Source organism: Syngnathoides biaculeatus, chromosome 9 (genome assembly GCF_019802595.1).
Source record: "Syngnathoides biaculeatus isolate LvHL_M chromosome 9, ASM1980259v1, whole genome shotgun sequence".
Taxonomy (NCBI): Eukaryota; Metazoa; Chordata; class Actinopteri; order Syngnathiformes; family Syngnathidae; genus Syngnathoides; species Syngnathoides biaculeatus.
In genome coordinates, this window is record NC_084648.1 from 25,144,952 (window position 1) to 25,217,040 (window position 72,089).

Genomic DNA, 72,089 nt, shown 5'->3' on the forward strand with positions numbered 1-72,089 from the left:
CAGACAGTTTGTGAGAAAAGCCCCAAACTCTGAATTCAAGCCACACTACACAGTGAAGAAATACAGTGAAGCACAATGGTACAAGCATCATGATATGGGCATGTTTTTCTAACTAATGTGTTGGGCCTATTTATCACAGACCAGGGATCATGGATCAGTTTTCATATGTCAAAATAGTTGAAGAGGTCATGTTGCCTTATGAAAGAAGAGGACATGGCCTTGAAATGGGTGTTTCAACAAGACAATGACCCCAAACACGCTACTAAACATCCAAAGTCTTGGTTCCAAATCAACAAAGTTCATTTCATTGAGGGCCCAGGCCAATCCCCGGAACTTAATCTAATCGAGAACTTGTAGGTTGAAACCAAAAATGCTGTTTCTGAAGCAAAACCAAGAAATGCAAATGAATTGTGGATTAAGGAATCTTGGAGTGGTATAACAGCTGAAATATACCACAAGTTGGTTGACTCCATGCCACACAGAGTTCTAAAAAACTGTGGTTTTACAACTAAATATTATTTAAGTGATTCAAAGGATTGGTAAATCCTATAAACAAAAAAGTTTGTAAAAAATCATTTTGAGTTTGTCAAGTCACTATCAAACTGCTATTTTTTCAACACACCCCTTTCAACAAATTTATAAATTGCACATACTTAAGAGTGAAAATATCATGGAAGTCTAAAATTGTAGAACTCCACACGGCTGGAAAGGGCTACGGAGAAATTGCCAAGTAGCTTGGTGAAAAAAGGTCCACTGTTGGAGCAATCATTAAAAAATGGAAGAAGCTAAACGTGACGGTCAATCTCAATCGGAGTGGAGCCCCATGCAAGATACTTGTGGGGTCTCAATGATCTTTAGAAAGGTGAGGAATCAGCCCAGGACTACATGACGGGACTTAGTCAATGACCTGAAAGGAACTGGGACCACCTTTTCCAAGATGGCTCTTGGTAATACATTAAGACGTCATAGTTTGAAATCATGCATGGCACGGAAGGTTCACCTGCTTAAACCAGCACGTCAAGGCCCGTCTTAAGTTTGCCAATGACCATTTGGATGATACAGAGGAGTCATGGGAGAAAGGTTTGTGGTAAGATGAGGCCAAAATAGAACTTTTGGTCATAATTCCACTAGCCGTGTTTGGAGGAAAACAAATGATGAGTTCCATCCCAAGAACACAGTCCCTACTGTGAACCATGGGGATGGTAGCATCATGCTTTGGGGGTGTTTTTCTGCACATGGGACAAGACAACAGCGCTGTATTAAGGAGAGGATGACTGAGGCCGTGTATTGTGAGATTTTGGGGAACAACCTCTTTCCCTCAGTCACAGCATTGAAGATGGATCGTAGCTGGGTCTTTCAACATGACAATGACCCGAAGCGCTTAGCCAGGAAAAGCAAGGAGCGCCTCCGTAAGAAGCATATCAAGGTTCTGGCGTGGCCTAGCCAGTCTTCAAACGCAATCTAAAATCTTTGGAGGGAGCTGAAACTCCGTGTTTCTCAGCGTCAGCCCAGAAACCTGTCTGATCTAGAGAAGCTCTGTGTGAAGGAGTGGGCCAACATGCCTCCTGCAGTGTGGCCCAACCTGGTGAACATCTACAGGAAACGTTTGACCTCCGTAATTGTAAACAAAGGTCAAATATTGACATTGGTTTTCTCAGGTGTTCAAATACCTTTTTGCAGCTGTATCACACAAATAAATGAAAAAAAAAAATCATACATTGTGATTTCTGGATTTTTCTCACAGTGGACATGCACCTACGATGAAAATTTCAGACCCCTCCATGATTTCTAATTGGGAAAACTTGCAATTAAAGCAGGGTGTTCAAATACTTATTTTCTTCACTGTAAATCTAACAGTCAACTATGTTCCCGGACATTTGAGAACTTTATCTACATGTTTAAATCCTTGACTAATTCTTTGTCTCTCAACCAACTTTTTTCTTTCCTGTTAGTTGTTGTTGTACACACTGGTAATTCTTTCATTTTGCTGTTCCCACTTCCCATTTTTCAGTCCTCCCTATAGTACTTAGAAGTGGTTCTCTTTATCACAATATTCAAATGTCTTTGACGTTGTCTGGGCCCGAGCCCCTAATTGTCAATTGTTATAAGATACTTGAATCTCTAACTGTCAGACTCAAACCTGGGTACTTAAACGCTTTCCTCTCTGGATGGAGGCAGGAGTCGTGAGTTTGTCCTGGATGATCAATCACTCCCGGGGTCCTCAGGATCAGTGATCAATCCTAGAATCCCTACTTCTGACACTGTTTTGGCTTTTTTTTTTTTTTTTTTTTACACACCATAAGTATGGAAGGAATCTTGTGTTTGGGGGGTTTTATTACAAAAAGAAAAGTCATTGCAAAAAGAGGAAAAGGTCACCCCTGACTGAAGTTCGGAGTAAAAGTCCCTTCGTTTTATCAGTGAGTTGTATCCACATGGATCCAGTAGAACACCATGACCAGGAGCGATTGAAACCACAACAAAACAAAGTTCTGAGTCAAAGTTGAAAGTGGAACTAATGGAACTAATATTTTATATGTGTATTAAATATATATATCCAACACAACAGCTTGAACTCTCAAGTATTTTTTTCGTCTAACCCCTCGAATAACTTTATCATACTGTACTCCTCTCTGCTGTCTTAAGTTTTCTTCCTTTAGAACTTTTTTGTATATTTTCCCCCGAAATGTGCAAAATAGGGTAATTATGCTATACATAAAAAACATCCATCCAAACATCTATTGTGCCAAACCACATAAGTTCCTGGTTGTACTGTTTGTGTAACAATACCTCTTTTCTTTTAACATGTATTTTTTCTTTTCAGTCCTCTGACATTTTCCCCTGCTAGCGCCTTCAAGTCAAATGTTGACGGAGAACCAGGACTCTTTACTCCTACATCTCCGCCAACAGCTTCATCCTCCGTCGCACTGGAGAACGGATCTGCCAGTATGCCTATCAAGACCCCTGCTCGGAAAAATAAGGAGAAGGGACGCCGGAGATGAGTAGTTATCTAGAAGATGGTTTGATTACAGAGTGGCGTTTTTATTTTCAATTTTTTTTTTTTGGATGCATTCATTTTGCTTTCATTTTATCAATACCAATATTGATGTTCATGGTGGCACAGGAACAAAGACGTTTTCAGTTAATGAGCTGAAAAACTCATAAAGTGAATGACTGGTGTTTGATTTCATCATTTTTTTGGTGGTGTGATATATATGTATATATATTTTGTATTTAATTAGTTGATGACAATTGATAGATACTATCACAGGCAGACAATATCTGACATGCATTTAGCATGTGAAGTTGTTTTTAGTACGCGCATGGAAAATTGTGATGACGTGTTATTTTTGGCTGAATAACCCGATTATATAACAGAGGAATACAGAAAATTATTTGCATGAAAAGATATAAAGTAAAAGAAAACTGCTTTATAAATACAGATATCATTCATGACTATCACCCAAAAAACAAGAAAACACTTTAAATTGAACCTTAACCATTGCCCCCGCTCAAATGCTACACAATAAAGAGGTGTACTCAAGATGCATAATAACTAGTTTATACGAGTAACAACTTTGTTCGCTGCTTTACTTCAAGGTAATTGTAATACATGACCAGTATTTTTTGTTTTGTTTTGTTTTTTAATGTCATGTCACTTCTTAGTAGGTACACGGTTATCATAAAATGGAGATCTGGATATCGAGTGTTGATTTTGTTATATTTGTCTAAATGAAGTTAAAGATTTATATATATATATGGTGCTATTAGAGCCTAGTGTGCAACTCTTTAATCAATGTACATTGTACAGAACACATTTGGAAATTAATTACAATTGTATTAATAAAACAAATATTTTGTGAATTTACAAATGATTTGGTGATTTGCTGAATTTTCTTGTCATTCCACTTTCATATCACTGACAAGTGAATAAAAACATCCATCCATCCACCCATTCATTTCTCTCCCTTCTCTGAGGTCAGGTTGGAAGGGCAGTAGCTTTACCAGGGACGCCAAGACTTCCCACATGATCCAGCTCTTTTAAGGGCATCCCAAGGTGTTCCCAGGCCACCCGAGAGATGTATTCCCTCCAGCGTGTCGTTCCCAGGGTCTCTTTCCAGTGGGACGTGTCCGGAACACCTCAGTTCACTACTCACACGAATGACTGCACCTCGTGGCATCCAACTGTCAAACTATCTACATTTTAGCTTTGATTGTTGGGAAAAACACAAAACATTTTTCTCTCTCTCTGTGAGAATCAGACTCAGCTTAATTAGCCTCGGAATTTGTCTCTGGGAGTCGGTGTTGCCCTGGTACAACATTCAAAACAAAGAACAAGGGACATTTAGCTATCAGGAACTATTCCTTATCAGAGTCACAGATGTGCAAGATGCAGTCTTCATTTAGAACAGGTAAGAGTGCATCAATGCCCCATATTATTTTAAGCCCTTACCTGTTCGCTGTTCCCATTATAGACCAGTGCAATGACAATAGAGCAAAGGGATCAGTTTAAAGTGACGAATCATGCGATAGTCTACAAAATATATTTCTAATACCAATTGGACCAGCACTCCTTAACCCTGACCTTATGGCAGATAACAAAACGATACGATTTTATTCAGAGCTATACACTGATATAAAATAGCACAGGTCACTGTTATTTATGCTTCAAATTTAGAATCAGAGTTGCTTACATTTATGAAATGTTCAAAATATTGTCATAATATAAAGCATATATACCATGGTGGGCTCCGAGTTTCTGACCCCTGGAGTAGTGTAATGCTGTGATAGAGACAAAGATTTTTGTTTTCATAATGTAATGAGAATGGGGCCTAGAGACCTGACAGAAAAGATTCTACTGAAGAAAAAAAGGAAGGTGCTCAACATTCAGACAAGATAGTAATATCAATTGGACTATATTAGATTAGATTAGGATAATTATTAGTGAACACTCAAAAGTTAAATACACTCTAGTAAAGTTTTGACAATCTCAACAGATACAGATAATGAATTTTAAAAGAATGGTGATATGTGACAACCTACAGTAATGACTATGCAGCTATGTGTTTTTGTTATTTTAATGACTTCTGTGTTTTTGTTTATTCAGGACAAGCCAAAAGAAAAACATGTTGGTTTGTCTGTTTTCATGCTCCTCTGTTTTACGTTAACATTTCTCTGATGGAGCAGCCTTCAGCGTGATGAAAAGAATTTCAGTCTTTTGCTTATCTATTGGTGCATGACTAATTCAACACATTTTTTATTGAACTCTGTCAAAGACAGATTTTCACAACATGCATACATGCTTTACATTGTATCTTTATGAGGAATTGACTTCTTGCGCAATGTTTGACAATTCAACTACTCATTTGTTGCTTTACAGCCTGAGTTTAAAACTAAAGGTGAACTGGTCATTACTGATTGTTTTATTTATTTTCCATAGAATACTGAAAAATTCAATTGACAAAATACAACTTTGTGATCATATTGCATCGTCCCATCCCCATTTTGAAATCACCTGTTATGCTTAGGTTAAGGCTAAATTGACTCAGTATTGTATTTACCTAGTCATCCTGAAACATGGTTTGATAAGAATTTAAAAATCTAGTTAATGGTATACGACGCCTTAGCAGGATTTTGAAGTAGCTTAATATGAGGGATGGGATGGAAACCTTTCCTTTCCATAAGATTATATATGAAAGTCTCAAAACCTCTCTTTCATTCTGAGGCATGGTCCCAAGCCTGGATGCAACCAGGCACCCTCGCAGACATGCATGTACACATTTTCCATCACAGCCTCAGCCTGTGTCCCCATGATGGCTTTTGCTAGTCACTCACCCTTCGCATAGTTGCCCAATGCCAATGCTTTGGAATGTATTAGGCTATATACATACAAAATGTGCTTCTACTTACGAAAAATTCCCATTAGGAAATGACTTCCAGAATGGATTAATTTCGTAAGTACCACTGTACTTGAACATGGTGTTCATTCATTATGGACAATCTGTTATAAGCGCAGAAGTCCAGTAACAGAACACCACTTGGGTTATGATCGTGGGAGCATTCCTCCTGATCACGCTCTTCCAGGTCTCACTGTCAGTAACTAGGTGAGCATTGAAGTCCCCCAGCGGAATAATGGCATTGCCAGCAGGAGTGTTCGCCAGCACTCCCCTCAGGGCTTGCTTCAAAAAGGGGGGTGTACTCTGAACTGCTGTTTGGTGCATAGGCACAAAATATATACCTTTTAACAAGGTCGGAAAGGTTTGAATTTTTTTACGCCTAAACAAATTATTTGAAAAATGCATTTTGTATTTGTTTGGGTTGTCTATTAAAATTGGTATGATGATTTGAAACCTGTGTGTGATAGATATGCAAAAAAAAAAAATGGGCAAATACCTTTTCACGGCTCTATTTCTCAACATTAACTCTTCTTTACTCCATTCATTATCTGTGATTATATGATGCTCCTTGATTGATTATTTAATTAGTCTTTTAAATACTGTATTTTCTCAATAATTAATGACTCAAATCCAAAAATGGCGAATGTCCAGGGTAACGTCACGGACAGGAGTTTCAGCCAATATGGCGACCACTTGGATGTCAAATGACTCTTCCGCAACTTTGCGCATTGATGACGCGCTCTCCGCTCATATTTATTTTTTCGTATAGACATTGAAATTAATGTTATATGTATTTTTCATTACAATATCTATTTTAGAATGTTCATCGGGATGACACTTGACCTTTAAGGTCACACCACAGCATCTCAATTGGATTTAAATCCAGATTTTGATTTGCCCACTCCAAACCTTAATATTGGTTTGTTTGAGCCATTCAGAGGTGGACCTTCTGGTATGTTTCAGTACGTTGTCCTGCTACTTGATCCAAGAACGTTTGAGTTTAAAGGCACAAAATAACAGCCCGACGTTCTCCTCCAGGATTTCTGATACACAGTGGAATCAATTGTTTCCTCAATTACAGCACGTTGTTCTGAGGCAACAAAGCAGCCCTGGATCATCACACTGCGACCGTCATGCTTTAGCAATGGCATACAGTTTTTTTTTTTTTTTTTTTTACCAAATGCTGTGCAATTTTTACTCATCATTCCACAGAATGTTTCTCCAAAAGACTTGAGGATCATCAAGATGTTTTTTGGCAAATGTGAGATGATTTTTCCCATATCCCAAAAAACATTAATTGGACACTCAAAATTGCCCCTCAGTGTGATTGTGGGTGTGGCTGTTTGTCTCTTTGTGCCCTGTGATTGGTTGGCAACCTGTTTAGGGTGTACACTGCCTCTTGCCCATTGACAGCTGGGATAGGCTCCACCACTCTCGCAACCCTTGTGAGGATAAGCGGCTAAGAAAATGGATGGAAGGCTAGTTATTTATCTGCTTTAGACAGTGGCACAATACCTCAATTGAGCTGTGTGTGTGTGGGTGCATGTGTGCGTGTGGGTGTGTGTAGTAAGCATAACGATGATGGTCAAAATTAAAGTTTTGAAAATTTGGACCAAAGGCTAGAATGTAAAGGCTGAACAGGAGGAGTCCAAGAATTGACCCTCAAGGAACCCATATTGCCATTTAAGGACCATTCCATTTAGTCCTACCCACGTTTTCAACCTGTTCAGCAATATATTATGATGTTCCCAAACCATTGAAACGAGAGATAATGACCTTATCAAAAGCCACACTGAGACTGGCTCGCCTTATTTCTTGTTCCTCCAATTGTTAGTGAACAACTGCGTCCTTTCGTATTTGATTTTTGTAAACGTTTTCTTCTCGGGGCGGTGAATGACGTACACAGTAAAAAATGTTGGCAGCCGATAACTCATGTCTATTTAGACAGAAACTGTCTGCTTTGTAAAGATGTCTGTGCTCGCAAAAAAACGCAAAAATTGTCAAGAAATGAGTGCTGGATCTGGGTCAGATTTTTTCTTTGAGTAATAGCTCATCCTTTTTCTTCCTGTCGTTTGCGCTCTCCCGGCATAATGTCTCTTTTCCCATCTTGAGTCTTCGTATTATTCCAATAGCATTAAAATGACTTTTCTGCTGAATATGTTGCTTGAAGTAGTCCAGCTTCCATTTAGTCCATATTTTTCCTTTGGAAAACTCGCTCACAACTTCAGCTTTGATGCATGTTTTGCAGAGCAGACCTTTCTAACTGCAAAAAGAAAAGATCTCACCCAATTTCACCGCTTGTTGTTCTATTTGGACAAACTCCGACAGCCATTCCATCTTGAAAGAACCGCAGTTCTTTTTTACTTTGGCTTAGGAAGACGACGTCACATTCACACATCACATCACATTCCCTGCCCGCTTGTTTCGCCATGATAAGGGGTTAGCACTAGCGTTACTAACCTCCGCCCAATAACGTAGAATAAAAACTGGACTGCCCACAGGCCCTTTTCACGTTGTAATTCGGGTTCAACTTTCTGTCATGACAAAACATTACTTTGTGTACTATTTCACGTAAAAGATGACGTCCTTTGACATCCTTACAATTGTAGATTATGAAACAACGTGGAATTTAATTGGAATATTTTAGGTTTAGCTTTTTTGTTGCGCTGTTAGCTGTCAAAAATGTGCAGGAGGTCGCAACGAAGTAAATTTTCACCAGTTAGTGTGTTTCATCTTAACCTTCATGATTAATTATTGTATATTTATCGCATCGTTTTCCATAACAATGTGTGAATGTTGACCATGTTTTTTGCCCTGACCAGAAGTCAGAGCCTGTTGCCCATGCCGGAACCAATGATGGATGCAGAGTGCACAGTCCAATTTTTATTCTACGTCATTAACTCTGCCGTACGTTATCCAGTTGTTCAATGTGACGTAGTGAGTCTACTTCCGGACCCATGTGTCTTAGCGCTGGCAAAGCTGTTAAGCATTTTTGCTATTACAAATTTCTTTTCGAATGTCCCGGAACACGTCAAAAAGGGTTTAAACTCCAAGTCCAACTGGGTGAATAGTGTGAAGATCCATGCCAGAGTTATTTGTGGAAGTGTGCATGCTTCGATGAAAAACAAAAGCTACAAAGTCGAGGTAAGCTAATGTGTTTACGTCACTGAAAGTGTAGGACCATACCATGGCGTAATCTTATTGTGGTGACATTGATTTTTTTTCAATGATAATGATCCCATTTGTGTGAATATGGCGGTGGCTTGTGTAGGGATTTGCGAATTTGGACCCTACGCGTGTTCGCTGATCGAGGAAGGGATGACCAATGATTAGAAAAAGTTAACAGCAAATGGGTTTATTACAAAGGAATGTGCAATACAGACGTCTGGGTCTTCTTCAGCTCGAGATGAAACCTTTGGGGGTCTCCTGTCCAACCAAGGAGATAATGAGGGAAGATTTCCCCAACATGGCAGGCAATACGGTTGCGCAGGAAGTGTGAACCAGTTCGGTAAACCACACTTGCATTTGAACCACTCAGCTGCCCACACACTGAAGCACCTGTCAACGCTGACAGCCGACCACAGCTCATTCCAAACCAGTCCAAATTCCTTACACTGTTCACAAACCCACTGGGTGGTGGTGATGGCGGCCGCTTTGTAGTCCCTGAAATTGTGGATGGTTGATCCATCCAGGGCACGACTGACAGCCATGAGACCATTTTTTCCCACCAGAGAGGATCACGTCACCGTTGTCAGCGTACTGAACAGCAGTGACAGCAATGCGATGGGAATGTAGCTTCCTCTCCATTTCCGAGGAGGCGGGCCGAAAGATGCGCAGGGTGCCATCGTTATATCCCGTCACACACGCTGCAGACCCGGAATGGGCTCCAACACACACAGGTGATAACTGGTTGAGCACATAGAACTGCACCACCAGGTCATTACTGGGGATGGAGTACACCCTCAGACTGCCGTCTTCACTGCAGGTGGCAAAATGGGTCTCATCCGTCTGAAAGGCCAAATCATTCACCTTTTTCTTTGTGGCCGCTGACCATCCGGATGTTGCTGTTGTCCGACTAGTCTATGTACCACAGTGTTCCCATGGTGGTGCCCACAATGCCCATGCCCATTGTATTGTCAAACGCAGTGCTGACCATGGTCCCATCCAGCATGGTCTCTTGCTTCAACACAACCAATTTCCTGCTTCTTCTGGTTTCTCCAGTGTCTGATGATCTACTGTCTACCAGTCAGATGGGAATGTTTTTTTTCAGAGTCTTAGAGCAATAGCCGCTCTTCAGGGCTTTGAGACCTCTAAAACTTCAGTCCAACACTTCCACATTCAGCCCTCATGCTCCGGCTGTTTTTTTTCACCGCTGTTCAGGCACCAGGGCCTCAATCTGAATGGTTTTCCAGTACAGTCTCACACTCTTGACTTCCTGAGCTGTCACCTCCTGCTTCAGGGACTTCATGTGGCGAAGCACAATGTTGTCGTTAGGATGGTTTGGGCATCTGGAGTCGTGATCCAACTCATTGACCTCCAAGGGTTTGGCCTCAAGGGTTCTGGTGTCGTCCTTAGATACCTGCAGTGAGTCAGAGCTTTTTTTCCACACGATTTCCCCTTGCCCTGCTTTGATTATCGTTTCGTCTTATGTTCCGAGCAGTTCCATGGGGTCCAAGTTTGAGTCCACTGAGAGCTTAGTCGGTCTAAAGAGAAGTGACTCTGCAGACCCTGCTCTGATGGATTACTACTGAGGAGCTCTTGGTCTATGAGCTGGACTTGGTGGTGGAAGATCTGCTCCTGAACTTGCTACATGGAATGTTTCATCTTCATCACCATTAAAGTCAGGTTGCAGACCCTCTCTAGGTCTTGGCGGAGGTGTGTGAATAGCTGCAGTCGTCTCAGCAACACCTCGTATTCACGTCTGGCCAGGGTGTCCTCCTCGTCCTTCTTAGGCGTGAGCAGCAGCTGGTTGAAGTTAGCTTTGCGCTTCAGCTTCCAGTCGTGGTACAGGAAGTCAACTATCTCTGGTGGCATCTTGAGGTGAATGCCCACATCCTCGGCGTCCACAAACTGGTAGAAAATCTCCTCCATCTCTTGCAATTTCATCTTGCGGACATTGACGCGTTTTTCCTGCGGGTCACATTGACGAACAAAACACAAAGATGACTGCAACGATGAGGGGGACGACGAGGCGGAAGGGATGACGCCAAGGGCGGTCATGTCCTCTTCATTGTCCCCGCTAACCCTTCCTCTCAATTTGCCCTTCTTACTCCCGACGCCTTGCTCATTACTCAACTTCAGTGGTGGAGTCCCGCTCCACAGTCACTCCTCTTAAGGCCCGAGTGCTTGGGCCAGTAGTACTTGAACTTGATTTTGTCGTCCTGGGTGATGATGGTCATCTCCAGGCCGGAGTGGAGGCCGAAAGTTACGTGGAAGGTAATGGGGCAGTTTTTGTCAGAGCAATAGATGCAGGCTACCATCTTTCTTTACACAGGCAACAGTTGAGCAACCACCTGTTTCTGGGAATGTGCGACACGTTGGTGACAGGCTCCATCTTCTCCGAGTTCCCATTGCTCATCTCTGGGATCCACAAGGCACAGCTGACATGGACCCACTTGGTTCCATTGCGGGTGGGCTTCATAGCATCGCCCTTCTTCGGGCACAACTGGCACTTTGGCAGGATACCTAAGGTGTATATCCAATCATCTGCTCTTTGGGAGTTTTTGTATGCCGTAACAAACCTGGTGGATGCAGATATTGCACTTGTTGTAGAACACCTTCTTGTTGTTGTCCTCTCCTTTGGGGAACTGGCACGTCGCACACCACATTCTCGTTGTACTTGATGCCAAGGCCCTACTGTGTGTCGGTAGTATGTGTCATGTTGTTATGACAATGGCGCTAAAACTCCTCCAAGGAGCACTCCATGGCGAATTCATCCTGTGGCGGAAGGGCCAATCTTGCAAACTCCTCGTTGATGACCTGCAGCCAGGTGACGTCTTCCTCATTGAGGTCATAGTGACACATGCCCTCCACAAAAGTTCTGATGTCCACATAACTGAGAGCCAGGGTGTCCGACCTGTGGATCAACTTCTTGGGCCTGACAAACTTGACTTCCTTGCTTTTGTCGGTTAGCGCCCAGGACTGCGGGCTCTCAGGCCCCTGGACACTCTTTTTCCCACTTCTGCTTCCATAGATCGGCCAGGACATAGTAATCCTCTGCATTGAGCTGGGACGGGTCCTGCACCTTCATGGTGGTGATCAGGTCCCTCCTGAAGACCTGAGATGGTTTCTGTCTGCATTCTTTCACGGCCTGGGATGAAGTCTGGGACCAGCATTTGGAATTGCTGACATTGTCAGACTCGTTGCTGCTGGAGACTTCTTTTCATGGTGGGGCGTCTGAGTAGTTCCAGCTTCACCAGACTTATTGACCTGTCATTGGTTGTCCACGGAGGGACACCATCTTCACATACGAGTACTAGGCGTTGGCGTCCATTGAAGAGGTGGGATTGTCCTTGGTCCATGATGATTCATGTCCATAGATCTAGTGGCGAACACGTACAGTGCCAGACTGGCCAGTGCGGAGGAGCCATGCTCCGATCAGTACTAAAGCCAGCAGTCCCAATAGTGCCTCTCCTTTACCTAACATGCCCAAGCCCGGATCAGCTGAATTCTTCATCGGTTTGAGACCAGGGCAGCCTATTGCTACCCCACCCTTTGTAGCCGGACTTCCACCGCTACTCGTCGTTGAATGAAAAGGGAGCCACAGGCTTGCAGTGGGACAAGTGTATCCATGTGGGACATTCTGCTATCTTTATCACCGTGGGAGTGGTCAGCAGACTTGGTAGGGACTTTCCCAGCTAGGTGAGGACCAACACTTCCTCTTGATGACTTTTCTCAGGACCCAATCACTAATTGACACCAACAGCACCTGTGAAGAAGGTACAGTTGGCGGCAGATCATTTACTTCTTTCACAGTTTTATTTATCAGAATCTCTTTCATCCAATCACTGAAAGTATTTTCTTCTTCTGACTGCTCCACGAGCTGCTCTACCATGGGCAGTCTAATCAAATCTAATCTACCAGATGCTATTTCAAATGGGAAAAATCCTTTATCTGTTGGGGTTATTTTCACATCCAGTTTTATTAAATGTAAATATTCTCAAGTTCTCCCTGTATGTTCCATAGTTTTCCTTCATCAAGACTTCACTGTCCCATTGCTTCGTTCCACTAATTCTGCACAATTTTTTAAAAGTTATTTCTAGATTTACAGCTACTTCACTGATTTTTTTTTTCATTAACAAAATGTGGCCCATTGTTGCAGTACAATTTTTCTGGGATTCAATGAGAAGGAATAATATGTTTACAAGAACTTTGCCACAGTAATAACATCAGCACTTGTAAATGGAAAAATCTCCACCCATTTAGATAAAGGGCAGATCAATACTAAACAACATTTGTAATGCTGGACTTTGTTTAACTCAATAAAATTAATGTGTAAAAACTCAAAAGGATGACGAGCTTGGGGAAACTGCCCTCTCTTAGGTCGGCAGTTCCCTCGAATATTGTGTTTGCAGCAATTAAGACATGATCTACAAAATATTTTTGAGTAAGAATTGAATCCAAAAGGTGCGAAAAAATCTGTGTATAATAGCTACCATCCCTCCTGTTGAGACATGGCAAGGCCCATGACTCAAAATCGGCACTGTTTTAAGCAGATTTTTTTTTTGGGTAATACTGGTTTTCACTGATTATGTATATCAGCGGTTCACCTCAGGGCTGCTGGAGGCACATTCTGGCTGAGGCTGGGACGCAATTTGTCATGTCATGTCATTATCTAAGCTGCTTATCCTCACAAGAGTTGCGGGAAAGTTGGAGCCTATCCCAGCTAACTTTTGGTGAAAGCCGGAATACATCCTGAACTGGTCGCCAGTCAGTCACAGGGCAGATATCGATGCCACGCTGCCCACATCAAAGGCAGGTGTGCGTACCACTACACCATCAGGGATTCTAGTTGCACACAATTTAAATTTAAATATCTTTTTTTTTTTTTTTTAGCACAAAATAAGATAAGCAAGGAAATTAATGTAAACAGGTTGTGTGCAAAACTAATAAAACTCCCCATGACAAAATTTGCTCACAGCAGTTCAATTACCAAAAGAAATAGCCATATGTAAATGTGCAGTACACACATCAAATACAGATAAAGAATCATTAGGAAATGGATTTACAGATAAAACAGCAAAATAAGCAGCAGCCAAAACATTTATAGGATTAGCTGACCATGTAACAAATGAAGATATACTTTGAGATGATGTGCTAAACAAAATGCAACAACAAAGCTTACCAGCATAACTAAAAATGTGGAAAAAATAAGGTACTACATTACAAAATGGGAAATATGTCAGCACAGATACAAAAAAAAAAAAATTCTACCAAAAACATTTTTTAGGTGGGCGGCAATCTTGAGCCATGGGAAGTCTAAGGTCTCAACAGGGGGAATGGTAGCCCTGGTAAGAAGGCATTACATGATTCATGGATTTAACTTGTATCCCAAAAACTTTTTTAGTAGGGCTTGTTTGATCTGTGTGCGACATAATCCACAAGGGAATGTGCATCCAAAACAGTTTCCTCAAGCTACACATCCATTCATCTCTCCATCCATTTTCTGAGCCACTTATCCTCACAAGGGTCGCAGGGAGGGCTGGAGCCTATCCCAACTGTCAACGGGCAGAAGGCAAGGTACACCCTGACCTGGTTGCCAGCCAATCGCAGGGCGCATGGAGACAAACAGCCGCACTCACAATCACACGTAGGGGCAATTTGGACATAATGATAGATTTAGTCTAACTATACATACATTACTAGAACGTAAGGGTCTCATTCCATTCAAAACACTGTTTGGGAGACCATACAAATTACCAATATTTTCCACACAATAAGAGATAGATCAATGATGGGAAAAAAAAAATAAACTCACACAAGTGGGTCCCTTTCAGGAGTTATTAACAACCCCAAACATCTAAAAAAATTGCAAATTGGGGTACTTGAGTTCATTTGTTGATTGTAAGAAAGTTATTGCTTTTGAAACCATTGTTAACACAAACAAAACAATTTTTTTTATTGGCCAGTTGTAAGATAGCTGTTCTCATTCTCACTGCCAAGGTCGCTGTAGTCCGGTTACACATGGGAGTGAGACTGCTGTCATAATGGTGACTAAACAGTTAAATTTTGCTGTTGCCGTTATTTTAATTTTTCTGTTCAGTGGTACCTGTGGGAACCACTTAAGGTCCCACCCCCCAAAAAATAGATAAAATAAAATAAAAACAAAACAAATTGGATAACTACATACAAAAAAGTTTGGGGAATCTGTGTATCCATTAACTTCTCTTGAAAAACAAAAAAACTGTTTTCTAATGGCGTGTCACTCAGAAATTTCACATGCATCAATCTGATAGGACTAGAAACAAATTGGGAATTTTATCAGCATTGATGTGTAATTTTTGTGCCATTGTCATGGTGGTGCGGCAGTAACTGTCTTTTTGATTATTTTTTACGCCGGATGCCTTTCCTGACGCAACCTTCTGCATTTATTCGGAGAGAGAACTGGAGCCAACCCCAGGTAACTTCAGGCAGCGGCAGACTACACCCCGAACTGGTCGCCAGCCAGTCGCAGTGCAGATGTCGACACCATCACTGAGCGGGAATCGATCCCACGCTGCCTTCACTCAAAATGTCCCTCTGAGGGAAACCCAAACTACAACGTGGCCCGCAAGAGAAATGAGGTTGACATCCCTGCACTCCACCATAAGAAAAAAAAAATGTACCAAGTTGCTGTGCTTTAATAACCTTATTACTGCCATTTGTCTATTCATCCGATGTCTGTTTATTAATTAACATCTACTGTACATGCAGTTTTACCTGAACACTGGCGTAGACTGAGCAAGAGCTGAATGACATGGACAAAATCGCAGAAAGAAACACGTGGATACACCTTACACACTGTAAAAACTCATCTCAGCCGAGTCACCCAAGGGGAAAGGTGAGCAAAGTCCAGCACACGGTGGGTGCAGATTTATAAGATCTGAAAATACCTGAAGGCTGGTGAAGATTTAAAAGACACTTGACTCATTTAGGGGTGACTTTGTCGACATGACTTCAAAATGGCTAAATAATATGATAGCATGTTGGGCTGCAACATTGACAGCCGTAATGATATTTTTGTTCATATGCTACTTTTGGACACCTGTAAAGCTGACAAAAATGCATAACAACAGAACCAATAATTATACTCAGTCAACTATGCCTATCACACATAAGATAAAGAGGTGCAACCTCATTTCAAATAACATTGGTAAACAACTATGCGGGAGTCACCGAGGCATGAGAGGAGGACTCCATGTGTGCCTTCCAGTGAATCAGTTCAGCACTTTTTAAATTCCTTGGCAGAGTCTAATTGCTGGGGATTCCATCTTTGGGCTTATGCTAAATGAAACCCCCACTTTCTTCTCACCATTTGCCAATTTAATGCTACCTTAAACCTGAATACCATACAAAAAAGTACGTATACTATGGAGGGAATATTTTAACCGAAAAAGCCTGAGGAACATTTTTTCATTATTATGATTATCTTTTTTACAAATAGGAAACAAAACTGGTTGTTATTAATGTCGAATGCAGCTAACAAGGTAAACTATAGTTACATCACATGCATGGGCCCTGGGCCACTAATGGGTGTAATTCCAACAGAAATCACAACACAATGTACCCTGGAGGTAATGACTAAAACAACTGCTAACATCACTTTTCAGAAATGGAAAAGTGTTTATCCAACAATTAAGGCAGTAAATGATAAACTCATATTTTCTACTAATGTTGCACTGGCTAATTTCTCCTGTGTTAGCTTTACAGGGACAGATTTTAAGGTGGGAAGTCTCAACAAAACATGGTGTCATGATATCCATCTGCAAACTGCCCCACTGCTCCCATGCAGCGATTTGTTGTGGTGGTGTGTTGGTCAAAAGTTGTATGACACTGATAAATGCAGCAGGAACGTGTACACTGGTATCACTGCTCTTATCTGTGACTGTGTTTCCATCCAAAGCAGAGGATATACAATTGGCCGCATCCATCTTTGGACCTCCCCTTGGGTTCTCCCGAAGGCGAAGGTACTCTTGGAAAGATAGAGATCTGACATACATTGATGCAAATGGCATCCCAACTGCATACCAGATGAGTATAAGTTGGTACACGAGATTGCTGCAGGATGGGAATCCGTCTCGTTATGGATAACTCTGAATAAAAACGTTGACAGAATCAACTACATACATTACAATGTACAGAAACTAGGTAATTATACGGAAGCAGGCTTTATTGCCATAACGGAACAACCAGCTGCAACCTCACTCATGACGTTCCAGCACCGCATAGCAGTCGACATGCTCCTGGCCGAGAAGGGTGGTGACTGCTAAATGTTCGGTGACCAGTGTTGTTTATTCCAAATATCACAGCACCCGATGGGTCACGCACAAGGGCCATTCAAGGCCTCCGCACCCTGAACCACAAGATGAAGGAGCACTCTGGTGTAAACACATCAGCCAGGTCTGAGTGGTGGGGGAAAAAAAAAGATTTGGCAAATCTAAAAATTTGGTGTTCTCTGTCCTAGTGTCTATAGCTGTTTGCAGCTATTCTTGCATTGTGTGGATGTTGTTGTATTCCCTGCATAAAGGCATCACTTAACCAACTTATAACCACTGCTATTGCCCCGACAAATTCAAAATTGGTAGAAATATATCCACTATTGGCACAACAGAGTAATGACAGTGATATTGTTGACCACGATGTTGATTTTATGACTTCTCTTCCAGACCTGTTCTCTGATCCAGAAGATTACAAGTAATTAGTGCTATATTTTCCTGCGAGTGCAAGCCGAAAGGGTGATCTATTAGATGATTTAAGGATTTGAGGAAATGTAGGATAAACAGGAGGATAATGAAGAAATAATTGTAAATAGTATTAAGTAACTGCTTCTGACTGCAATGAAGAAATGCTTTGCTCAGCTCCAATTCAGTTACTGCTCTGCCTGCAATGAAGAAATGCCTTGCTCTGCTCCAATTCAGTTACTGTTTCTGCCTGCAATGAAGAAATGCTTTGCTCTGCTCCAATTCAGTTCCTCACCTCTCTCCTCGTGAGACTTGAACTGGTGTCTTTGCTTCCTTTTTTGTCCTGTTTAATGAATGTCTGACTGGTGAACCTGACACTCTCCCACACCAATGGGTCGTGACAGAACGGTCTGGCCATTATAAGACTCAGCAGGAAACACTCGGCAGCGCCGGGAACGACAACCGGCAAACTGCCTGCCGTAGGACCTAGCATTTCCTATCCGGGTAGGCTCCATGATGTCGTCCTCTTGCGCCATAAGATAAGTGTTACCATCTGCTTTTAAAACTGGCCTGAGTGGGGTACACCACGAGGAGGTAGATATTTCCAGGACTCAAGAATTCCACAGGCCAGTGAGACTGTCCTCCATCCCTGTCATGGTCCTGCTGGTCCCAGCCCTGGCTGTGCAGGTCCCCTATGCACCAGCTTTTATTAGGAGGCGCACACCTGCGCCTCATCGGTGATAATCAACCCCAGTATATATAGGACCCAGTGGACGGTCTGCCTTTGTCAGATCATTGCCATCCATGCCTCGTTCCTGCACTTCCTCGTTTCTGATCCTGAATCCTTGTGTACTGACCTCCGCCTGTCCTCCGACCAACCCTGTAAGCTTGACGCTCTTTATACTGCTGCTTTCTCCGACTGATATCCCGTGTACCGATCCCTGCTTGCCCGCTGACCTGCCTTCTACACCTGACGTCCTGGTTACCGCTGCTCCAGTTGACTGCCTGATCCCCGACCTTGGAATGAATAAACACTTTTCCCAAACTGCCTCTGCGTCTCCGGAGTCCTGCATTTGGGTACTTTCCGGCACCGATGGGTCGTGACAATCCCCTTATTCGCAGCCGCGGGCCAAGAATATTGAGGTCTGTAAACATGAGATCCTGGAAAAACAGTTATTTTGATGTAGGGTGTCTTAGTACAATGTCCAACATCAAAGGGTCCAGAGAACCAAACTAATTTAGGCAGTTCGTTTAACATTGACTCGGCGTCGTCATGGTCAGAGTAGTCACGTCCGTGTTCTCTAGTTAGGGTCTCGTGTTCTAATGTGGAGATATTAGTTGTCTGAGGTGTGTCAGGAACAATTGTGCAGCATGGATCTGCAGATTTGGAGATCTGTACATTAGGGAGTGGTGTGTCGTCCCAGTCAGTCATTTCAGTCAGTCGTTTCACCATGGGTTCCACCTGCTGGCCAATGTGTCCTGGAGACAGAGCGAGTGAAATATGGGGTACTGACTCTTCCTGCATTTTTAACCATGTCATTTGATCTGGTGTTAGACAACAGGATGCTGCTACACTCGCATGCTGCATATATATGTGTGGATGTAATGTCCCAAGGATCACCTTGTATGTATGCAAAGTTCTCAGTGGTATGGATCTAGTGGAGGCATGTAAGCCCGAAGAGTGTTTAACCAGGGCTTCCACAACAGAAATGGATGTATGAGACCAGGTTTGAGCGGTGTTTCTGGTTCAAGTCGGGCCCAATAAATGTCCACAGTTGGATTTGGTTCACTCACAAGTGTCATAAGCCATTGTCCAGAATGGCAGAAGGTGTCAGCTGTCGGCATTATAAACGAATAGTGGAAGGTCTGTCCGGCCAAGATTTTCGGTAGGGTTCGAGTCCATTACAGGGCTTGTTGAGTCCCTGAGAAGCCCATCAATTGCACAGTGTGTTGTGACAATAAAGTGTCTGGGAGCGAGATGTTGAGTGAGGAGTGTGTTGCCACTGTGTCAACGAGAGTGTTCACTTTTCACCCCACAACAGAGATGGTGATCATGGCACCTACATCACAAGACCCCTGGCTTCCCGGGCACCCCTAGTTGGACTGTCCAATCTGCTGCTGTCCATCCTGCTGCCAGTTTGGGCCGCCAAAGCTGTAATTTCTGCCTCTGTCTTGGCCCCCTCGGTTGTTGGACCAGCCACCACGCCCTTGGATTGGACCTTTAGGTGGAGGAGCTGTAAGACAATCTTTAATCCAGTGATTGGGAGAACCACAACCAAAAACATCCTTGATCACGTTGATGTTGTTGCACTGTCCACTGGCCCCATCACGCCTTCGGAACCCACCTGCCAGTCTAGGTGGTTGTGCCTGCCAAAGAATTACATCTGGTGTGGTTTTGGACCTTTACGTCTTGCCTGTGCTACTTGTAATTTAAGAAGTTGTTTTTTGGAGTTTAGTAATTTCATTATCCTTACCCTGTTGTTGGCTTGAATAAATTTTGAGGTGATGCACTAAGTGTCGTCTAAATCGAGGCTCATCTCCGGACAGGAAGTCAGGGTCAGCTTTAAGAGTGGTCTGTACTGGTTCAGGGAGACCTGCCAGGATCGCAGCCCTGAACATAGCCTCCTCCTAACCAGACTGCCCAGGGTGACATCCAGTCAATTCAGTCCAAAGTTTAGTACAGTTCCTCAAGTGCTCAAGTGGGTCGTTTAACATAGGGAAAAGAAGTGGGTGCAGCTGTAACAGGAGTATGGAACCTCTCTCTGACAATTTAAGACATTTAAAACCGCATACAGTGCAAGTAACATGATCAAGACGTGGATAAATTCTAAAAAGCATGAGAAAAAAGAAGAGTTTTCAACCTTGTAACGTTTTGTTTGCGTGTTATAGAAAATATTAATAATATAATTTAATATCTATCCATTCCCTTTACCGCTTATCCTCACAAGAGTCGTGAAGCGTGCTGGAGCCAATCTCAGCTCTCAACGGGCAGGAGGCGGGGTACACCCTGAACTGGTTGCCAGTCAATCGCAGGGCACATAGAGGCAGACAACAGTTGCACTCACAATCACATCTAGGGGCAACTTTGAGTGTCCAACTCGTGTTACGTGTTTTGGGGATGTGGGAGGAAACCCACGCAGGCACAGGGAGAACATGCAATCTCCAGACAGTAAGGCCAACACTTTACCAGCTCTGCCCCTGTGCTGCCATAACAGAATGTGTGTTTCTTTCGGCTTGTCCCTTTCGGGGTCACCACAGCGTGTCATCTCAGATGAACGCATATATATGTTTGGCACAATTTTTACGCCGGATGCCCTTCCTGACGCAACCCTTCTCAACCCTTACCATTACCATTACCATTTTGCTTCAACTTTGGCATCACTGTCACCATTACCATCAATGCGAAATGCCTTTCTCTGTTCACCTCTTTTAATTCCATGAGCCCTTAAACAATTTGTCTCTTACATCTTTCAGTCTTTTACATTGATATTTATATTGTATTTACATAGTCTCTGTCAGTTTCCTATAACTTCATCATTAGTTTTGTCCCAATTGTGAATTTTACCCTAATTGTGCTTTTGCCATTATTTTAATGGGCTCTTCCTTTCTTTATCTTGTTTCTTTTTATGAACATTAGCCTTCATTTGCCGCTCATTTTCAATATACATTTCATGTTTAGTTGGATTATATTCAGGACATTCATGATCAAATTCACCAACCATGATTATTTATTTAATTTTGCGGTCATTCTTCTTCGACTAAACCCAACCAAATTCCTATCGCGCAACAAATTAGCCTATACGATTCGTTATTTTCGTATGCCACCGTGCGACGTCCCAGGCTCAAACCGATGGCAAACCCTCTGTTTTTAAGGGATCCCATCCCCCTTCGGTGTACAAGGTCAACCTCACCGTGCAATTGTACAACTACAATATACGTCAGCTACGACGAGATATACAACTTCTCTTTATCTCTTATTCTCTTTATCTCTTATTCTCTATATCTCTTATTCTCTTTATCGCTTATTCTCAATAACTCATATGAGGCATGAACAATCTGATACCAATGACTTCCAAATGTAGGCAGTTAATCATGCAGAATTTGACAGTAAACAGGCTTCTGCTTACCTTTGGTTTTGGTCGTGACCTGGAGAAGTCAGAAGTACAGACGACTACCCTCGACTTGTCCGTATAACACTCGTGTGTTTCTCACACGTCTCTATCTCATCTGTCGACGGCCAACGGTCGTCTACCTCCCTCGACTTACAGTCGGGGTCACCAAGAATTTGTAGGGATTTGCGAGTTTGGACCCTACGCGTGTTCGCTGATCGAGGAAGGGATGACCAATGATTAGAAAAAGTTAACAGCAAATGGATTTATTACAAAGGAATGTGCAATACAGACATCCGGGTCTTATCGAGGTATCTGCCACACATGAGATGTGTGTCTTCTGGAAGGATAGCCAAAGAAGAAGACAAGCGCTGCCTGGTAACACAAGGTTTTTATATGTATGGGCCCATAGTGTCCATGGTAGAAGTGGCTGCCCCAACCACCCCCGCAGTCTGGTTCTGGGATGTGATGGTAACTTTCCGCTCCTTATCCGGTGCCGTTCGTCTCCTTGGCAATGCCTGGGAGAGGAGGATGCCACCAGCCAATTTTCTGCGTATAAAGATCAAGGACAGCCAATGCGCTCCATTACACATCCTTGTCTGATTAGCAAATGGACAACACTATCTGTTGATTAAATGTATAAGGTCATATTTATGGAAATAATGAAATTGAAATAAAAGTAAAATAGTCTTCAGTTGTCATTATTCATATTTGTCTTCAACCAATTCAGGTCTGTCTACAAGAACAATTGTGGCTGGAGATGATGAACAGTTTCTTCGAAGAATTTACTGACACAATATTCCAGGCACTTATGAGTAAATCACAAGTGCGAAGGTACAGAGATAGCACACATCCTTTATCTTGTCAGAAGGGCGGACTATGGGTGGTATCAAACCTGTGGCGTGAGATCGGGGCTTTCCACTTAGACAAAGGGTTTTTGTCTCAACCGGTTCTAGCTGGCAATGGATTATTTCAAAGTGTCCATTATGCAGTTCATCAAGGATAGCCAACGTGCAGAAATGCGCTCAAGGACACATCTGGCTACAGAGCAGAGTCCCAGTGAGGACATGAAGAAATTATGGAGTAATGATTAAATATGGGCATAATACATACTTCAACCCCCCTTTCAGACTCGAAAGAGTCCGACACTTGAAATAAACATAAAGAAAGCTGCCAGCGTCGTCATCATGGGTGGTGCATCGGGCATGGGGCCTTTTCCTCTGGGATGAGTCGAGCTGGGGCACAGTCAGCTTCCTTGTCGAATGATGTCATCAACGGGTGCCAGCTGGCACTGGAGAAGACATGGTTTTCCGGTTGTCGTCAGGTGGAGGGGTTGCTGAACCTGAGGTGGATCTGGCGGGTCGTGTAGAAGAGATGTAGAACCACGTGTGCCCCTTTCCCGCAGGACATACTGCTGTGGCCGTCTGCTCCGTGACTGAAAGGGACTTGTACACCTAGGTTCAGACTATTTACGTTTAATTACTTTTAACCACACAGATTTACAAGTATTCATTTCGAGCAGAGTGTCTGGTTGTGAATGTAGTGAAACCAAATAAGTAACCAAATGTTTTAACACAATGCCTGCTGTTACAGATTTGCCATTCCAAAAAGGAAACTACTATGACTAGTAAATACCGGTAACCTGACATAGTTTTAATCATGTCAGTGAAATCCTATTGAAATCAGCTGACCAGGGGAGTCCGCGTCCGGATCGTGGACTCCCTGTGGTGGTTTCTTTGTAGGCATGCTGTTATACATACTGCAAACGCAGCAGTCCAGCAGTTCATCTTTAACAATTTGTCTCATGAAAGGATGCCCCCAGGCGAGAAGTTGTCTGTGTTTCATCCACACCTACATGGCATGTTCCATTGGCTTCAGAAATTAGATTTTTCCATTGTGTCTGAGATGAAATGCACTTAACCTCTTTTCGCCATATGCCATCCTCATCTTTGACACCCTCTTTCGACTTCCACACACTCTTTTCTTCTGGACTTGCTTTTTCCTGCCACAACTTAACTGTTTCTACTGTCATCTCCTGTTCATTGTCACATTCAGACTCAATTACAGTTAGTTGGAGTGTTGGTCGGTACCCCGCAACATATTTTTGCTGCTCAATCTGCTGATTCATTTCCTGCTGATACAAAATCATTAGTTCGAGAGTGACCTTTGCATTTAAGGACTTCAACCGCTGTCGGGAGCATTAAAGCATCTCGCAATTCAAGAATGTCGTCCTGATGTTTAATAGGTGTACCGATTGCAGTTTGGAAATCGTTTTGCTCCCATTCTTTTAATGCAACATGAACTGTCATGTGTGCAAATCTCTCAAATCTGTGTAAATGTTAACCGAATGATTTTTTCAATTTATTATTTATTTATTTATTCTTCGCTACAGATCTCATCCTCTGATCTGTCATAGTACAGAGTGTAATGCATACAGTCAGTTACCATGTCATAAGATCTGAGGTTATGAACCCAAAGTGACCAGAGAGTCCAAAAGTGTTCAGCCACTGGAGTCCATATCCACTCTTGCCCAGTAGATGTTGGCAGTGGCGTATGCCACAGGGTGATGTTCAACAAGCGGGAACTGGGAGGTGGCACCGGAGGCAGAGGCAGCCGAGCAGCAGCAGGTGTTACAATCCGGAAATTCCAGGATGAGTCCATCAGGGCTGCATTTGATGAGAGGGCATGTGACGATGAGATCTCTCCCCAAAAGATTGACTGGACAGTTAGGTGCAAACAGAAAAGAATGCAAAAGAGTCTGTGATTGTTGGATTGGCTGTCTTGGGGTTGGCTGTAACCTCCTCGATTGTAGCCACGTGCTCCATCCAGACGCTCGAGGTCAGTGTCTGCACTCGTGGGCCCAATGACCAGGCTGTCCACAATTGAAGCACACGTTACGGCCACCAAGGGCGCACCTCAACTGTCACGTCCCATCGAAACGAGAGTAGGACCCAGATGCAGGAACTCGGAAGATGCAAGGTAGTTCAAGAAGAGACACGTTTATTATATGCAGAGGTAGGGGATCGAGCAGGCAGTCCGGTGCAGCAGCGGTAGTTGGGACGTCGGGCGAAGAGAGCAGGTGAGAGGACAGGCAGGAGTCGGTACACAGGATAACAATCAAAGCAGGCAGAAGTAACGAAGGAGTCAGGCTTACAAGGTTGGTCGGAGAACGGACGAAGGTTGGTACACACAGGTTCAATCAGGGATACCGGAGCACACGAACGGGACATGAAGATCAACGAACTGGCGCCGGCCAGTTGTCATCGCGGTAATATAAATCCACAGCATAATCAGGCGCAGGTGTGCACCTTCCAACCAGCGGACCTGCGCGGACACCCGCACAGCTCGTGCTGGAGCGGCAGGATCATGACATCGACCCACGAATGAACCTGCTTGATACATCATGCACTCGGCACCGACAGAGGGAAATTAGATCAGAGCAAGAGTGGCTTTTTCCTGGTTTTTGGATTTGCAACTATAACATGGCAAGTTGTGTTTCTGCTGTTTTGTTTGTCAACCTTAGACTCTTTTTCTTGAGCATGTCTCGTGAAATGATGCTTACCACCAGTCAACCTCAGCACGAAGGTCCGGATATGCCTCCATGGCCTGTGCCACAGACTTGGGAATGCCCTTCAAAATGGCTGCTCGGAACACTTGCGAATGCAAAGCGGAGGTTATAGGGGGGTGTCCTGTTTTCAGAGTGTAATCAGTGAGGGCTCAGTCAAGAAAAGTCGCGGCCTCCTCATCTGCTTTGGGAGCAACCAAATCTGAAATGAAACACTCAGGGACGGGAAATAAAGTCTCTAACGCTGCAGACAAGGTCAAATAATTTTCTCGTGTAAGAGCCTGATGATCAGGGAGACCAGAAAAACCTGAATTTTGCATCAGGGTATTTAACTGTGAAAGCGGACGTGATTGCGTAAGGAGAACACGAATGTCACCTGTTGTTAACATTTGTCCAATTAACCACTCTCTGCACTGCTTGAAGCCAATTGGCACCACCAGATTGCATGGGTGGAAGTTTCTGCGGCAACACACTCACATCGGTGGGAGAGAAAGATTTGTAAAACATTGCATAGGTACCAGTAGCCGGGTCAACTTTTGCTAACATTGGTGCCTGCAAGATTTGGAAACGAGACACACGCCGATGAGGAGGAAAAGCTGGACCTTTGGAATATTCTTTTGGGTCTTCAGGACCTCTGGTTTGATCCAAAATGGAGTCAGCGTGAGCACCTGAAAGATTCTGGACATGAGACTTTAATTCTGCTACTTGATTGTAACTGAGCAACATAAAACCTGTTTACTGCTTGCCCATTCGAAGAGCCTCGAGCTGCGTGTTCCCCAGCGTAGACAGCAACTCCCTGTTCTCTTTTCAGTCGGGCTGCTTTTTGTTCAGCGCGAAGGGCGCGGTCTTGCTTTTCCGCTTCAGCGTTCGCTCTATCTTCATGTTCAGTAACGGTTCTCTTAAGTTGATTTCTGATATTTTATGGAACCTCTTGGTGTCTATTTAATTCTGTCTTGTACAGTCGTAGCTGAGACAAACGTGTCAATGGGTCAGCTCTCAAGTTGGCCACTTTTTCCAATCTGCCTTCTAATTCACTAATGGTCACTCCAGCAGCCAAAGTTTCCGCAACTGTATTCATCTTCGAGGTTCAGATTACATTCCCATCAGAACATTTAAAAAAAAAAAATTGTGATTTTGCAAACTTACACTGAAAATGTCAACAAACAAAAAAATACATTACAATACAAATCCATTCCAAGCCAACTATTAATTATAAATTTGAAATGTCTTTGTTTTTTTTTTTAACCCACAATTATATCCCCATCTGTTTTTCTTGGTATAAACCTGAATTATTGCTTGCAGAATATCTTCCACAATGCACGTTGAAAGCTGAATGATGCCCACAAACAGTTTTAAGGTTAACGTTATGTTGCCTCCTATATTTAAAATACAAAATTGTCTTTTTGGGCAATGTATCATCTGTGCTTTCATCCTCAATCAGGCTGTCCCAAGGTGGAATTTTGACATTATACAGCATCTCATCCTGCACTTTCTACTTTGGCTTCAGACCAGATCTTTCTCACTCAAAAAAGAGAAAATCTCGTCCAGTTTCACCACTTTTTCTTCTATTATTCACATACCCGGGTGTTTGTCACAATGAGTGTACCCCTTTAAAATGGAGGGGGGGATGTCAGGTAAAGTAGGAAGTTGAGTATGGCCTGTTGTGGCTGAGCAGCAGCTCTTTGTGAGAAGCAGTGTGTTGCCATGTTAAAAAAAACACACACATCAGGCTATTGTTCTCTGCGCTGGATCTGTTTTCCTCTACACTGAGAGTGTGTGGCAAGTGTACAAATGCGCAGCTTAGAGGGAACATTGTCATAACGTAACAAAAGATCCGCGTACGTATGACGGGTGCTAAATGTGTTGATGTGCGCCTTCCCCGTCAAGCTCCACAGCGAAGGCTTCCGCGTCAGCCCTAATGTGTAGGTGGTTTGGCCACGTGCAGGACGACAAAGAAGCTTCCCCCCTGGCAAATAATAGTTTGGGGGGGGGGGGGGCGACGTAATCCTCTCAGAATGTAACAAAAGATCCACGCACCTAAGTCAGGGATGCTAAATGTGTCGATGTACCCATTGGCACCGAGCACGGCTTCGGACAAGCCGCCGTGGAAGCCGTGCCTCATCCGCCGTGATCACGGCTTTGGCCGGAGTGGCTCATTCCGGCACCATGCTGGGGTGGCTCTTCACGGCGCCGGGCCACGGTGGATCGGACGGGGAGGCGGTTTGGCTGCAGTGTCGTCATCGCTCGTGAGCGGCGTTGTTTTCATCACCGCTGTCTGGAGGTGGCTTGGACGGGGAGGTGGTTTGACTGCGTGCGGCTTGGCCATGATCCCCATATCATCTAAATATGGCTCGAAACGATAGGGTAATATTGCTCCAGTCACTTCACTCGGTTATGAGATGTTCTCTTCTTCGAAAAGAGCTTTCGTGCCAGAAGAGGCGTGTTCGTCTCCCATTCTAGGTGGCACAGCGTATTTTCAATGGGGAATGTCCCAGCGTGACGTCACAGAGAGAGGATGCAGCCAATATGGCGACCACTTGAATGTCGAATGAAAGTTCCGCAACTTTGCACATGGATGACGCGCTCTCTGCTCATATCTATTTATTCACATTGAAGTTAATAATGTTATATGTATTTTTCATTACAATATCTATTTTAGAATGTTCATAGGGATGACAATTGGGCTTTAAAGTCCATGAAAATTTTAACTCACCATAACGTTAACACCTGAGCTTGTTTCTCTCCAACGAGATGGTCCCATCTGGGGGTATTGGGAGACAATGACACAATGGTGCTGAAGTGACCGAGATTTAACCTAGAGAATCAGGCCATTTTTCCAAATAAAAGATTGTTCAGACTTGGATAATGAATACAACGGAACTAATTGATTATTTCATCGCCAGCCCGGTACCAATTGATCCACGGGCCGGTACCGGTCCACGGCCCGGGTGTTGGGGACCACTGGTGTAGGACAAGTCCAACAATGTCGTAAGACAGAAAGGAAGCAGAGTGCACAAATCCCTGGCCTGTTTCATTTTTGGATGAAGACTCTCTAACATTGTGCAACACAGCATTCTCCAAACACACATAACTTTAATCGGCGATTACTCCTTCTCTAGGTGGCACGGAGGTGGAGCTGTAGAATTTGTGTGGAGTTTGCATGTTCTCCCTGTGCCTGCGTGAGTTTTCTCCGAGCACTCCCGTTCCCTCCAACATGTAAAAAACATGCAACATTAATTGGACACTCTAAATTGCCCCTGGATGTGATTGTGAGCGCGACTGTTGTCTGTCTCCATGTGCCATGCGATTGGCTGGCAATCAGTTCAGGGTGTACCCTGTCTCCTGCCCGATGACAGCTGGTATTGGGTCCAGCACACCTGTGACCCTCGTGAGGATTAGGCTCAGAAAATGGATGGATGGATGAATAGAAGTGACCTCCTGTTATTTACCATCTATGTTCTAAGTAGTGAAAAAAAGAGCAATATCTACGAACATACAGGGCTGCAAACAATGAACCACGAATGGGCAAGTACGTCATTGTATAAGGTTTTCTTGTACAATGACGTTTCAATGTATTATGCCATTATACACTTTTCAAATGAAACAGCAAACATGTGAAACATGAGCAAATAGCAAAAGTGAAGTCAACACAGGCGGCATGGTGGTGCACCTGGTAAAGCATTGGGCTCACATTTCTGAGATGCCAGGTTCAATCCCAGTCCCACCAGTGTGGAGTTTGCATGTTCTCCCCGTGTCTGCGTGGGTTTTCTCTGGGCACTCTGGTTTCATCCCACATCCCAAGAACATGCAACATTGATTGGACGGACTAAATTGCCCCTGGGAGTGATTGTTAGTGCCACTGTTGTCTGTCTCCATGCACCCTGCGATTGGCTTGGAACCAGTTCAGGATGTGCCCTGCCTCCTGGTCGATGACAGCTGGGATAGGCTCCAGCACTCCCCGCGACCCCCGTGAGTATAAATGGCAAAGAAAATGGATGGATGGAAGTCAACACATACAGTACCAATTTTTAACATGTTTAAATGTGAGAGACCTCATAAATCACCTCAAGGCAAAAAATAAAATACATGGCATGTGCGTGTGCTTTCTACTCCTACTATTTGTTTTTACTTGAGATAACCAGTAAAGTACGCAGAGCAATAATCTCAAGTTTCTTTCCTGGAACCAGTTGTCTGAAGTAGTAAGTAGATTTAAACTTGTCAGGTCGAAACCGATTGGGGGGGGGGGGGGTTGGGTCACCACCCCAGACTGCGAGATCAAGATTTAGATGACATGGGACCTTTAAAAACATATTTTTTCACAATGGAGGAAACGCCTAATGCCTACTGTAAGATAATTTTTTTCATTTTGTCAGTATTCAAACAATGAATAGTTCAGACAGAGTTATTAAATGTTCTTCTACAAACGCGACAACAAACCTGTAACTTCACACTGAGCAAGTATGCTACAAGTCACATGAGATGATTAGTATTTTGGTATTCAGTGGTACATTGACTTACAACCAACTCAGGAGTTTTAATCATAACCTGCTGGTTGATGGATTTTTTTGCTTTGTATCACGAGCCAAAATTTAAAGAAGGAGCATCCATCCATCCATTTTCTGAGCCGCTTATCCTCACGAGGGTCGTGCTGGAGCCAATCCCAGCTGTCATGGGCAGGACGCAGGGTACATCCTGAACTGGTTGCAAGCAGGGCACATGGAGACAGACAACAGTGGCACTCACAATCACTCCCAGGGGCAATTTAGAGTGTCCAATTAATGTTTTTGCGGTGTGAGAGGACACCAGAAAGCCCGGAGAAAACCCACACAGGCAAGCGGAGAACATGCAAACTCCATACAGGCAGGGGCTGGGATTTTAACCCCAGTCCTCGGAATTGTGAGGCTAACACTCGACAGCTGCGCCTCCGTGCCGCCTACTTCCATTTGTATTTTTAATAATTTATTTATTCATTACTAAATCTTAGTTATGCACAGATATTCCAAACAAAAATGTTCACTCAACCCACTTTCTTTACCTCTACTAACCATTCCTTTGTGGATTCTCTGTGTTCACTTTCACTTCCTTTTCATTGTGTGTTTGCATGGGGATTCTGGGAAATTCTAATTCATGCTTTCGGTTCAGCTTGCCTGGAAGAGGCATGGAATCTGGGAAAACCCACTTACTGTGAAATGTAAAACTGGCGGCGCATGTCAGGAGCCTCCCACTCCTCCCTCCACATTTCCAAGTTGAACACTTGTGAGGATATCGGGACAGAGGAATGGCTTTGGTTGTGAACAGCTTTGCTCTCTTGCTGCTTGTTTTGACTGGATTTTGCATACAGGACTATCAAGGTGAGTTCAACTGCAAATTGAAAGTTGTAATAGCATTCTTTTTATTTGTTCCTAACTGCATCCCCCCAAAAAATCCTGATTTCAGGTCATGACTTTCTTGGTCGTTGCTCATGTCACGACACAAACAAATTTGTCAAAGGCAATATGTCAGATTTCCAAGTTCTTGAAAAGAGACCCGGGTGTGATCAAACAGAACTGATGTGAGTGATTGTATAAAGCTTCAACGTCTTGTTTTTGTGTTACATTTCATTTCAGTTTTGCTTTGTGTTTATTCAGTGTAACTATGACCAAGTCAGACAATGCCACTGAAAAAATCTGCATTAATACTGAGGGGAGGATGGCCAAGGCTTTTTTTAGGTGCTGGGAGAGGTAAGGCCATACAGAAATAAACCTTCTAACGATTAGAGTAAACTTAATTGACGCACATACCACATACAACATCATACAAGCCTCTTAAAAATATAACCCACGGAAACAGGATCCCACAACACAGTTTTCACAAGGAGCTGGGAAAACAAAATTCCAAAAAATCCTCCAGATGTTTTATATTAGTGCATTGGCCTAAATCCATCGTTTTCCCTTCTCACTTTTTCAAGGATAAACAAAGATGAGAACCGAAAGATGGAGTGCATCGAAAGAAAAAGAAAGGCAGAGTGAGTGTCGTGCTCAAGGAAGAAACTACACCAACAATCTCAAAGTCATATCAATACGGAGGTACACAAGCCTGACAATGGCTAACATGGAATTTAGGAAGAAATTTAGAAGAGAAAAGCCACAGAGGGATCCGGAAAGGGAATTACAATGCATCTTTGAATGGAAGTGAAGGAGTTCAGGGGTTGTATACACAAGTATTTATTTTTAATCATCCAAAATCTGTGTTAAATCCACTGTTGTTACACTATCACCTTGTAATGTATACTATTTATGGAAATTGTTTTATTTATTTTATACATTTTATTTCTTGACTCTTAAAACATAAATAAATAGTTATTTGAAGTGAAGGGCACATCTGGCACTTGAGTGTGTTGAAGTGACTTTGTGGAAGGCAAGAGCAAATCATTTCCAACAGAATAACACTTTGTCTTCAGTGTGATCACATCTTGGATGAATGCAGTTTAAAGATGCCCAGGAGAAAATCTTGCTGCAGCTGTGAGTGGGATGAGACATATTTCTGAAACATCTCATCAAACAGTTGACAGCCACAAGACTTACATAAGATTTATAATAGCTTTTATTGCTCTTTTTGTATTAAATACTGTACATTAAAAGAAGACTTTGTCGAAACTAATGGGAATGGGAGCACACATTAAAAGTTAGTAGATGAGGGTTCAGTGTTTCTTTTAATACCAGAGTTTTCCACAGATTTCACCAAGAAGATTTTCTAAATTGGAAAAGTATTATCGAAATTCCTCTCTCACTCAGACATTCCAATGAGCCCGGCTGGAAAACTGACAGCCAATCAGTGTTTGGCACGCCTGCAGTGCTTTCTGTTCTGACCCCCCATTGCTCACGGATACATTTCACCAAACAGAAAACGTCCACTATCTGGCATTTTGTGGCCAATTTTTGTGAAAAATAATTACAAACAAACAAAACAAAAATAGCATGATGTACAATGTTCAAGCCTGTGCATCCATTCTCTTAGCTGCACGATAGTCACACGAATGCTGGAGCCTATCCCAGCTGTCAATGGGCAGGAGGCACGTTTACACAAACGCAGACAGAGGGGGAACATGCAAACTCCACACACGGAAGTTCCGGGATTGAACAGCTGCGTCACCCTCATAACGTATGTTGTTGATTATACAGTATTAGCACAGGAGGCTATAACTCAGCAGCTAATAACCAGCAATTAGATGCGTGCAAATTTCCTGACTGTGACAGCGACAGCTGTATCCTGTCAGGTTAACCCCATGGGAAGTTATAGAAGGAGAAATTTGGGTGCGTTTTCTCAGTTTTGTTGTACTACATGTCGGCATCTTGACTTAGCTAGAACGAATGATTTGTAATGCGAAGCACTGGCGACGTCAGGGGCAGAGTCAAGGATGTTTCTTCTGGGTTTGGCTCTGAAACCTGGCACACATCCACATTTTGCTTGGATTTCAAGAATGTTCTTTATTTTCCATTTTTTTTTCAATAAATGTCCAAAATATATGCAACAATAATATTACTTCACATTGGCGGGTTTATTGTACATATGAAATTTGGAGAGAGTCTTCCTTTAACATGTATTGAAAAATTGGTTTGGATGTCAAAGCAACATCCATCTATTTTTTATACTGCTAGTGTTTGTTCTTATTGGAGTAACTGATAAGAGGCAGGCTATACCTTGGATTAGTTTCCAGAAAATTAAAGGGCACATACTACATACACTGAAAACTACATATGTAACAGAGTTAAAAGTATATATGTTTAGTTTATGTTTATAATCACACAAAATTTGTAAATAGCTGCCCGACATATTAACACTGACTGGAATGTTGCAATTAAGTACTGCCCTTGCATCCCCACGTATACTTATAGGCGACACACACTCCTGTAATAAGTACACCGACCGTCTTTCTTCACCCTTCCTCTTTTCGACAATGTACGTTTTGGTAAGTTGCATCATAGCTGAGGAGCATTTGCACTTTGTAGTATGTATAGAGGATAATATATTACATATGTTACAATTGTCTAGGTCCGGTGGGACGGTGGCTCAGCTGGTAAAGCGTTGGCCTCACAGTTGTGAGGTTTCGGGTTCAATCGTGGCCCTGCCTGTGTGGAGTTTGCATGTTCTCCCTGTGCCTGCGTGGGTTTTCTCCGGGCACTCCGGTTTCCTCCCACATCGGAATAACATGCACCATTAATTGGACACTCTAAATTGCCCTTAAGTGTGATTGTGAGTGCGGCTGTTTGTCTAGAGTTGCCTTGTGATTGGCTGGCAACCAGTTCAGGCTGCCCTTTGACAGCTGGGATAGGCTCCAGCACTCCCTGCGACCCTCGTGAGGATAAGTGGCAAATGAAATGGATGGATGAATGTCTAGGTCCTAGCTTGATGCTACAGAAACTACAAAGTGTTTGTTTCGCCTTGTACACAACAGCTGTGTCAAATAAATGGAGATTGCCTCCAAGACAAATCCTGTGCCACGAAGTAGTCTTTAAAACTACACAACGCAGAAGTTCACCGGTCACACATATACAGTACTATAGTACAATACTACATGCACTAATGAACAGCTAATTTTGTGCACAACCAAATATAGTTTGCTTTTGACATTCTTAAGACAAACGCTAAGGCACTAAACAAACAATCAGGAGACCACAGTGAAGGCCTGGCAAAGCAACTCCACTCAGAATTAGTCCATGTGCCAGAGAGGGAAAGTAGGCAGGGGGCATGGGAGGTTTAGTGGGCATTGATCGCCTTGGCTGTTGCTAATACCAGTTTTATACTCACTCTTCCACTGATTTGACATGTTCGCATTGTACTATGGGAAGGAAAGTATTCAGACCCCCTTTAATGTTTCCTTCTTTGTTATATTGCACAGGACGGTGGCGTGACTGGTTAGAGCATCTACCTCACAACTCTGTGGTCTGAGTTTACATGTTCTCCCCGTGCCTGTGTGGGTTTTCTCAGGGCACACCGCTTTCCTCCCAAATCCCCAAAAACATGTGTTAATTGCAAACTGTAAATTGCCCTTCCGTGTGATGTTGAGTGTGAATGGTTGCTTGTTCCTATGAGCCCTACTGGTTCCCCTGGCTGTCACCCAGTTCAGGGTGTGTACCCCGCCATCTACCCAAAGATAGATGGGATAGGCTCCAGTAATCCTGTGACCTTTCTGAGGATAAGCAGGCCAGATAATAGATGGGTGGATGTTATATTCAATCCATCCAACCATCCATCGATCCATTTTTTTCCACTTATCCGAGGTCGGGCTGTGGGGGGAGTAACTTTAGCAGGGAAGCCCAGAATCTCCGCAGCCACTTCCATCAGCTCTTCCAAGGGGATCCCGAGGTGTTCACAAACAAGCTGAGAGACATAGTCTTTCCAGTGTGGCTTTGGGCGTCCCCGGGTTCTCCTCCTGGTGGGATATGCCTGGAACACCTCACCAGGGAGGTGTCCAAGAGGCATCTACTGAATCGGATTAGGGTTAGTACTACTTGAGCACTCCCGGAAGACTGAGCTTCTCATCCTACCATTGTGGGAGAGCCTGAAAAAAAACATCTGGAGGAAACTCATTTCGACCACTTGTATCTGGGATCTTTTTCTTTTGGTCACAACCCTCAGCTCGTGACCACACTGTAGGTGAGAGTAGGAATGCAGATCGACCAGTAAATAGAGAGCATCGCCTTTTGGCTTAACTCCTTCTTCACCACAACGAATCGCTACAAAGTCTGCATCCCTGATCTGGCTGTTGAGCTCCCGTTCCATTCTTCCCTCACGTGGGGAAGGATCTCTGCCCCAACCTAGAGATTGCACTCCACCTTTTACTGAGAACCATGGTGTTGGATTGAAAGGTCCTGATTCCCATCCTAGCCACTTCACACAACAGCTGTGAACTGCTCCAGTGAGAGTTGGAGATCACAGCTTGATGAAGTAACCAGAAGCACATCTTCTACAAAAAGTAGAGATGAAATACTGAGGCCACCAAACCAGACCCCCTCTATCCCTTGGCTTTGCCTAGACATTTTGTCCACAAAAGTTCTGAATAGAATCGGTGACAAAGGGCATCCTTGGCAGACTCTAACCCTCACTGGAAACAAGTGCGACTTACTGCCAGCAATGCAGACCAAACTCTGACATCAGTCATGCGGGGACTGAATAGCCCGTGTCATGGGGGTTCAGTGCCTCATACTCTTGAAGCACCCCCCACAGGACTCCATGACTCCGTCAAACACCTTCCCCAAATCCACAAAACACATGTAGACGAGTTGGGTTGACTCCCATGCACCCTTGAGGACCCTGCTGAGAATGTAGAGCCAGTCCACTGTTGCACGGCCAGGACGAAAACCACATTGATCCACCTGAATCTGAGATTCTACTTCCTGATGGAAGGCTACACAAGGCATTCTTTTCTTGCTTTTATGGAGGTCTCTTGTGGTAAATGAATTAATCATTTTGTAATTGAAAGCTACAGAAAAATATACATTACACTGTGCACTGTGTGCCATTGTGTAAAGTACAGGCAGATATCTTATTTATGCTAAACACAACAGTAGCTGTATCAACGATCACTCGTTTACATCGAGCTTTCAGATAAAATATAATTGTGACCTCAACCTGTCTGTCAACATACAATACTTACAAAGACAAAACTTTTCCAATATTCAAACGTCCTCTGTAGACGTACAGAGCACTCACTCTGCATGGAAACTGAATGATTCTCACAGGCCAAGAGCTGTCATGGTGACGCTTTTTCTTTTAAAATGTTTTGACACATCGCATCATGAAATCAACATATTTTTAACTTTTTAACGAAAATATTTATCTTATGAAATATATAAATCTTTTACCTAAAGACATTATATTCCCCGCTTCATATAATCACATTATATCACTTCAAATACAAACATACTCATGAAACATCGCGAGGAATATCCAATCAATCTCTGAAATAGGTCTCAAGAACACCTTCGCAGTCCCTTCTTTAACAATCCGCACTTTGCGGACTTTCTTGTCACTGCTGGGTAGTTTTCACTATCAGTCCCATCGGCCATTCATTCCTGTGTGCCTGAGCATCCTTTAACATTACATCTCCTTCTTTGACATTGGTCCAGTTTTCAGTCTACTTTGTGCGTTTCTGCGGAGTAGACAAATATTCACCTTTCCACCTCTTCCAAAACGTGTCCGCTAGCTGTTATACATGTTTCCATTGTTTTCCATACAACTGTCCAGAGGAGAAGTTTCCAGATAGAGCAAAAACTGTGCTTGACATTTGTTTGAAAGAAGCAACAACATGAATTAGTTTGGCTACAGCTTTGCATGCTGTCGTCCAACTTGAGTATTTTCCAAAGTGCTTCACCTAGATGTGACTCTGATACCGCAGTTGTGAGCGTTTTTATTTCTGGACGTATTTCTTTGTCATTTTCGGGTTCTACGAGTGTGAATGGATCGTATTTGTGGGAATGAATGAGTTTTTCTGAACACAGAAATTTGAGGCCAGTGAACCAGTTACTGTTTTTAAGTTTAGTAGCTTGAATAAACCTGGTTGCCTGGTCTGATGGGTTTAAACCCGTTAGTAGATTAGGCCATTGGTCTGGTAGCGTGGATAACCTAATGCGTGTGACAAGGTTGACTTCATACGTGTAGAATATTTTGAAGACTTGTGTATGTACCCTAACACAATACGACTGTAGGTGAGAAACGTAACTGTCAATTTTGATGCCCAACTCGTCGCTGACCAACTTATATCTCCATTGCAAGTACGACATCACATAGTTCTAGCCATGGGACAGTACGCGCCAAACGGGGTGCAAGTTTGGACTTCCCCATCACAAAACCTACACATCGTACTGACCTTGACTGTCTGAAGAACACAGATCCACTACTGCCCCTATAGCTTCAGTAGATGCATCAGAGAAAAGACACACCTCATTTCTTTCCATGGCACTTAGCGATGCTCGACTGTAGCACCTTTTGATTTGTAGATCCTCAAGAACTTTTAACGAGTCTTTCCATGAGACCCCCATCTCCTCTTTTTCTGGAGGAAGAGGTGCATCCCAGTCTCTCTCAGATGACAGTTCTTGGGGTAGTGCCTTGCCTTGCATGACAACGGCAGAAGCAAAACCCAAGGAGCCATACAGACTGTTGATGGTTGACAGTACTCCCCGGCGTGTGAATGTTTTTGTCTCATTTGATGCAAGGTAGGTAAAACTGTCAATTTGTAGGTTCCAAAAGACTCCTAAACTCCTTTGTACTGGGACAGGATCTGTTGCAAGGTCCATATCTTTCAAGTCTTTAACGCGGTCCTCTACAGAAAATGCTTCCATGACCAGGTTACAGTGAGAAGCCTCTTTGTGGAGACGCAGGTTGGATTCTGCGAACATGTTTTTAGTTCTCGTTCACAGGTCTACTGCTTGTTATGGTTTCTGTGGGTGGTATACACCGAATTTTGGAAGATACCAATGTTCTTTACCTTCTGGCAGAGGGAGAGCATGCTCAGCTTGATCGTTATCCAGCATTTTCTCCATGAACTGGATGTAGTGCTTGCTCATTTTTGGCTTCTTTTCCAAAGTCTTTTTCAGTGAGTTGAGGCATTTTAAGGCCTGATCTCTGTTGCTTGGGTGCCTCCTTCTTGGACACCGGAAGGATAAAGGTTGTGTCATCTATAGACAATGCTACCTTGTCATCTGACTCAGTTCTGTCAAACACAGACTGACCGAATTGGTCTGTGTGAACTGTGGAGTCTGCAATGTTTGCAACTGCTAGTGTGTTTAGCTGAGGCCTGACACTACAGTCTTCTTTCATTGTAATGGTGTTTGGATATGGTTGTGCATTCGTTTTCTAACGTATGTGTCTTGTGTAAATTAACCTCTGTTGTGCTGTGAGCTTTACCTAAACACACCTCCCCTACCATAGCACAACCCAAGTCCAGTCTTTGGGCATAAGGAGCATTTTTGGGGCCGTTTATCTGTTCACACACCTGATGAACATGGAGGATATCCCTTCCCAGGAGTAGGAGGATTGGAGCATGATGAGCAACAGGTTGGATTTTGTCTGCGATTGGGTGAAGATGAGGGTGATACACAGTGATCTCAGGTGAAGGGATCTCAGATTTGTCCTCCGGAACTGAGTCACATTCAATCAAAGGGGGCAGCTTCATTTTTGTCTCTCCGTCCATGGACTGTATGAAAAAGTTCTCTGCCCACAGTGTCTGCTTTTGCTTTGCTTGCTTGAGCAAGTTTTGAGCTTGTACGGGGGTGGGTGAGGTGTTGATTTCAAACACGTCAAAGAACTCTGTCTTTGTTCTTAAAAATGGGAATGAGCACACTTTTGTTCCATTCTTCAGGCATCTTCTCTCCCACGAATATTCTCTTGAATAAGTCGGTCAAAACCTCCACAGCCACCTCTTCCAATTGCTTCAGGACCAACTGCCTTTCCATTTTTATCCTTTGTATTGCCTTTCTAAATTCCCCCTTACTAATCATTGCCACTTCCTGATCCTTCACACTTGCCTCTTCTACTCTTCCTTCGCTCTCATTTTCTTCATTCATTAACTTCTCAAAGTATTCTTTCTTTCCATCTCTATCCTTAATCACCCTTACCTGCTGCATGTCCTTCCCATCTCTATCCCTCTTTCTGGCTAACCTGTAGAGATCATTTTTTCCTTCTTTCGTGTCCAACCGGGTGTACATGTCATCATATGCCTCTTGTTTAGACCTTCGCCACCTCTACTTTTACCCTACATCACATCTCAATGTATTCCTTTCGCCTCTTTTCAGTCCTCTCAGTGTCCCACTTCTTCTTTGCTCACCTCTTTCCTTGTATGACTTCCTGTGTTTTGGGGTTCCACCACCAAGTCTCGTTCTACCTACCAGAAGACACACCAAGTACTCTCCTGCCCGTCTCTCTGATCACCTTGGCTGTAGTAGTCCAGTCTTCCAGGATCTCCTCCTGTCCATTGAGAGCCTGTCTCCCCTCTTTCCAAAAGGCTGAACAACATTCTTCCTTTCTCAGCTTCCACCACATGGTTCACTGTTCTACCATTGCATTCTTAATCTTCCGAGTCATCCTACACACCACCATCCGATGCTGTCGAGCCTACACTCTCTCCTACCACTACCTTACAGTAAGTAACATCCTTCAGATGACATCGTGTATAATCCACCTGCATGCTTCTACGTCTGCTCTTGTAGGTCACTCTATGTACCTGCCTCTACTGCAATTTCCAACCTTTTTGCAAAGTCCACCACCATCTGTCCCTCAAGGTTCTTTTCCTGGATGCCATACTCACCCATCACTTCTTCATCATCCCTGTTTCGTTCACCAATATGTCCATTACAATCTGCACCAATCACAACTCTCTCTCTGTCTGGGATGCTCAGAACTACTTCATCTCGTTGCTTCCAGAATTTCTCTTTCATTACTAGGTCACATCCTACCTGTGGGGCATAGCCGCTAATCACATTATACATTTTCTTTCTTTTGGCTTGTCCCTTTCGGGGTCGCCACAGCGTGTCATCTCAGATGAACGCACATATTTGTTTGGCACAATTTTTACACCGGATGCCCTTCCTGACGCAACCCTTCTCAGGGAGTGGAGGCCCCAGTGGGATACGAACCCACAATCCCTGGTTTACCAAACCAATGCTCACATTATACAAAACACCCTCAATTTAAAATTTCAGCCTCATCACTCGATCTGATATTCTTTTTACCTCCAAGACATTCTTAGCCAGCTCTTCCTTTAAATGAACCCCTGCACCATTTCTCTTCACACTAATCCATGGTAAAATAATTTCAACTCTGCTCTGACTCATGTTCGAAAAACATCCCATGTAGGTGTAATTCAATTATATATGTTCGAACCGGTGTGACGGTCTGAGCATCGACTGCAACACAAGGACGGGATTCGGCGAAACCTGACGAAGTTGACATGGAACTATGCCCCCAAAACACAGACTGGTAGAAATCTACATACACGTTGTTGACGAAATAATCTAATTCAAACATGTTTAAAAGTCTGATCCTGCTTGAACACAACAGTGAGTCGTTTGTTGTTGTTGTTGTACTCATGACCGAGTCGGTATAAAACAAAAATCGAAACCTCCGGTATCGTTCTGCGCTTAAAGATTAAACCCATATTTTAAATAATGGACCAAACCTTGGAGCACACAGTCCTCAGTCCAATGCTTGGAACATATTACTGCCAACTTTGATGTGTAAGTTCAATGCACCCACTTTGTCTTCACAAACCTGGTCCATAACCTGCCTATCTGTTCATCTTTCGGCCATTCATGTAAACTGATTCCATCTGCGTTTGATGCAGAACAGCCGTATGCAACACACTTCCTCATTATCTTTGCTAGCTTTTTCACTCTCTGGCAAAATGTTGTCTTGCTATAACATCACCTTCCGCAGAGTACCGTCATTTTCCGAATCTAAGTGATATTTCGAACAAAATCTAGAGACTGACTTTGATGCTAATTTATTTCATTTCTGTTGTGTTAAGAATTTTTAAATGAAATTTTAGCTACATTTGAATGATAGACAAATAAAATACATTTCCTCTGAATGAGCACTTTAAATTTCTCTGGGGTTCTTGCTGTTTGGGGTGGTTTTGGCTTGCTCCTTTCGTCCTGCTGGAACAATAGACATTAATGGGAAACTATCAGAGCCATCTTATCAGAGTCAGTTGTGTGAGGATGCAGAGTCTTCTAGTATTTGGAGCAGGTAGAATGCATCAATGCCCCGCATTAAAATAAGCTTATACAGAGTGCCCATACCAGTTTGCGGTTCACCGTTGCAGACCAGTGCAATGACGATTGTGCAAAGCGATCAGTTTAAAGAGACAAATCATTTGCTCGTCGACATTATATACAGTATATATTACGAATACTAATATATACTGCATATGGACATATTATGCTCCTGCAAATTTCTTCCTTTTCTTGTTTGAGCTTCAAGTCTCTCATTCTTGATAGAGATCATTGCCATAAAAGACATTTTTAAGTCTTTTTAAGAATGGTCTTTCCACAGTTTTATCGCTACTGTAATCTATTTCAACATTGCATTAGATAAAACCCGAGTGGTGAGAATTAGAATTAGAATACAATAGAATACTAGTGGGAGAGAAGATGCCAGAAGAATGGAGGAAAGGTGTGCTGGTCCCCATTTTTAAGAACAAAGGCGATGTTCAGACCAGTGGAAACTATAGAGGAACAAAGATGATGAGCCACACAATGAAGTTATGAGAAAGAGTAGTGGAGGCTAGACTCAGGACAAAAGTACGTATCTGCGAGCAACAGTATGTTTTCATGCTTAGAAAGTAGCGGTGATGCATTATTTGACTTGAGGATGCTCGTGGAAAAGTACAGGGAAGGTCAAGAGGAGCTATATTGTGTCTTTGCAGACTTAGAGAAAGCCCATGACAAAGTACCAAGAGAGGAATTGTGGTACTGCATGCGCAAGTCTGGTGAAGCGTAGAAATATGTGAGAATAGTACAAGACATGTATGAAAGCAGCAGAACAGAAATGAAATTTGCCGTTGGTGTGTCAGAAGAATTTAAGGTAGAGGTGGGACTGCATCAGGGTTCCGCGCTGAGCCCCTTCCTGTTTGCTGTGGTAATGGATAGGCTGACAGATGAGGTTAGAATGGAATCCCCTTGGACCATGATGTTTGGAGATGACATTGTGATCTGCAGTGAAAGCAGGGAGCAGGCGGAGGAGCAATTAGAAAGATGGAGGCATGCACTGGAAAAGAGAGGTATGAAGATTAGCCGAAGTAAAACAGAATATATGTGCATGAATGTGAGGGGTGGAGGAGGAACAGTGAAGCTCCAGGGAGAAGAAATAGCGAGGGTGGACCACTTCAAATACTTGGGGTCAACAATCAAGAGCAATGGACAGTGTGGTAAGAAAGTGAAGAAACCAAGCGGGGTGAAACCATTGGCGGAAGGTATCTGGTGTTTTATGTGACAGAAGAGTCTCTGCGAGGATGAAGGGCAAAGTTGATAAAACATTGGTGAGGCTGGCCATGATGTACGGATTGGAGACGGTGGCAATCAAGAAACAACAGGAAGTAGAATTGGAGGTAGCAGAAATGAAGATGCTGAGGTTCTCGCTTGGTGTGAACAGGTTGGATAGGATTAGAAATGAGCTCATTAGCGGAACAGCTAAAGTTTGATGATTTGGAGACAAGGTTTGAGAGAGCAGACTACAATAGTTTGGACATATTCTAAGCCAAGAGAGTGAGTATATTGGTAGAAGGGTGCTGAGAATGAAGCTGCCAGGCAAAAGAGTGAGAGGAAGACCAAAGAAAAGGTGGATGGATGTTGTGAGGGAGGACATAAGGACAGTGAGTGTGAGAGAGTAAGATGCGCGAGATAGGCTTAGATGAAAAAAGATGACACTCTGTGACGACCTCTAACAGGACAAGCCGAAAGGAAAAGAAGAAGAAGAAGAAGAAGAAGAAGGTGTGAATTAAGCTCTTGAGTTTAGAAAGTAAGATAGACAAACTCAGTGAATAATTCTACTTCAAAGGAACCCTCAGGGCTATTCCAAAGGAATTCTATCGCCATTTGGGACTTTTACATTTGGTCACCCGTGAGGTGGATGGTAATAACCTAGGGTTATTACCAGAGGTCTTGGGTTACAAATCTGCATTGATTGGTTAACTGGACCCAAGTATTCAGTGCCCACAGACTTCCCAGAGACAGAAAGAGAGGTACATTCCATGGGTGAGGAGGAGAAGGGAGGTCCCTGGAAGAAACATGAGAGGGGGACTATCTATCCACGCCCAGGGGAGAAGAAGGAATTTTAAGCAGAGAAAAAAGGTTGAGAGGGTGGGGGCTCTTTCTTTTTTTGCTGGCTCTGCACCGCAAAGGATGATCAGACCTGTAGCTTACAACTGTGACACCTCTTAATAAAAAAATTAGGCCAAACCTCAGTCTCTGAAAGTGAATCCTCTGTCTGCTGCCCAGACACAAGGGGAAAATACACTTCAGGTGGCATTACACACAGGATTTGCAAAGCTCTGGCAGTGGTGCTGCGGGGCCACTCCAGTTATCTGCCGTCTTAAAGGTGAGTGTTTTCTCTCAATATGTGCTGGTGGCCGCACATTACTTCCAGGGGGCGGTACTGGCTTTGGAATTTGCTCCTTGGGGGGCATCTGTGGTAGCAAGATGATTAAAGCTGATAGAGTCAAAGTTGGGAGTGTGTTTGTAACTGCACGTGTTGTCTATGTCTCCAGCCGCAGAACTGCCAGCCAGGTCTGGGGTTTGCTAAATGTATTGATTGTCTTTGTCCATCCCCAAAACTGCCAGCCAGGTCTGGGTTTTGGTAAGAGTACAACTTGTCTTTGTCAATCCACAGAACTGCCAGTTGAGTCTGGGGTTTGCTAAGAGTATGGCTTGTCCACATGTCCAGCAGCAGAACTGCCAGCCAGGTCTGGGGTTGACTAAGAGTACGGCTTTCATGTGTCCAGCCTACTGAGCAGCACATGTGTGCTTAGGGGCTCGAGAGGATTGTATCATACTAATTGCATCGTTGACCAGTAGTTGATTTGGGGTGAAGAGGAAGTCACAGTTGCAATCACGTCTGATGGTCATTTGAATTATGAGAAGCAGATGAAAGCAAAAATAATTGACGGATAAACAAGATCTCTACTTGGCACAATGGATCTCCCAGGGGGTAAAATAAAAGCAATGTGTGAATGTGTTTTCTAAGTTACAGTGAAGAAAATAAGTAGGGTAAGGTCTGAAATTTTCATCATAGCTGCACGTCCACTGTGAGATAGTCTAAATAGAAAAATCATAATGTATGATTTTTTTTAATGATTTATTTGTGTGACACAGCTGCAAACAAGTATTTGAACACCTGTCTATCAGCTGGAATTCTGACCCTCAAAGACCTGTTAGTCCGTTTTTAAAACTCCACCTCCACTCCATGTATTATCAGATGCAGCTGTGTGAGGTCATTAGCTGCATAAAGACACCTGTCCACGACATAAAAAAATCAGTAAGACTCAAACTTGTACAAATTTGTACAACTCCACATGGCTTGAAAGGGCAACAGAGAAATTGCCAAGCAGCTTGGTGAAAAAGCTCCACAGTTGGAGCAAAAAAAAAAAAAATCTTTTTAGATTATTTCTCTCACAGTGGACATACACCTAAAATTCAGACCCCTCTATGATTTCTAAGTGGAAGAACTTACAATGTAGCAGGGTGTTCAAATATTTATTTTCTTCACTGTAACTACACCTTATGGTTGTGAAAATACAGTAGTGACATTAGTTTTTTGAAGTGTTCCTGCGGCCCTGTGGTTTATCCTTTAGATATTATTGTCGGTTTTTGAAGCAGCGCCGCCTGAGGGATCAAATGTCACAGGTAGTCAATATTGATTTTCGGCTTTACTGCTTACATGCAGTGATTTGATTCAGATTCTCTGAATATTTTGATGATATTATGGACCGTAGATGATGACATCCCTTAATTCTTTACAGTTTTATGTTGAGGAACATTGCCCTTAAGATGTTTGCACTTGTTCACAAAGATGTGAACCTCGTCCATCTTTGCTTGTGAATGACAGTAATTCAGGTAAAATACTTTTATACCCAATCATGGCACCCAACTGTTTCCAATGAGCCTGTTCACCGGTGGGATTTTTCAAATAGTTTTTTTGATGAAGATTCTTCAACTTTCTCAGTCTTTTTTGGCCACATTTCACAGTTTTTTGGATTGTGTTGCAGCCATAAAATTCCTAATGAAAAATTAATCAGTTTGAACATTAAATATATTATAGGGTATTCAAATAAATGTAGGTTGAACATGATTTGCAAATCATTGTATTGTTTTTGTATATTGTATTTGTTTAACACAATGTCTCAACATAAATGGAATTGGGTATGTAAGCTTTGTGTAAAAATGTGAGATGACTCAGGGAAAAAATATTGGGCATGAAGAAAGGGTGGAGCACAAAGGCAGGGAAAGCCAAGACAACACCTAAAATCTATCAATAATCAAACAGCAATCCAGCCCCTTGTCATTGCAAATGAGAGACAGGTGTAGAGAGGGGGGAAGCGGTGATCATCACCTGGTGTTGAGTTGGCTCCAATGGTGGCGAAAGAGGCTCATCCTACCTGACAGGCCCAAATATTCTGTGAAGGTCTGCTGGGAACATCTGCTAGAATTCCCTGTGAGAAGGATTTGCAACTCCCACCCCCAGCAGAAATTCACCCACGTTTCGGGGGAGTCAGGAGACATTGAATCCTAGTCTGCCAAGTACGCACCTCCATTGCCGAGGCGAACGGCTGGGAGCTGTGGCTGTGAAATGGTCGGTGCCTGTAGTGATGGCAATCCCTGAACCCATTGGTGGACACAACTGATGAGGGTTGCCATCAAGCTGAAGGAGCCCTACTGGGCCTTTATGGCCTGTGGGACTCCTGAGGTAAATGATGAGTACTGGATGACCAAGTCCAATGCAGCTTTGGTGGTCACTGAGGAAAAAGCTCAGACATTTTAGGAATTTAGTGAGGTCATGGAAAATACCTTCCACACAGAGTCGTAAAAATCATGGTCCACCACTGGTATCTCTGGAGGGGGAAGCAGTGGACCATCAACACAGTGTATATTAGGGATTGGGCACTGTTGACCTCGACTGGGGACGTTTTGAGTCAGTGGGTAGAATATTTCATAGACCTCAATTCCACCGACACATGTTCCCTTGAGGAAGCAGAGTCTGGGGTTTCTAAGGTGGGGTCTCCTATCTCTGGGGTTGAGGTCACCATCATGGTAAAAAGCTCCTTCTTGGCAGGGATAAGATTCTCCCAGAGTTCCTCATGGTTATGGATGTTGTGGAACTGTCCCGGTTGACACAGCTCTGCATTATCGTGTGAACATCTGGGACAGTTCTTCTAGCTCTGCAGACTTGGGTGTTGATCCCCTTTTTTAAAAAAGGGCACCAGAGTGTGTCGTCCAACTATAGGGGGATTACATTCTTCAGTCTCTTCAGTCAATAAGTTCTATTCAGGGGTTCTGGAGAGGAGAGTCCCTTGGCAAGTCAAATCTCAGTTTCAAGAGGAGCAGTTTGGTTTTCACCCTTGCTGTTGAACAGTTGATCAGCTCTACACCCTCAGTAGAGTGCTCAAGTGTGCATATGACTTTGGCCAACAAGTCTACATGTACTTTGTGGATTGTGAGAAGGTATCTGATTGTGTCTCTCCTGTGGGGGCTGCTCTGGTACTATGCGGTGATTAACCCACTGATACGGGCTGCTCTGTCAATTAAGGTAAGTCATTACATTCTTAATCAGCAAAATTACCATTTTCTGCCTTGTGCCATTGTTGGGACACTCACTTTCTGCTGCTCCTACCAATAACAGTATTAGTAAATTATTTTGTAGACTATCGCATGATTCGTCACTTTAACTTGCTCCCTTGCAACTGTCATTGTACTGGCATTGCACTGGTCTATTACAGGAACCACGAAGGGGTAAAGGGACTCCGTACAAGTTTTAAACAATGAGGGACATTGACACATTTATCTCGTACCTGCTCTAAACAAAGATTTTACATCTTGCATGACCTATGAAGAATAGTTCCTATAAATAGAAATGTCTCTTGTTCTTTGTTTTTGCTGCTTTGTTGTTCTTTGTTCTTTATGTCGTACCAGGGCAACGCCATCTGCCGGAGAAAAATTCCTTGGGTGTTTATTTTACACACTTGGCAAAATAAAGCTGATTCTGTGGCTTCATCCTCTGAGTTTATTGGCTGTGCATCAACACAACTTCCCTTGTCTCGCCAGTCTCATCCACACTGTTGACTGTCTTGCATCCGTACTGTATCTTAGTGTTGTGTTCGTGATAACTTTTTTTTTATTGAAGCAATAAGTTTTTTCGATTACATAGCTACAATACCACCTAATTATGATGCCCCTGCGAAAGCTTCCTCTGCGGTGCCCAAGAGAAAGAAAAACATGAGCGTCATTGAAAAAGTGGATATGATCAAAGAGGGCAGATGTTATTTTTAAAATCTGTGTTACTTTACCTCATATTTAAGATGTTGTCTTTTATTTTAGGTGGCACGATGGATCAGCTGGAAAGCGTTGGCCTCACAGTTCTGAGGTCAAGGGTTCGATCCCGGCCCCGCCTGTGCAGAGTTTGCATGTTCTCTCACTGCCTGCGTGGGTTTTCTCTGGGTACTTCGGTTTCCTCCCACATCCCAAAAACATGCAATATTAATTGGACACTCTAAATTCCCCCTTTGGTGTGATTGTGAGTGCGCCTGTTTGTCTTGATGTGCCCTGCGATTGGCTGGCAACCAGTTCAGGGTGTACACTGCCTCCTGCCCGTTGACAGCTGGGATAGGCTCCAGCACGGCACACGACCCTTGAGGATGAGGATACGTGGCTAAGAAGATGGATGGATTGATGGATATTTTATTTTCATGATTCAAGGACTTTGTGGAGAGGTGCTTGTTATATCGTTGTGTGCACAGTCATATAATAACAATAAAGGCTTTTGATTTGATTTGAAGTTATCCATCTGTGGCTCTCCATTATGATGTGAATGAATCTGTAGTGGGGTACATCAAGAAACACAAAGCAAACATCTGCAAAACTGCTAAAATAGCCTTTAAGAGAAACGTGTGGTAACGCCACATAATAAGAGGATTGTGAAAATGGAGGCTGCATTGTGGATTGCTGTTTGCAGGAAAAAGTCAGTACTTTTGTGAGTTTTTGAATATGATCAGGACAAGGACAAACCTCGATGACCAAATCTCGACAGATGATCACAATGAAGAGACTGAAGAATGTGCTAATGAACATCAAGCCAGTACTAGCGCTGCCAGGCATGATTCGCTTTGTCGAGGATGAGGCTTCTCAGCCAGCAAAGGCTGGTTCAAATAATTTCCAAAAAGATACGGCCTGAGAAGTGTGCCTCTGTAAGGTGAAGTTTCCTCTGCTGACAATGATGCTGCTCATCGTTATGTGGAGGAAGAGTTTCCTGACTTCATCAGTGAGGGAGGCTACCTCCCTTCAGTAAACTTTTTAAAACATGGATGAGACAGACATTATTTGGAAGAAGATGCATTCGCATGCATTCCTCTTCAAGGATGAAGTGAAGAGGCCACGCTTCAAGCCCCACAAGGGCCGTGTTGACTTTCATGTGCGCAATGCTGCAGGTGAGTGAACTTAAAGGTCCGGTTGTTGAATTAACAATGTATCAGCTAGGTCATGTCATATGTACTGTACCTTGAAAATTTGAGGTTAATATGATTTCTTTTATCGGTGTTTTGGGAAGATTTTTATCGTCAATTACGAATTTTTATGGGCGCCGCCATTTTGGCGAGTCACACGACCAACATGTGCAGATGTGATGTATTACGTGTGCAAACAAAGGCTCGCTAACGTTGTGACACAATTATGGCCAGCGCTGATTTCTCGGATTTATCCTCATCTGATGAAGAAATAGCAGTATCGGTTGATCGGGAAGACAAGAAATACGTCCATACAGATTTGAACCTGTGGCTGTTAATAATGTAGAATATTCAGATGGTTCTTCAGACGGGAATGACGCAGAGTCTGACTATTTGGAGGCCGAGGTGCGGGACACACCATTCATCCATCCTATAGATTTTGGAGTGCGTTTAAGCCATCCAGTAGATCAATTGTGCACATGCGACCGATGCGTAACCATGGACAATCCTCTGATGATTCTTTGTTGTCAGTAACTAGAGGAACTGGAAGGAAGGATACAGTGAAGAAAATAAGTATTTGAACACCCTGCTATATTCCAAGTTCTCCCACTTAGAAATCATGGAGGGGTCTGAAATTTTAATCGTAGGTGCATATCCACTGTGAGAGAGATAATCTAAAAAGAAAATCCAGAAATCACAATGTAAGATTTTTTTTTAACAATTTATTTGTGTGATACAGCTGCAAATAAGTATTTGAGTAGTAGGTCATTGGCAAACTTAAGACGGGCCCTGACATGTGCTGGTTTAAGCAGGGGAACCTTCCGTGTCATGCATGATAATCAAGCCATGACATCCAACAGTCACCTTGGAATAGGTAGTCCCAGCTCTTTTCAGGTCATTGACCAAGTCCTGTCGTGTATTCCTGGGATGATTCCTCAGCTTTCTAAGGATCACTGAGACCCCACGAGATGATATCTTGCATAGGGCTCCACTCTAATTAAGATTGACCGTCATGTTTAGCTTCTTCCATTTTCTCATGATTGCTCCAACAGTGGACCTTTTTTCACCAAGATGCTTGGTAATTTCTCCGTAGCCCTTTCCAACCGTGTGGAGTTGTACAATTTTGTCTCTGGTGTCTTTGGACAGCTCTTTGGTCTTGGCCATGTTACAAGTTGGAGTCTTACTGATTGTATGGGTGGACATGTGTCTTTATGCAGCTAATGAACTCACACAGGTACTTCTGATTTAGAATTATACATGGAGTGGTGGTGGACTTTTAAAGGTGGACTAACAAGTCTTTGAGGGGCAGAATTCTAGATGATAGACAGGTGTTAAAATACTTATTTGCAGCTGTTTCACACAAATAAATCATTAAAATATCATACATTGTGATTTCTGGAGTTTTCTTTTTAGATTATCTCTCTCACAAAGGACATGTAGCTTTGATGATAAAATCAGAACCCTCCATGATTTGTAAGTGGGAGAACTTGCAATTCGAATTCTTATTTTCTTCATTGTATTCACCAAGGACCTGGATTGTATTTCCCTCCGTAGCGAGTTTCATGGCATTGTCCTCTGGAAGCCTGCACTGAGGACAGCCCTCGTGGCAATGAAGGATGTGAAAAAGGTCACTCTGCTAGAACCTATCAGTGAAAGGTAGGCCTTATATTCTCGAAAATGTTTGTACTTTCTTTCAGCTTGTCCCATTTGGGGTGGCCACAGCATGTCATCTCAGATGAACACTCATATTTATTTGGTACTCTTTTTACGCCGGAAGCCCTTCCTGACGCAACCTGTCCCGGGGAGGTGGGAAAGGTTGTATATATATATATATATATATATATATATATATATATATATATATATATATAAATTTCAACATTTAAAATTCAAACGCAATATTTTCAGTCTCTAGAGAGTCAACTGGCTACAATTCGCTTTCTGAAACTCAACCGGCTACAATTTGCTGTATAAATTTCACCGTCTAAATTCTAGGTGAAGGCATAAAATATTTCAGTTTTGAGCAACTTAGTTGGAAGTATTCTTCCGTCTTCCCAATCAACCGATAGTGCTATTTCTTCATCAGATGAGGAAAAATCTAAGAAATCTGCGCTGGCCATAATTGTGTCAAAACGTAAGTGAGCCTTTCTTTGCACATGTAATACGTCAGATCCGCGCACGTAGGTCATGTGACTTGCCAAAATGGCGGTGCTCATGAAAATTCATAGTAAGTAAGTTTCTTTCGGCTTGTCCCTTTCGGGGTCGCCACAGCGTGTCATCTCAGATGAACGCACATATGTTTGGCACAAATTTTACGCCGGATGTCCTTCCTGACGCAACCCTTCTCAGGAAGTGGAGGCCCCAGTGGGATACGAACCCACAACCCCTAATTGCCGATAAAAATCTTCTCAAAACACCGTTAAATGATATCGGATTAACCTCAAATTTTCAAGGTGCAGTACATATGACATGACCTATCTGATACATTGTTAATTCAACGATTGGACTTCCCCTTAAAAGCCTCTATGAATAAAGTGAGAGCGTTTCCTCCACCACCAACACAGACCTTGTCGTCTCTCTCAAAAGGCAATGTTGATGAATGTTAATTATTGAATAATAAATATTAACGTATCAGCTTTAATGATCAAAGATTTAAGTAAATATCTGTTCTGTCTGTGGCTCTGCTGAAAAGCGTTGTTCTTACAGTTCTGAGGTATGCCGAACCCGCCTGTGTGGCGTGCACCTGTTTGTCTCGATGTGCCCTGCGCTTGGCTGGCAACCAGTTCAGGGTGTACCCTGCCTCCTGCCCATTGACAGCTGGGATAGGCTCCAGCACGGCCCGCGACCCTTGTGAGGAAAAGCGGCTAAGAAAATGGATGGATGGATGGATACTCTTGTAATCTTGATCTCAAATATGTAAACTATAAATACTGTTTATATATTTTGAACTGTTGCACATACATTCCTGACAATGCCTGCGATGCACACATCATAGCCAGTGGCATAAAAATCTTGCTACACTTCACAATGTCATTGACTGCAAGGAACTGCTTGTTTTGAATTGGCTGAATGGACTTGGATTGCAAGGTTGGCTGTATCGCTTTGCCTTTATGATTTGTATCACATTGGTTGTTCTCTTTGTCGTGTTGTGTTGTTTTGTCCCTTTGAAAAAAATCCTTAATTTCTTGCATGACTGACACGGCATTTGTCCACTAAGCACAATTTCATCATTCAGTCTCTGATGAACATTATCCTGATGTTTTCCCTCAGTCTGACTGGCTGAATGACATTGGCAACGCAAATGGTGACCATGGTTCAAATTCCATCCAGTCATCCATCTTGTTAGCCACTTATCCTCACGAGGGTTGCGGGAGTGCTGTGGAGCCTATCCCATCTGTCAACGGGCAGGAGGCAGGGTACACCCTGAACTAGTCAGGGAAAAACTTGCGCCACAATTCCTTCCCAATGTAGCTTTGTCTGTAAATTGCCCCAGACACACCCAAAAGTGTTGGTTCGGGAAACTCGCAGGTGCATCCCGTTGTCAATATCAGTAAGGCTAGCTCTGGCTTGTGCCTCTCGTGCACAGAGTGCCTGGAGAAAACCCACACAGCCATGGGGAGAACATGACAACTCCACAAAGGCAGGGCTGGGATTTCAAACCTGTTCCTCAGAACTGTGAGGCCACCGCTCTACAGCTGCTCTACAGCTGCTCTACCATGTTGCCAAAAATCTCCCATGTTGCACTAAAATTAAAATATGAAACATTTCATCGTGTCAGCTGTGACCACATGTGACAACATTTGGTTGTACTGAGCTGGATAGAAAAGTAAAAAAAAAAAAAAATCCATCCGTGATTGTGAAGAGATGGTGTTCAGCCATCTGAGTGGATGCTTATGTAAATGTCTGTGATAGCTGGCGATAAGACAGCAAGAGAAATTTGGATGGTGTGTAAATAAGGAATCGTGCGTTCATCCACACTACCCACCAAACTACATCACCAATGGGTGAATCCATTTTTGCGATGTTACAAGCTTATACAAATCTTGTCATTTTCTATTGCAGAAAGTGTAACTGAAATGGGAGTAGAGAAGAGAAAAAAGAGCTCGCCCCAGCCAGATTACAAAAACATTCAGTAAATCCACACGGACATTGGTTCATAATATAAAACCATCTGCCACATCACACAACCACATTGGGAGGCTGTGGATCAAGGGGGAAAGAGCAACTCACCCAGTGATTGAAGGGTAACTGGTTCAAATATTAGTTATGATGGTCTGCATGTTGAAGCAAAGCAAATTTATTTGTACAGCACATTTCATACACAATGTGCTTTAGATGATTAAATTGCAATTCCAAATTGTTTGATACAGCGATCTCAAAGTGACCCTGGGCAACACACTGAACCCTAATTTGTGAGAAAGGCAGCATGTGCGTGGCAACAGTTACCTAATGGTGTATGAATGTGTGTGAGTGGGTGAATGTGAGGCTTTGTAAAGTGCTTTGAGCACTGTAATGGTAGATAAAGGGATGAATAAGTGCAATCAACATTTTACTTCTGAAAAATAATGTTGTCATGGGATGCAGAGGATACCCAAGTTACCAAGTTAGTTGCAAGTTACTTGCAGACAATGACAGCAGAGAGACTTGATGGGATTTCTGTTCAAGTACGTTTCTTTAAGATGATTTTAGAGGTTTTGTTGTAATCATAGTTATATTAATGTATATATTCAAACACATTTTACTTCAAAATATCAGATTTTTTTTTGTACCCTTGGCTGACCCCTTTCTGTACCCTGGCATGAACATAATATTTTACTGCTTGTCACTTTGATTTAAAAGGGAAGAGGCTTGGATTGAGGGATTGAGTGGTATATGGAGGAGAGTGGGGATTGTTTCTGGTCACTGGTTCAGGTCTCTTGCTGTTGACACCCTCTGTCATGTCATTACGATGCAGTATGAGATGCTGTCAAACGACTGAGACAGAGGAATACACAGACACACAAATCAGGCTTCTTGTTGGCTAAGCTTGTCTTCTTTATTTTGCTGTATTTGTTGGTGAATTTGAATCTGCTGTTTCTCATTGACAGGATTACAAGGGGAGGGGGGATGTCGTCCAGTGCAGCATTGCTTACTCTCCTGGATACAAATACATTGCAATAATTTAAATATGTCTAATATACAGCACATATACTTTACGGATATCAGAGGTGCAACAACGTAAAAAATTTATACTTGATCTTCTTTTGCTTTCGGCTTGCACTGTTAGGGGTCGCCACAGCGTGCCATCTTCTTCCTAATTGTTCCTCCACCTGCTCCCTGCTTCCACTGCAGATCACAATGTCATCTGTGAACATGATGGTCCAAGGGGATTCCAGTCTAACTTCATATGTCAGCCTTTCCATTACCACCGCAAACAGGAAGGGGCTCAGAGGTGATCCCTGATGCAGTCCCGCCTCCACCTTAAATTTTTCTGTCACACCTACGGCACACCTCACCACTGTTCTGCTGCCTTCATACATGTCCTGTACTATTCTCACATATTTCTACGCTTCACCAGACTTGCGCATGCAGTACCACAATTCCTCTCTTGGTACTTTGTCATAGGCTTTCTCTCAGTCTGCAAAGACACAATGTAGCTCCACTTGACCTTCTCTTTACTTTTCCACGAGCATCCTCAAGGCAAATAATGCATCACTGCTACTTTCTAGGCATGAAACCATACTGTTGGTCGCAGATACTTACTTTTGTCCCGAGTTTAGCCTCCACTACTCTTTCTCATAACTTCATTGTGTGGCTCATCATCTTTGTTCCTCTATAGTTTCCACTGGTCTGAACATCGCCTTTGTTCTTAAAAATGGGGACCAGCACACCTTTCCTCCATTCTTCTGGCATCTTTTCTCCCACTAGTATTCTATTGTATTGTAATTCTAATTCTCACCACTCGGGTTTTATCTAATGCAATGCTGAAATAGATTACAGTAGCGATAAAACTGTGAACATGTCATCTGTGACCATTATGGTCCAAGGGGATTCCAGTCTAACTTCATATGTCAGCCTATCCATTACCACCGCAAACAGGAAGGGGCTCAGAGGTGATCCCTGATGCAGTCCCGCCTCCACCTTAAATTCTTCTGTCACACCTACGGCACACCTCACCACTGTTCTGCTGCCTTCATACATGTCCTGTACTATTCTCACATATTTCTACGCTTCACCAGACTTGCGCATGCAGTACCACAATTCCTCTCTTGGTACTTTGTCATAGGCTTTCTCTCAGTCTGCAAAGACACAATGTAGCTCCTCTTGACCTTCTCTTTACTTTTCCACGAGCATCCTCAAGGCAAATAATGCATCACTGCTACTTTCTAGGCATGAAACCATACTGTTGCTCGCAGATACTTACTTTTGTCTTGAGTTTAGCCTCCACTACTCTTTCTCATAACTTCATTGTGTGGCTCATCATCTTTGTTCCTCTATAGTTTCCACTGGTCTGAACATCGCCTTTGTTCTTAAAAATGGGGACCAGCACACCTTTCCTCCATTCTTCTGGCATCTTTTCTCCCACTAGTATTCTATTGTATTGTAATTCTAATTCTCACCACTCGGGTTTTATCTAATGCAATGCTGAAATAGATTACAGTAGCGATAAAACTGTGAACATGTCATCTGTGACCATTATGGTCCAAGGGGATTCCAGTTTAACTTCATATGTCAGCCTATCCATTACCACCGCAAACAGGAAGGGGCTCAGAGGTGATCCCTGATGCAGTCCCACCTCCACCTTAAATTCTTCTGTCACACCTACGGCACACCTCACCACTGTTCTGCTCCCCTCATACATGTCCTGGACTATACTGACATATTTCTCTGCCACACCAGACTTACACAGTTCCTCTCTTGGTACTGTCATAGGCTTTCTCTAGATCCACAAACACACAATGTAGCTCCTTCTGACCTTCTATGATTTTTTCCACTATCAGTTCAGAACCGCATAAACAATGTATAGGATGTTGTAGTGATTATTGGGTCTGCTCCCGATAGTCGCATATTTTACCTTTATGAATGGATATTTGGCCTTGTCGGTTTATTGTGCCCAATACTAGTATCAAGGCTTGCTTCATTTATGGGAGGAGCTGGAAATTGTAATGTCCAAATAATGCGACGGATCCAGGAAGTCTTTCAGATTTTGACAACAATATATACTCTTCATGCGGGCTCATTTCGCATGTGCATGTTTTAAAAAATATCTATCTATCTATCTATCTATCTATCTATCTATCTATCTATCTATCTATCTATCTATCTATCTATCTATCTATCTATCTATCTATCTATCTATCTATCTATCTATCTATCTATCTATCTATCTATCTATCTATCTATCTATCTATCTATCTATCTATCTATCTATCTATCTATCTATCTATGGTCACGGGAGTGGTGGAGCTTTTCCAAGCTGTCATCAGGCAGGAGGCAGGGTACACCCTGAACTTGTTGCCAGCCAATCACAGGGCACATAGCAACAGACAACATTCGCACTCACGATCACAATTTAGTGTGTCCAATTTGTCCATGTTTTTGGGAGGTGGGAGTAAACTGGAGTGCCTGGAGTCAACCCCCGCAGGCATGGGGATAAAATGTAAACTTCACACAGGCAACTGTCTGTCTGTAGAACAGCCTCTACCAATGTGGCAATCATTTTTTTATATACAATGGAACCTCAGAGTTCGAAAATAATTCATTCTTGTGAACAAGTTTGTTAATTGTCCAACTTCAAAAATGTTTTTTTCCCATAGGATGTATGGTAAATGAGTTTAATCCCTTTCAAACCTCCATATATGTTGTAAATTCCCATTTTATTTGCTATTTATTAACGAACACGTACAGCCTGTATTTAAATAATAACAAATGCATGCATTTAAAGCAACTTAAATGTGTATGTGTGTCATTTACCGTAATTTCACAAGAATAATGCATCCTGAAATATAATGCCCACCCCCAAAGTTGACCTAAAAAAATCAGGAAAACCCTTCTACCAATGTACAATGCGCACCACCAATTTGCTGCTACCCATATGCTCAGAATATTAGGAATGATATGTATTTATATTTTGCTAGGTTTGTACTTGTATTGTTTTTCAAAAAACTGTCCGTACAACAATCATTAATAATAATCATTGTGCATGTGTTGAGCTAGCGGTAATATAATCTCAGGACAGGCCACAGGACGCGTTTGTCCTGGTCTCTGTAATTGTCAGAACAGAATCCTTCAACCAACTAAAATATATGCTCAATGTAATATATGCTCAACATTTTATTAATGCTGTTAATAACACATTACACTCTTAAAAACAACTATTTAACACTGTTTAACTTAAACATTTTTTTGCATTAAATATTTGTGTATAAAACTTTTGTGCATCGTGCAGTTTATCAACTACATTACATATCCTTGTACAAGCCTTCAAAAGAAGCATCTGACTCATCTCCAACCCGAAAAAGATCCAGAGTAGCTACCTTTGGTGTGCTGTGGAAGTCATTACTGATGACTTGTTACAGTCCCAGTGCCTCTTGCATTGCATCATGAACATCCCATCTTGCTCCCACTGCATGTCATCCTCTGTGCCATCCATGGCGTTTGTGTGGAAAATGTTTTTGAATCCCAAGAGTTTTGGTTGCGCAGCTCAGCCTAAATGTGCCCTGACGCTCGGACTACGTAGTTTGAGGTCACGTTGTTTTGATACCCACCTGAAGTCATTGACCTATCATTATTTCGGACTGCCGCGCTACTTACAGCACGAGTAATGACACATTTCTTCTAAAAGCAGCTGCACAACTAGCCATTGTGGTTGACATTTTTTGTATCAGTTTAAGTTAAAACAAATTCACAGGGAGTCATTTCTGATCTTTGGCAGAGTAGCAACAAACATGCTACGCTAATGATCATAAGGTTGGGGGTCCACATTACCGTAATATATATAAATGTGTAACATAAGACATTGAATATCATATCAAATGTACATGCATACATTTTTTTACCACTCTATGTACCTGTCTACGACTATACAATGTGATTGTATTTTTTATTTTTCATCCATTCCTAAATATAATGCGCTCTATGTCATTGGCATGGTCTGGCCACTCCCGTGGTCGGCGCTTCATGTGAGGGCCGTGGCCAGGCCACTGCTCGGGCGATGCCACCCAGCTGTCACAGCTGTGTCATATTTAGGACACTAATGAACTAAGTACTTCGTGGTAAATATGTCATCGGCATTTGCCAGTTCTTTGTGTATGCTTCACCGCATCCTGGGTTGCTCCGGTACTGTATGTAAGTTGCAAGTTTAGTTTAGAGCAGCCCTTTGTCACAGTGAGCCAGTGCCACCATAGTCAAGTCACGTTTTTGTTAATGTTTCCAAGTTTTGCCTCGTAGCCATTGGACCTCATTTCATGTTTTGGGCCGTTGCCTCTTCCTTTGCCTGGGAGTCCTGCATTTGGGTACAACTTAGTGCCGCTGGCTCATGACAGAATGAATTGGCCAGAACAGGACCCAGCAAGGAAGATGCGGCGTCGCCAACCACGCCATTGGGCACGCCGCTTGCTTCCCTCCCAGCGCTCCTAGCCTGAGGACCAAGCATCTCCTCTTTGTCCTCGCTTGCGGTGCCATCTGTTCAAATCGTGTGCCCTGATTATGTTCCGACTACGACCTGCTCTCTACCACATATTTTGCTCGACTCAGATTTTTCAGATTACGAGGAAGACCTAAATTTATACGACTGGCTGCCTGATTTTGACTCGGACAATGACTTTGATTTTCCTCTCCTGGTGATCTGTCCCAGTCAGTTTGTTGTGCCGCCCCATGTTTCCAGCCCCAGAGTGCCTTCGCTCTGTGCGTCCCAGTCCTCTTCCTCCAATCCTTTCTGGGGGACCCGTTTTGCCATCTATCCAGGTCCTCCGCATGGTGGGCAGAGGGGACTTTCAAGTAGGGTGCCCCCTTGTACCTCCCGCTGCTCTCTGACCAAGCAACAGCCGACACACGTCCACGTCGCAGCAACGACTCGCTGCCCGATGACCACATCCATCTCTCGTCGTCGACCGATCCTCGGCCGCCTGATGACCATGACCACGCCCCAGCACGTCCATGGGCACCCGTCCTGGCGGTCAAGACTCCATGGCCGCCTCACGTTCCTGTTCTGGTGGCGACCCATCCTTTGCTGTCTCACGTTCCTGTCTCGGTGGGGACCAGTTCCCGGCCGCTTGATGACCATGCCTCGATGGCAACCGATCCCCGCCTGGCTGATGACCGTGTCTCGATGGCAACCGTTCCTCGGCTGCCTTTCGCTCCTGTTTTGGTGGTGACCGATTCCCAGCCCCCTGATAACCACACCTTGAAGGCAACCAATCCTCGGCCGCCTGATGACCACGTCTCAATGGCGACCGATCCTTGGCCGCCTTCCGCTCCTGTTTCAGCAGCGAGCGATTCCCGGCCACCTAATGACGACACCTCGATCGCCACCAATTCCCGGCCGCCTAAAGACCATGTCTCAATGGTGACTGATTCCTGGGCTCCCAATGATCACACCTCGGCGGCGACTGGCCTGCGGCAGCCAGTGAGTCGCGACCACGTCCTGGGAGGTCTTCATCTGGAGCCGTCACCTGCTCCCATCTTGTTCCATTCGGGCTGCCGAGAGCCGCTGGAATGAGGAAGCCCTCCATGACGCGTTTTACGAGGGACTGTCCCCACAGATCCGTGGTCACCTCGTGGCCATGGATCTTCCGCCTTCGCTTAACTCCCTCATCGCATTGGCCCTCAAGGTGGACCAGCGCCTCACCATGCAGAGACAGATGGAGGGCCTGAGGGAGGAGGAGAGGGAGAGTCGCAGTCCGGTTGTTTCCGCTTCCCGGCCACCCGTGTTGTCAGCTTCACCGGAAGCCATGCAAGTGGAGGGGCTTGGCAGCTCAGCGGAGGAGCGCTTACATCGGCGACGAGAGGGACGCTGTTTTTACTGCGGGCGTTTGGGACACCTGATCGCCCGTTGCCCGACTCGACCAGGGCATTCTGACATCAGGATCGCTACTCTGGTGAGTGTGCGGTACACCGTGACAGGGTCAGGGAGGTCCCTTCTTCACCTCACCTTGGGAACGGACTCCCGTTCATGCTCTGTGACGGCTTTCATAGATTCTGGGTCGGAAGCAAACCTGATAAATCCCCGCGTGGTCGAGGAGTTGGGGGCGGCAACCTTCCCCACGCAACGGTTTCATCACGCCTATGCCGCCAATGGCAAGTTCCTTTGTCGGGTTACACATCGTACTCAGACGCTACGTATGAGCTTTCCGGATGCTCACTCGGAGCGAATTAGCTTTCATGTCTTCGACGCACGTAGTAGCGACATCATCTTGGGCAGTCTGTGGCTCAAAGAACATAATCCGCACATAGATTGGACCATGGGTCAGATCAAGACTTGGGGTGAGGACTGTCTCAGTCGTTGTTTCGCTGTCCGGAGAGACAGGGGTATTCAAGTCGCGCCGGTTCGGCTAACAGAACCTGGTACCGCCCTGGACCTAACCGCAGTGCCCTCCTGCTATCATGACCTACGGGAGGTCTTCTCTGAATCTAAGGCAAAGTCTCTACCGCCACATCGGTCATACGACTGCGCGAATGAACTCCTGCCAGGCACCTTTCCTACCAGAGGGAAACTGTACTCTTTAACAGGACCAGAGCATCAAGCCATGAGGGACTACATCGAGGACTCGCTGGCAGCCGGACTCATTCGCCCCTCATCTTCACCAGCCGGTGCGGGTTTTTTTTTTGTCAAGAAGAAGGACTCCACGCTGCGACCCTGCATCGACTACCGAGGACTGAACGACATCACAGTCAAGAACAGGTACCCTTTGCCGCTTATCTCTACAGCATTCGAACTCCTCCAGGGAGCCCGGATCTTCACCAAGCTCGACTTGCGCAGCGCTTACCTTCTGGTGCGGATTCGGGAAGGGGATGAGTGGAAGACGGCGTTCAACACCCCCACAGGGCACTATGAGTATCTTGTGATGCCCTTTGGACTGACAAACGCTCCGGCCGTCTTTCAGAACTTCATTAACGACGTGCTCCTGAACAGATCTGTCTTTGTTTACCTGGATGACATTCTCATCTTTTCAGCAGACCTAGCCTCTCACATTCAACAAGTCCGAGAGGTGCTCCGGCGTCTGCAGCAGCACCAATTATACGTGAATATGGATAAGTGTGAGTTCCATCAGGCATCCGTGTCCTTCCTGGGCTTCGTCCTGGCTGAGGGAGAGATACGGATGGATCCCGGAAAGGTCGACGCGGTGCTGCGGTGGCCTACCCCCACCAACAGGAGGGACGTGCAGAGGTTCTTGGGATTTGCCAATTTCTATAGGAAATTCATAAGGAACTTCAGTTCCGTGGCCGCTCCTCTGCATTCGCTCACTTCGCCAAATACCACCTTCGTCTGGTCCGGGACCTGCCAGGAGGCCTTCGGCAGGCTCAAGGCAAGTTTCACTACTGCGCCCGTTCTCATTATTCCGGATCCCGATAACCAGTTTGTGGTGGAGGTGGATGCATCGAATTCAGGAATCGGAGCAGTCTTGTCGCAGAGGAGTCCCAGGGATGGAAGGATTCACCCGTGCGCGTTCCTGTCTAGAAAGTTGACCCCGGCAGAGAGGAACTACGACGTGGGAGATAAGGAACTGCTGGCGGTCAAGAGCGCGTTGGAAGAGTGGCGGCACTGGCTGGAGGGCTCGCAAGTACCGTTCGTTGTCTTCACGGACCATAAGAACCTTGAATACCTGAAGTCCGCGAAGAGGTTGAACGCCCGTCAGGCCAGGTGGGCTCTATTTTTCACCCGCTTCCACTTTAAGGTGTTTACCGCCCAGGCTCCAAAAACGGCAAGCCGGATGCACTCTCGCGGATCCACGAGGGAGGGCGCACTGATTCAGACGCCGCTACTATCCTGCCAGCGGGGTGCTTCGTGTCCGGGTTCACCTGGTCGATCGAGTCGTGGGTGAAGGAGGCCCTGGAAGAGACGCCGCCACCCGCGGATTGTCCGTCGGGCCGTCTTTTCGTCATTCCATCTCTGCGGGGAGACGTCATCAACTGGGCCCATACCAACAAGACGGTCTGCCACCGGGTATGGCGAAGACACGGTCAGTGGTCGAACAAAGGTTCTGGTGGCCTAACCTCAGCAAGGATGTAAGGGAGTTCGTCAACGCCTGCCCGGTGTGTGCTGCCAATAAAACTTCCCGCCTACGGCCCGTTGGTGAGCTGCAACCCCTGTCCATCCCCTTTCGTCCGTGGTCACACATCGCGATGGACTTCGTTACCGGCCTGCCGCCTTCACAAGGGAACACAGTGGTGCTGTCCATAGTGGACCGTTTCTCCAAGATGGTCCACTTCGTGCCGCTCCCGAAGATCCCGTCGGCCAAGCCGACAGCCCAGTTGGTATTAGACGAGGTCGTCCGTTACCACGGTCTACCCCAGGACATCGTTTCGGACAGGGGTCCGCAATTCAGCGCCCGTTTCTGGAAGGAGTTCTGCAACCTCATCGGCGCTTCAGCAAGTCGGACATCGGGTCATCACCCAGAGTCTAATGGCCAGACTGAGAGGATTAACCAGGAATTAGAAACCGGTCTTCGATGTCTGGTATCCAGGGACCAGAGCACGAGGAGCCAGCACATCAAGTGGGTGGAGTATGCCCACAATTCCCTACCCTCCGCTTCAACAGGTATGGCTCCACTCCATGTCGTGCATGGGTATCCTCCGTCCCTGTATCCTCCACTGGTCACAGAATCCACAGTTCCGTCGGCCCTGGCCGTGGTGCGACGCTGCAAACGGACCTGGGAAGCAGCTCGGAGGACACTGCTGCGCATGAGCAGCGCCTACAAGGCCGCAGCAGACCTCTCACCCGAGTCGTGCATTTGGGTCCACCCCCGAGTCTCGTCCATGACAGGCAGTTCTGTGGCTGGAGACATAGACAACACATACAGTTACAAACATTCTCCTAACTTTGACTCTCACACTTTTAACCATCTTGCTACCGCGGACGCCCCCCAAGGAGCAAATTCCAAAGCCAATACCGCCCCATGGAAGTAATGTGTGGCCAGCAGTACATATTGAGAAAAACGCTCAGATTTAAAATGGCAGGTAACTGGAGCGGCCCTGCAGCCAGAGCTTTGCAAATCCTGTTTGTGATGCCACCTGAAGTGTATTTTCCCATTTGATCTGGGCAGCAGACAGAGGACTCCATTTATGAGACTGAAGTTTGACCTATTTTTTTTTATTGAGAGGTGTCACAGTTGCAAGCTACAGGTGTGATCATGATTTGTGGTGCAGAGCCAGCAAAAAAAGAAAGAGCCCCCACCCTCTCAACCTTTTTTCTCTGCTTAAAAATCCTTCTCCCCTGGGCTTGGACAGGAGGTCGCCCTCTCATGTTTCTTCCAGGGACCCTCCCTTCCTCTGCTCATCCATGGAATGCATCTCTCTTTCTGTCGCTGAGAAGTCTGTGGCACTGAATACTTGGGTGCAGTAAACCAATCAATGCAGATTTGTAACCAGGATCTCTGGTAATAACCCTAGGTTATTACCAGCCACCTCACGGGTAACCAACTGTAAAAGCCCCAGATGGCGATAGGATTCCTTTAAAGTAGCCCTTAGAGTTCCTTTGAAGTAGAAGTAGTACTGATACTTACTTACAGTACTTCAAATGCTGGTCATCTTTTAATGGCCATAAGGATCATTAAAAAGTCATACATTTTCTCCAAAATTGACGGGGCGCCTTATAATGTGGCATGCCTTATGTGTACACCGAGTTCCAAAATTTGTAAATGTTGTTGTATGACTTTGATGACCATTCCGCCTGACTAACTGGGAGTATTTCCTGCTGACACGCTGCTTATACAGTGAAGAAAATAAGTATCTGAACACCCTGCTATATTGCAAGTTCTCCCACTTAGAAATCATGGAGGGGTCTGAAATTTTCATCGGAGGTGCATGTCCACTATGAGAGAGATAATCTAAAAAAAAAAATCCAGAAATCACAATGTATGATTTGAATTATTTGTGTGATACAGCTGCAAATAAGTATTTGAACACCTATCACCTATTGTGACCCTCAAAGACCTGTTAGTCCGCCTTGAAAAGTCCACCTCCACCCCATGTATTATTCTGAATCAGATGCATCTGTGTGAAGTCGTTAGCTGCATATAGACACCTGTCCGCTCATACAATATGTAAGACTCAAATTTAGCCAACATAGCCAAGACTAAAGAGCTGTCCAAAGACACCAGAAACAAAATTGTACAACTCCACACGACTGGAAAGGGCTATGGAGAAATTGCCAAGCAGCTTGGTGAAAAAACGTCCACTGTTGGAGCAATCATTAGAAAATGGAAGAAGCTAAACATGACGGTCAATCTCAATCCGAGTGGAGCCCCAGGCAAGATGTCACCTCGTGGGGTCTCAATGTTCTTTAGAAAGGTGAGGAATCAGGCCAGGACTACACGACAGGATTTAGTCAATGACCTGTGTGTGCAAATCTGGTGAACAACTACAGGAAACGTTTGACCTCTGTAATTGCAAACAAAGGCTACTGTACCAAATATTACCATTGGTTTTCTCAGGTGTTCAACTGCTTATTTACATCTGTATCACACAAATAAATCGTTAAAAAAATCATACATTGTGATTTCTGACTTTTTCTTTTTAGATTATCTCTCTCACAGTGGACATGCATCTACGATAAAAATTTCAGACCCCTCCATGATTTCTAAGGGGGAGAACTTGCAGTATAGCAGGGTGTTCAAATTCTTATTTTCTTCACTTTATGCAGTTTATTTTAGTTAGCAAGAACCCCAGATAAATTTAAAGTGCTAATCCAGAGGAAATGTATTTTATTTGTCTATCATGCAAATGTAGGTAAAATTTCTTAGAAAAATATTTTAAAAATTCTCGACCCAACAGAAATTAAACAAATTAGCGTCAAAGTCAGTCTAAAGATTTTGTTTGAAATGTCACTTAGATTCGGCAAGTTACGGTACTCTCCGGAAGTTGACGTTATACAAAGACAATATTTTGCAGACAGTGAAAAAGCTTGGTACAATAATGAGGATATGCGTTCAAACGGCTCTTGTGCGTCAAACGTTGATGGAGTCAGCTTACATGATTGGTTGAAAGATGAAGAGTGAGGCAGGTTATGGACCAGGTTTGTGAAGAAAATTAAAGTGGCCAGTAATATGTTCCTAGTATTTCATGAGGACTGCTTTGAAAACTCGGTGGAGCGTTCACTTGGCTCCGGTAACAAGTAAGTACATACGTGTTCAATTATTTAGTATTGACACGTATACATATATATGTGTCAGCTAATATCCGTATCCATGTGATGTTGAGGAGGTGATGAAATTTGGACACTGTATAACGTTAGTGTAATGTTGACACTGAGGTCTTCCTGAAATTCGACTACGGCAGCGTGTGCTCTCAAGTTTTAGGTGCATTATTTAAAATGCGAGTTTAATCTTTAAATGCAGAATGATACAGAAGGTTTAGATTTTTGTTTTACGCCGACTCAGTCGCTCTTACAACAACAACAAACGACTCACGTTTGCGTACAAGCAGCATCAGATGTTTACACGTGTTTGAATTAGATTATTTCATCAACAACTGTACGTAGGTTTTTACCAGTCAATGTTTTTTTTGTGCAAAATTCCACGTCAACTTCGTAAGGTTTGGCCAAATCCCGTCCTTGTGCTGCATTCGACGCTCAGACCGTCACACCGGTTCGAACATATATGATGGAATTACACCTGCATGGGATATTTTTTGAACATGGGTAGTGTCAGGTTTTAAAGCTTGACTCTATTAAAAGAAGGCGAACAGACAAGACTTCAAGTTTTACTTGCTGCAAGGGGAGCGACAGAACTTCCCTGCTTCCAACCAACTCCAACTTGTGTCTCCTTCTTCTTCTTTTCCTTTCGGCTTGTCCCGTTAGGGGTCGCCACAGCGTGTCATCTTTTGCCATCTTAGCCTATCTCCTGCATCTTCCTCTCTAACCCCAACTGCCCTCATGTCTTCCCTCACCACATCCATAAACCTTCTCTTTGGTCTTCCTCTCGCTCTTTTGCCTGGGAGCTCCATCCTCAGCATCCTTCTACCAATATACTCACTCTCTCGCCTCTGAACATGTCCAAACCATCGAAGTCTGCTCTCTCGAATCTTGTCTCCAAAACATCCAGCTTTGGCTGTGCCTCTAATGAGCTCATTTCTAATCCTATCCAACCTGGTCACTCCGAGCGAGAACCTCAACATCTTCATTTCTGCCACCTCCAGTTCAGCTTCCTGTTGTTTCTTCAGAGCCACCATCTCTAATCTGCACATCATGTCCTGCCTCACCACTGTTTTATAAACTTTGCCCTTCATCCTAGCAGATACTCTTCTGTCACGTAGAACACCAGACACCTTCCGCCAACTGTTCCATCCCCCTTGGACCCATTTCTTCACTTCCTTACGACACTCTCCATTGCTCTGTATTGTTGACCAGAAGTATTTGAAGTCGTCCATCTTCGCTATCTCTTCTCCCTGGAGGTTCACTCTTCCTACTCCGCCTTTCTAATTCACACACATATATTCTGTTTTACTTCAGCTAATCTTCATTCCTGTCCTTTCCAGTGTGTACCTCCATCTTTCTAACTGTTCCTCCGCCTGTTCCCTGCTTTCACTGCAGATTACATTCTCATCTGCGACCATCATAGTCCAAGGGGATTCCAGTCTAACCTCATCTGTCAGCCTATCCATTACCACTGCAAACAGGAAGGGGCTCAGAGCTGATCCCTGATGCAGTCCCACCTCCACCTTAAATTCCTCTGTCACACCTAAGGCACACCTCACCATTGTTCTGCTGCCATCATACATGTCCTGTACTATTTTAACATACTTCTCTGCCACACCAGACTTACGCATGCAGTACCACAGTTCCTCTCTTGGTACTCTGTCATAGGCTTTCTCTAGATCCACAAAGACACAATGTAGCTCCTTCTGACCTTCGCTGTACTTTTCCACGAGCATCCTCAAGGCAAATAATGCATCTGTGGAACTTGTGTCTCCTTGCAGCTTCTTTTTATTCAGTGAATTACATGATGAGTGTGTGTGTGTGTGAGCGTGTCACAACCATTGAAGGCTTGCGACACATAAACTAAGACGTGTCAGACTGTTTGATTGTTTTCATCTGTTAGATTGATTACATCAAGTTAGATTGATTACATCAACACAATGAGTTCAAAGGTACGAGCTTGGTGGTGATGTGTAACCAACTACAGTTTGAAAAAAATGAGAACATATGGATGATTATTCAACATTTCCCTCCTGTTTATCATTTTGGAAATACGAGTGGGGACATCAGAAGCTTTTGCATTTTCAGAAAGTTCATCATTTACACTTGAGCGTATAAAAGGCATCAAACGTTTCCTTTTGGCTGGAGCTGAATATAATCAGGGTCTACTTGTTGTAGAAGGCATAGTTCATAGATTTCAAACGTGCGATTATACACATCATGAAAAGGCAGAACAAACCCAGAACAGGAATTACAGATATGGCAATTCATCATAACAAAATACCAAGGTCCGGAGGTGAAACAGGTCCAATAGTAATAAATCATCATCATCATCATCATCATCATCATCATCATCATAAATAAACAGTTGGTGAACATCGTTGCTCATTTCTGAACCCATCATGTGCGGGTACACAGCAGCCCAACCAAGTCTAGTGTAGATATTCTTGGTACTGGAGTCGCGAAACATGTAAGGAGAAAGGCAATTGATGCCGAGATAAACACACAGCCTCCACTGACAGTGGAAACCGTGATTAGAGATGTAACCCTCGCTGGTGATTGGGACAGTCATGCAGACTTTTGCACCCCATGCCATATAAGGGCAAACACGGAAGAGATTCTTCAGCTCTGCTGGTGACAGTGCAGAGTCCTTGTCCATTTAAAGTCAGGCCATTGTCCTCCACTCCATCGCTCGTATTTTTCCAAACAACAGTCTTTACATCTTCATCACCATGCAAGTCAGGTTACACACCCTCTCCAGATCTTGGCTGAGTTGCTTGAATAGCTGCAGTCATCTCAGCAACACCTCGTGTTCACGTCTGGCCAAGGTGTCCTCCTCGTCCTTCTTAGGCATGAGCAGCAGCTGGTTGAAGTTAGCTTTGTGCTTCAGCTTCTAGTATTGGTACAGGAAGTCAACTGTCTTGGTTGTCATCTTGAGGTGACGGCCCACTTTCTCGGTGTCCACAAACTGGTAGAAGACCTCCTCCATCTCCTGCAATTTCATCTTCCGGACATTGGCACACTTTTCCTGCGGGTCACATTTACAAACAAGACACAAGGACGATGAGGCGAAAGGGATGAAGCCGAGGGCGGCCATGTCCTCTTTATTGTCCCTTCCAACCTTTCCTCTCAATTTGCCCGTCTTGCTCCCGACGCTTTCCTCATTTTCAACTTCAGTGGTGGAGTCCCGCACCACAGAGTCACTGCCTTTAAGGCCCGAGTGCTTGGGCCAGTAGTACTTGACCTTGACTTTGTCGTTCTGAGTGATGATGGTCTCTCCAGGCCGGAGTGGAGGCTGTTGCTGGGAGTGTGCGAACCGTTGGTGACGTGCTCCATCTTCTCCAGGTTCCCATTGCTCATCTTTGGGATCCACAAGGCACAGCTGACATGGACCCACTTGGTTCCACTGCGGGTGGGCTTCATAGCATCGCCCATTATCGGGCACAACTGGCACTTTGGCAGGATGCCTGGTGGACGCAGATATTGCACTTGTTGCAGAACACCATCTCATTGTCGTCCTCTCCGTTGGGGAACTGGCACGTCGCACACCACATTCTCGTTGTACTTGATACCAAGGCTCTATTGTGTCTCGGTAGTGTGTGTCATGTTGTTGTGACAACGGTGCTCAGCACTCTATGGCGAATTCATCCAGTGGAAGAAGGGAAACCTTGCAAACTCCTCGCCGATGACCTGCAGCCAGGTAACATCTTCCTCGTTGAGGTCGTAGTGACACACGCCCTCCGCCAAAGTCCTGATGTCCACATAACTGAAGACCACGGTGGCAGATGTGCGGATAAGCTTCTTGGGCCTGATGAACATGACATCCTTGCTTTTGTCAGTTAGCACCACGGGCTCCGGGATGGACTGCGGGCTAATGGGCACGTGGATACCTTTTTTTCTCACTTCTGCTTCTATGGATCGGCCAGGACGTAGTAATCCTCTGCGTTGAGCTGGTACGAGTCATGCACCTTCATGGTGGTGATCAGGTCCGTCCTGAAGACCTCAGATGGTTTCTCTCTGGATCCTCTCCTCGCCTGGCATGAAGTCTGGGACCAGTAGGTGGAATTGCGGGCATTGTCGGACTCGTCGCTGCTGCACACTTCTTTTCATGGCGGGACATCTGAGTAGTTCCAGCTTCACCACATTTGTTGATCTGTCATTGGTTGTCCACGGAGGGACACCATAGTCACATAAGAGTACCAGGTGTTGGCGTCCATTGGAGAGGTGGGATTGTCCTTGCTCCATGATGATTAATGTCATAGATCCAGTGATAAACACATACAGTCCCAGACTGGCCAGTGCGGAGGAGCCATGGTCCGAACAGCACAAAGGCCAGCAGTCCCAATAGTGGCTCTCCTTTACCTAACATGCTCAAGCGCGGATCAGCTGAATTCTTCACCGGTTTGAGACCAGGGCAGTCTATTGCTACACTACCCTTTGAAGCCGGACTTCCACCGCTACTCGTCGTTGAATGAAAAGGGAGCCACAGGCTGGCAGTGGGACAAGTGTATCCATGTGGGACGTTCTGCTATCTTTATCACCGTGGGAGTGGACCATCCCAGCGAGGTGAGGACCAACACTTCCTCTTGATGGTTTTTCTCAGGACCCAATCACCAATGGACACCAACAGCACCTGTGAAGAAGGGACAATAGGCGGCGGATCAACCCTTGCTTCTTTTACAGTTTTATTTAGCAGCATCTCTTTCACCCAATCACTTAAAGTATTTTCTTCTGACTGCTGCACTGGCCGCTCTACCATGGGCAGTCTAATCTAATCTACTACTGATTATGTATATCAGTGGTCTCAAAAGTCCATTCACCTCTGGGCCGCTGGAGCCACATTCTGGCTGAGGCTGCCTCAGCGCACATGCACACAATTTGTCATAACATGTCATTATTCAAGCCGCTTATCCTCACAAGAGTTGCAGGAAAGCTGAAGCTGATTCCAGCTAAATTCGGGCAAAAGGTGGACTACACCCTGAATTTGTCGCCAGTCAGTCACAGGGCAGATATTGGCACCATCACTGAGCGGGAATCGATCACACACTGCCCACACCAAAGGCAGACGTGTGTACCACTACCCCCTCAGTGATTCTAGTTGCACACAATTTAAAAGTCTTTTTTTTTTTTAAACAAAATAAGATTAGCAAGAAAGCTGGTGTAAACAGGTTGTGCGCAAAACTAATAAAACTCTCCATGGCAAAATCATTAACTTTCACTCAATGAAAAATGTTTCTCAGCTTACATCAGGACTTGTCACTGTCACACCCCGAAAGCCAGAACCCCACCGTGATTGGTAGGTTCACCAGCTCTGCACACAACACCGCAAAGTGCCATTCATATAAAACTTCAGGGCCACACCATCATTTGACTTTCATAGTAAGTAAGGTGGGGGCCGCAAAACATCATCTTGGGGGCCCCTGCGGACCTCCAGTTTGAGACCACTAATGTATATTATCTTCTAAATCAGTTTTTTCTGTAAGCCATCACTGAATTTCACTTTGAGGAGCATGTTTTGCACATCTTTTAGAACTGTTAAATCAATAGGAGGGTTGGGGGCTTGTGATTGTGTCATGATGTGTGTGCCATATTTTCCTGTTGCTGCCTCCTTGGCGCTTTTATCAGCGAATGTACTTCCCAGGGAGACAGCATTTTTTTTCTTTTTCTTTTTTTTAAGATTTTCTTACAGCTCTCTTTCTGCCTCACTTTCATTAGCCTGTTTTAAACTGTTGTAGCTGGTTTTAATATAGCCACTTTTTGCATTTCTTCAGCTGACTCTCCTGCCTTTCTCTTTCTTGCCTATGCTAACCAACCTCTCGCCATCCTAAAATGTAAGTCTTAATCTTGGCTTTTCCTTACTTCCCTGTAACACTTGCCATCAATCTTTCTACCAACCTGCTGCATCCTTCAACTGTTCACTTGCCATTTAAGCCATGCTATTTTTCTTTTTTTCTTCCCATTTCTTTAAGAAACATCATGCTGCCCGGTAAACATTATTTCATAAAGTTTACATCCCCTCTCGGGCAGACTTATTATTCCCGCTCCCCATTATGTTTTATACATTTGTCCCGTACAGACTACCTGTCCTTTTTGGGACCCAAGTCCTAATCCACTAACTTCTGTACTTCACCGGAGCACGGACTTCTGTTAGCACCGTTAGGTTTCCATCCGTGACCTATGATTCCACAAGTAATGGCATTCACACTTGCATTCACTCATTCACACATTTATGGATCCTAATAAAAAACCTCTTTAAAGGTGGAGTAACCTTAAAACCTCCTTCTGGAGGAGTACCCTTCAACCTCCTTCTGCCGGAGTAGCTTTAAACCTCCTTCTGGCGGAGTAGTCTTCAACCTCCTTCTGGCGGAGTAGCCCTAACTTACCGGTTCACGCGTTGTCTGGATGCCAGTTGTTCGTGATCCCGTCAACCTTCGTCCACTGAGGGGAGATTGGACTCTGGCATCGGCCTGGCCACGAATTCACGTCCCACTAGGGCTTTTCTTCAGGAACAGCTAAATGCTCCTGACTGTCGACATACTTCGGTGTGTCTTCTCCCTCCTCGATGGGCGGTGGTGTGTTGGGATCCGGCTCGAAGGACCAAAATGTCAGATTTAAAAGCTTGACTCTATTAAAAGAAGGTGAACAGACAAGGCTTCAAGTTTTACTTGCTGCAAGTGGAGCGACAGGACTTCCCTGCTTCCAACCAACTCCAACTTGTGTCTCCTTGCAGCTTCTTTTTATGTTTTCATCTGTTAGATTGATTACATCAAGTTAGATTGACTACATCAACACAATGAATTCAAAGGTACAAGCTTGGTGGTGATGTGTAACCAACTACAGTTTGAAAAAAATGAGAACATATGGATGATTATTTTACAGGTAGAATAAGAAAATTCCTCCCCTACAGTTTCTATCTCTTCCACAGAGCATTGGTTGTTTGTCACGATGCGGAGTAGGGGCATACACCTCTTCGAGTTGTTTTGCATTGGATCACTTACTTTGTACTAGATTTTTAGCTGCAGTGGTCAATGTGTAGCTGCCCAATGGCTTACTTGTCCTCGGAGATCAATAAACACTAATTGCTTCGGAAAACTGTGTGATCTCTTATGCACGCACAAGAAGCC

At 44.0% G+C, this 72,089-nt stretch overlaps 1 long non-coding RNA gene and 1 pseudogene across 2 annotated transcripts; one reads left to right on the forward strand and one right to left on the reverse strand.

The window, feature by feature from the left end:
- Positions 1-10,232: 10,232 nt before the first annotated feature.
- Positions 10,233-23,628, reverse strand: LOC133505903 (protein Jade-1-like; annotated as a pseudogene).
- Positions 23,629-30,672: 7,044 nt separating this feature from the next.
- On the forward strand, positions 30,673-47,944 carry LOC133506278 (uncharacterized). 2 transcript variants are annotated; one of them, XR_009796457.1, is made up of 5 exons: positions 30,774-30,798; positions 30,884-30,998; positions 31,054-31,167; positions 31,395-31,451; positions 47,512-47,944. It is a non-coding gene; the product is annotated as an uncharacterized LOC133506278 (long non-coding RNA). The 2 variants fall into 2 exon arrangements; XR_009796456.1 differs by lacking the exon at positions 30,884-30,998 and having other exon boundaries at positions 30,673-30,798; positions 31,075-31,167.
- The last annotated feature ends 24,145 nt before the right edge of the window (positions 47,945-72,089 follow it).